This window comes from Drosophila suzukii, chromosome Y, assembly GCF_043229965.1.
Source record: "Drosophila suzukii chromosome Y, CBGP_Dsuzu_IsoJpt1.0, whole genome shotgun sequence".
Lineage (NCBI taxonomy): Eukaryota > Metazoa > Arthropoda > Insecta > Diptera > Drosophilidae > Drosophila > Drosophila suzukii.
The window spans coordinates 2802660-2874748 of record NC_092085.1 but is presented as its reverse complement, the minus strand read 5'-3'; the positions used below and the strand labels follow the sequence as shown (position 1 = coordinate 2874748).

The 72089-nt window shown below is 48.0% G+C and overlaps 1 protein-coding gene and 2 pseudogenes across 1 annotated transcript; 2 read left to right on the top strand and 1 right to left on the bottom strand.

Annotated features, from left to right (window-relative positions):
* The first annotated feature begins 18254 nt into the window (after window positions 1-18254).
* Window positions 18255-25065, top strand: LOC139353609 (uncharacterized). Its single transcript, XM_070997963.1, has 2 exons — window positions 18255-23642; window positions 23710-25065. The coding sequence occupies exon 1, from the start codon at window positions 19926-19928 to the stop codon at window positions 22053-22055; it is 2130 nt and encodes a 709-aa protein (XP_070854064.1). The 5' UTR covers window positions 18255-19925; the 3' UTR covers window positions 22056-23642; window positions 23710-25065.
* A 1087-nt stretch (window positions 25066-26152) lies between these two features.
* Window positions 26153-31115, bottom strand: LOC139353690 (ELKS/Rab6-interacting/CAST family member 1-like; annotated as a pseudogene).
* A 25616-nt stretch (window positions 31116-56731) lies between these two features.
* On the top strand, window positions 56732-61678 carry LOC139353689 (ELKS/Rab6-interacting/CAST family member 1-like; annotated as a pseudogene).
* Window positions 61679-72089: the final 10411 nt, after the last annotated feature.

Here is a 72089-nt window from a genome sequence, read left to right as displayed (position 1 = left end):
ACGTTACCCGTATCCTTGTGCCGTTTTGTAAGTGTCCCTTCCACCTGGCGTTATCGCGGATGACTCTGGCAACTGCCCGACGCTGAATCCTGTTGCCTTGCGGTCGGGATCACCTTCCATCCCTATCCACGTCCTTGACCTTTCTGCGTGGCGTGTGGATGACTCTCGCTTCGGCCTGACGCATAATCCTTTGGCCTCGCAGTCTGGATTAACGAGAAACCCTTATCCATGTCCTTGTGCTATCCTGATTGTCCTTTCCGTGTGGCGTATGGATGACTCTCGCTTCGGCCTGACGCCTAATCCTGTCGCCTCGTACCCGTTGTTAGACATCTGACGTTTCTGCTGTCTGCTCGTTTGGTTGTTGCTTGAGCTCGCCAACGTGAACTGACTTTTCTTTTTTCGACTGTGTGTGGCGAATTTTGCAGATCACTGGAGAGACGAAATCTACGACCTGGTAAGGGCCATCGTACCTCGGGGCTAGTTTTGCAGCGAATCCTTCGGCCGCTTTGGACAGGTGATGTTCCTTGGCCCACACTATGTCGCCCACCGCTGGTGACCATTGCCTCCTTCTCAGATTGTAGTGTATGGCTTGGTCCTGGGACGCCTTTTCCATATTTCGCCGCACGATCTCGAATACCTCTCTTAGTTTGTTGGAATTTTCCTCAGGGGTCTCCGTAGCTCGTCCAGTGCCTAGGGTTTCCTTATCCTATAGGCTGCTGCGTCTACCCTTCCCTGGGTAAGAAACGCCGGTGGATTCCGATGTGCTCGTGTTCACAGCTAGCATAATCTCCGGCCACTTCTCGTCCCAGTTTCTCTGGTCCTGCCCTGCGAACTGCGCAATCATGGTCTTGACCGTTCTGTTCGCTCGCTCGGTCGGATTTTCTTGTGGTGTGTATGGTGCGGTGAACTGTTGTCTGATACCCATCTCAGCCAGAAAACTCTTGAAGATACGGCTTGTAAGCTGCACTCCGTTGTCCGTTATGACCACCTTCGGGACCCCGTACCTTGCGACTATGCGCTCCCTAAACGCCTTCTTGAGCGACTCTGCTGTCGCACTGCGTAGGGGCACCAGTTCCGTATATTTCGAAAACCTGTCTATCATGACCAGCAGGATTTTGGTTCCCGTGCTTAGATCTTGGTAGGGGTCCAACGAAGTCTGCACATACCGTTCCCATGGTTCCTCCGGCACTTGGCTCAATTTCTTCCCGGCCGCCTGCATCTGATTGGGCTTAAACCGCAAGCAAATCTCGCATTTTCGTGCATGCCTGGCCAGTAGTATCGGGCTGCCAACCGTGCAATTGTCCTTCGGCTTCCTACGTGTCCCGCAGACGGTGCGTCGTGGTTCTCCCTCAACACTGCTTCTCGTAGCGACTTTGGGACGCACATCTTCCATGACGCGACGTCTTCACTGCCTGCTCGGTGAGGTATGTTTCTGTATAGTGTCTCACCATCAATAACATAGTCCGGGTACTTCTGCGGCTGGGTCTTTATCTTTTCGCCCATGTCCTGGATCCAGCTGCATCCTCCTGAAGCTGTAGTTGCCGATGCCTCTTTTAAAACTCATAGTGTTTCCGGTAGTGGTTGTCTTGATAATGCGTCGGCCACCACGTTTAGCTGACCCTTTCTGTACGCTATCTCAAAGTCGTACTGTTGTAGCTCCAGGGCCCATCTGGCGATCCTTCCTGAAGGGCTTTCTATGCTGTTGAGCCACCAGGGCCATGTGGTCGATTACTACCTTAAAGTGGTAACCTTCCAGATATGGCCTGAGCTTCCGGATCGCCCAGAAGATCGCCAAACACTCCTTCTCCGTTGTCGAGTAGTTCTTTTCCGCGCCGTTCAGTGTTCGGCTTGAGTAGGAGATTACTCTTTCGCCCTTTTCGGTGTCCTGGGTCAGTATCGCTCCGATGCCGTAGTCGCTGGCGTCTGTTTGCAGGATGAAAGTTCTGAAGTCCGGGCAAGCTCCGGGCTTAACCTCCTCAAACGCCATCTGGTGCTCTGGTGTCCACTCCCACTTACTGCCTTTGCGCAGCAGGTCGTTCAGGGGTTTGACGATTCTGGAAAAATCTGGTACAAATCGGCGGTACCACGACGCTACTCCTAGGTATTGCCGAAGTTCTTTGACGGTCGATGGCGGTTCCAGTTCGGCTATGGCGGCTACTTTTTCTGGATCTGATCCTATTCCCTCGCTTGTCACTCGATGTCCCAGGTACAGTAGTTCCTTTTTAAAGAATTGGCATTTTTTTGGATTCAGCCTCAGGTTTGCCTCTTTTAGACGCCGGAACACTTCTCTCAGGTTTCTTTTGTGTTCTTCCAGCGTGCGACCGATCGCTATTATGTCATCCTGGTAAGCGAATGCGTGAGGTGACATCTCGGGGCCAATTACTTGGTCCAAAACTCGCTGAAACGTTGCCGACGCCGAGTGAAGTCCGAACGGCATTACCCTCCACTGAAACAGACCTTTGCCTGGTACCGTGAACGCCGTATACTGCCTGCTACTCTCTTCCAGTGGGATTTGCCAGTATCCATCCTTCAGGTCCAAACTGCTGATGTACCGCGCTTCCCTTAGTTGGTCCAGGATGTAGTTTATGCGAGGCATTGGGTAGGCATCCTTAACTGACTTCGCGTTGATCTGCCTGAAGTCGACACACAGTCTCCACTTGCCTGTCTTCTTTTTCACCATCACGATGGGGGAGCTGTAAGGGCTTTTTGAATGCTCTATGAACCCCATTTGGAGAAGCTCGTCCACCTTTGCGTTGATTTCCCCTTGAGTTTTTGGGTTCTTTGGGTAGTATCTCTGCATGATTGGCTTGTCGTCCTTCATTTTGATCTGGTGTTCTGCCAGATTCGATGTTCCCGACATTGTGCTGAAGTCTGCCAGCTCTGTTTCAAGGAATGCTGTAGTATCGTCCAACTCGTCTACTTGTTGAACGACTGCTACTGATAGCTTCTCCTCGAGCCATCCATTGTGTCGGTTCCTGGTTGGTATTATTATCTCGTGTCCAGCACACCTTATCTCGCTTCCGACTTGTTTCAGGAAGTTCCATCCCAACATCCTTGGATCCTCGGGCACTAATGGATCCACTACTCCGGGTAAAACCAACAGGCTCATGGTCACTTGTTTGTGGTCCCGAATTTGACCTCCACCTCGAGCTGCGCATCAATTCCGCCGCACCTTCCATCTGCCAACCTAACTTGCCGTCTCGTCCTTGTAATCCTTCCTAGAGCAGCAATATTGTCCGCCAATTCTTCGCTGACGAAGCTTGCCGTTGCTCCGGTGTCGATTGTGGCTTTGTAGCTGTTCCCACCAGTCATCACAGCTGCGGACAACTGCTGCTCCTCCTCGATTAGCTTGCCCGTTAGTTTGGAGTGGCATTGTGCGATCCCCGCTCGCCTCTCTGCGGCGGAGATCGCTGGCCATTTCCCGATCGTTGGCAGCAATCGACGCTCCTATCCAGCAAAACAGCAGCCGCTGGTTTCGACATCCTCTAGCCCAGTGTCCGTTCCCACCGCATTTCCGACAGGCCTCCTGCGGGTCTGTGATATGGGTGGCATCTTGTGGCCTCTGTGTGTTGCTTGGCGGCCTGCACAAGGTATTGTTTGGCTGTCTCTGTTGCTGTGGGGGTGGTGCACAATGGCCTCCGCGTGGTGCGTCTGTTGCCTGCTGTCGTCTGGCTTGGTGTGGTGGTGACCATTGGTCGTTTCCTCGTGTGTCCTGGTTATCTACCACCTCGCATCTCCTGCATGTCACCTGTGTTGGTAACGCCGACTTTGTCTTTGAGAAGTTGTTCTCCTGTGCGAAGACTTCCCGTTCCTTTTCAAGTTCTTCGTACTCATCGGCTAGGATCATTAGAGTGTCCAGGTCCGACACTTTGTATGCTCTTAAGAACATCCGTAGGCTTGGGGTGCAGTTCTCTTTAATGACCCTTAACGTCTCTTTCGTAGAATAGCTAAGTGGCCTCACCATCGTCTGCATGTCGATCATGTAGTCCTTGAACGACTCGCTCAAGCCTTGCTTCCTTTGCCGGACCTGGACCGCCAGCCTGGTGAAGAAATCTCTTGGCAGGAAGTATGTGTGGAAACTTTCAATGAATTCTACCCAAGTTCTCCACTGCTTATTGTAGGCGATGAACCATTTCAAAGCCCTTCCTTTTAGCAACTCCGGCATCGCTCGAGGGATCATATCAAGCTCCAAACCGTACGTGTTGGCGGACCATTCTACCTGCTCCAGGAACTCGAATGGTTTTTCCGCCCCGTCGAACCTGAACGACCATTCGCGGACCTTCTTAGCGACCTTTGCATAGTCCGCCTGGCTTGGCCTCGGGGTCAGCGCTGCTGCTTTCTTTTCTTGGCTTGATTCTCTCCTGTGGGCCTCTTTTTGCATGTTGTCATTGCTCAGGCTTGCCACCAGGTTGTCCCCTTCGGCGGCTGTTAACGTAATGCTTGGGCCGGCTCTGTCGTAGTATGTCGCCTCCAGCTCGTCCCAGATGTCGACGAGTTGTGGATCGTTCTCTGTTTCGGAGTAGCATTCCGATAGCGCCTTCCTCATGTCGTCTAGCCTGCCCTCCAGGGCGACGTTGAGCCTCTGTGCGACATGGGCGAAGTCTTCCTTCTTGAGGCGGTAAATCCACTTCTTTCTCATTTTTATTGTGCTGTTCTCACTGTTGGGACAATCACGTTGGGCGCCAGATGTAACGAACTGATTTTTATGGTCTGCTCGCTACGAGATTCGTGCGGCTAGCTCAGTATATTGTGTGTTGGTCCCACCAAATTTATATTAACGTGACCGCCCAGTAGCTCATTGAGGAAGCACAGAATTCACGGGTTCGTATTGGGTTTATTGCGGGTATATTATTACAAGTGTCTTAGTCGCTTGGTTGGCCTGGACTCGTTGCTTGTGACCTTCGGTGCTTCCGACGGTCCTGATTGACTCGACGACCTCTCGCCTTGATGACTCGGTGCTCCTGTCCTGTAGCTCCCCGAAGATACTCGCAGCTCCCTGAAGATCCTCGCCGCTCCCTGAAGAGCCTCGCAGCTCCCTAAAGACGCTCGCTCGCTGATCGCTTCTCACGCGTGACTTGGTGACTGCTGGTACCGACTCGGACTCGCGAGGGGTATCGGCCGTACGGGCTTAGGGAAGCGTCACCATTCTCAGACTAGGGTGAACAGAAGCTGCGCTCTCCAGGATCGCTCCTTTCGACACACCGCCGCCTGACCCTTGCTCTGTCCCGGATGGTCCCACTGGGGTTTCTGCTCAGCCCGCGCGGACAGTCAAGGCGGAACGCCAGGAAGCTGCCTCGCGCCTTACTTCGCTTCCACGCCTAGTGTAAACGAACGTTCCACCCTAGCCTCACCCTTTTGCCTTTTGTCCGGGACGTTTCCGCGTGGCTTTTGGTACTCGGGATTCGGGCACGCCGCTCCGGGACCTCGCAAGTCGAATCCGTAGGGCTCTCCTGGATAATTCCACTCGAGACCGTACCGATCGACCGCTCTCCCTTCTGGCTTGTTATACTCGGGGTTCAGGCACGCCGCTCCGGGACCTCGCAAGTCGAATCCGTAGGGCTCTCCTGGATAATTCCACTCGAGACCGTACCGATCGACCGCTCTCCCTTCTGGCTTGGTATACTCTTTCCAGGCGTAACGCCAGGACTTTGTGGACAGGCTTAATCGACCGCCTTGACCTAGCCGCGTGAAGCCCTCTGGATCTCAGCTACCTGCGTCTCAATTCGGAGATTCCTGGTATCCCAATCCCGAACGTCTCGACGTAGCAATCTCGCTCCTCGAAGGCTTGGCAATCGTCTGGGCAATCCGAAAGCTCAAACCGTATCTGGAAGGTTACCACTTTAAAGTAGTAACCGACCACATGGCGCTGAAGTGGCTCAACAGCATAGAGAGCCCTTCAGGGAGGATCGCCAGATGGGCCCTGGAGTTGCAGCAGTACGACTTCGAAATAGCGTACAGGAAAGGGCAACTCAACGTGGTGGCAGACGCTTTGTCAAGGCAGCCACTGCGGGAAACGTTTCGAGGGATCAAGGAGACGTCGGCGGCGGAAGCTTCTGCAGCATGCAGCTGGATTCTGGAAATGCGCGAAAAGAAAAGGACACAGCCGCAAAAGTATCCGGACTACGTGATGGAGGGTAACACCCTGTACAGGAATATACCTCATAGAGCGGGCAGCGAAGATGTTGCAACATGGAAGATGTGCGTCCCGAAAGCTCTACGGGAAACGGTGCTGAAGGAGAACCACGACTCACCGATGGCTGGCCATGTAGGAAGCCGAAAGACAATAGCACGTCTGGCAGCCCGGTACTACTGGCCAGGAATGCACAGGGACGCCCGAGCCCACGTGCGAGGATGAGAGACATGCATGAGATTCAAGCCGAATCAGATGCAAATGGCAGGGAAAACGCTTACGCAGGTGCCAGAGGAACCATGGGCTACGGTATGTGCGGACTTTGCGGACCCCTGCCGCGTTCGAAGCACGGTAACCAAATGCTGCTGGTATTGATAGACCGGTTCTCCAAGTGGACTGAGTTGGTGACGCTGCGAAGCGCGACGGCCGAGTCCCTAAAGAAAGCTTTTAAAGAACGTATAATCGCGAGGTATGGGGTCCCCAAAATAGTCATAACGGACAACGGAGTCCAGTTTACCAGCAAAACTTTCAAGAGTTTCCTGGTCGAAATGGAAGCCAAGCAACAGTTCACAGCTCCATACACCCCACAGGAGAACCCGACTGAGACAGCCAATAGGACGGTGAAAACAATGATAGCGCAGTTCGCAGGACAGAACCAAAGAGACTGGGACGAAAAATGGCCAGAAATCATGCTGGCAGTAAACACGAGCGTTTCAGAATCCACAGGTTACACACCGTCGTTCATTACCCAAGGCAGGGAACCAAGACTACCGAGCGCCCTATACGACAGAGAAACCGTAGGGAACGGACGACCGACAGAGACCCCGGAAGAGAAAGCAAACAATCTCAGGGAAATCTTCGAGATTGTAAGGCGGAGCCTGGAGAAAGCATCCCAGGACCAGGCTAGGAATTATAACCTAAGGAGGAGGCAATGGACGCCAGAGGTGGGTGACGTCGTGTGGGCCAAGGAACACCACTTATCAAAAGTGGCCGAGGGGTTCGCAGCAAAATTGGACTCTAGATACGAGGGACCTTACCAAGTCATAGGTTTTGCGTCACCAGTAATCTGCAAAATACGACACATAAACACAAAGAAAGAGCGGACCATCCACGTAAGCGAGGTGAAACAGCAACAAACGGAAAACACAAGAGAGCGGCCACAGCAAGCAACCACAACAGACGCAAAACAACATTGAAAGTCCAAGGATACCCCCAAGGATGCCCAAAGGATACTACGAAAGGATCCCAAGGATACCTACAAGGATGCCCAAAGGATACTACGAAAGGAGTCCAAGGATACCTCCAAGGATGCCCGAAGGATACTACGAAAGGAGTCCAAGGATACCTCCAAGGATGACCAAAGGATACTACAAAAGGATCCCAAGGATACCTCCAAGGATGGCCAAAGGATACTACGAAGGGAGTCCAAGGATACCTCCAAGGATGACCAAAGGACACTACGAAAGGATCCCAAGGATACCTCCAAGGATGCCCAAGGGTACTACGAAAGGAGTCCAAGGATACCCCCAAGGATGCCCAAAGGATACTACGAAAGGAGTCAAAGGATACGTCCAAGGATTCCCAAAGGGTACTACGGAAGGAGTCCAAGGATACCTGCAAGGATTCCCAAAGGATACTACGAACAAATTCCAAGGAAGAACACAAAGGGAGCGAACCAGAGCGTCTAAGGTCTCGATTGGGACTGATCGGAGGAAAAGAAAAAACACGCATCAAAAGTCTGCCGAAGGAAGGGGGAAGACGGCACAGAGCAGAGAGCTGTACCGTAGATCTGGGTAGTAAGAAGGAGAGGCCTATGGAAATAGCGGGATTGAGCAAAGAGGAAGGCTCGGAACCGAGGTGTCGTTAAAGGGAGCCCAGGCTCCAGCTGCACAATCAAAATCAACGAGCATAATGAACACACGTGTGACGAGGAGCGAAGCGCGCAGAATGATGGCTGCCCACCAGCCGTCCGGAGGATCTAGCCCGGGGCAAGGATGGTCGGCAGCCCGGCCTACCCGAACCTCGCGGCGGATCTCCGGGCGGGGCGTCCCCGAGGTGGTGGCCCGGCCGAAGTTGTCGCGGACGGTGTCGGCGCCGGAGGGCCAGCGATGGCGAGAGATCGCGGAGCCGGAGTGGCCCGAAGGGATCGCGGAGGCACCGGTGGTACAGGAGGCTCGCATCATGGGCGGCAGGAGCAGCGTGCGCGTCTGGAGAGAGGTTGGGGCTGGCGGGCACGAGAGTGTTCGAGGAGCGGCCGAAATAAAATTTGAATAAAATGAACAAAACGGAGTTTGAAAACCGGCATAAACGGGAAACGCGGCTGAAACAGGGGCCAGAAGTAAGGGGCATACATGGCAGCTCCAGCATCCTGAAATTCATACTGGGTTAATACAGGAAGCAGCCAAACGACACCAAAATACTCACCTGCAGCGAAGCAAATGCGAAGTCCTCTCCACACCAGCTCTCGAGTGTTGCCAGCGTGAAGCCAGGCTCAGCCGGCGGAGGACGATTGAAGGGCGAGAGAGAGAGAGACGAGAGGCGAGAGAGGTCGTCTGGAGAGAGAAAGGATGAAATAGAAAGGAGTGAGGAAATGCGAAAACTTACCTAGAAAGTTGCAAATCACCTTGGCCGGTGGGCAGCAGAGCGGGCATTTTGGAGATTGTTTCATCCACAAACAAGTTATGCACCGAATCTAAAAAAACGTAACGCTGCGTCCGAAATTCAACATAAAAACCGCTCGTGCTATTTGGAGCGTTGTGCAGTCCGATGTGAAGATAATGCTGGGCCCGAGCAGACCGACAGTTCCGATTCTATAACGTCTAAAAATTACCAGCCAACAGCAGTAGAAGAGTCCAAGGCAACCATGGATCCCAACTCCAGTCCCTGGTCCTACGCCTACAACCGCATCGTGCCCGCCAGCGCCGGCAGCTCTGGAGGAACAACAGGCCCAACAGCAACAGCAGCAGGCGCAACAGCAACAGCTCAACCTAGTGGCCGACAAAGTGCTGATTAAGCAGGAAAAGCAATTAAAAGCCTACAACGACTCGATTTCACTGATCCAACTGCAACAACAACAGCAGGCAGCGCAGCAACAACAGCAGCAGCTCCAGCAGCAACTGCAACAGGAGATCGCCGAGGCGGAAACAGAGCCGGACACCGTTTACATGATCGATGGCCGGAAGGTCAAGGTGACGCGCAAGGATGGCCAGCCGTTCCGAGCGACAATAGTTGAGCAGCAGGATGGCAGTCCGGTGCCGCTGGCAGTGCCAGTTCCGGCGGGATCCTATCCGGCGCAATATGCGAGCCCGGCGTTGAGCTCCGCAGATGGATCGCCCATCACGAATTTACATGCCGTGGACGTGGTCAGCACACCGCAGGCCCAGGTGATCGTCCACAAGACGGCGTCCCCGGTACAAAGGCGGTCGGAGGCAGGCGCCCCTTACTGTGGCCTATTCATCTGTGATACAAAGCACCCTGCAGCAGCAACAACAGCACCATCAGAACCTTTGTTGGACAAAGCTGGAGGACGATGGAGCGGGGCAGGAGGATATAAAGAACGTGCTGCAGCTGCAGGTGAAGCAGGAGCAGCGCCAGCTGGACTTTGCCAACGAGGCATCGACAGTAGATGTCAGCGGTGGTGGCGAAAATCTAGTGTTCAACCTGCCGCCTGGGCTCGAGATTAAGCAAACCTTCTATACCGTACAAAAAGGGTCAGCTAAACGTGGTGGCCGACGCATTATCAAGACAACCACTACCGGAAACACTACGAGGTTCGGACTTCACTCGGCGTCGGCAACGTTTCAGCGAGTTTTGGACCAAGTAATTGGCCCCGAGATGTCACCTCACGCATTCGCTTACCAGGATGACATAATAGTGATCGGTCGCACGCTGGAAGAACACAAAAGAAACCTGAGAGAAGTGTTCCGGCGTCTAAAAGAGGCAAACCTGAGGCTGAATCCAGAAAAATGCCAATTCTTTAAAAAGGAACTACTGTACCTGGGACATCGAGTGACAAGCGAGGGAATAGAAACAGATCCAGAAAAAGTAGCCGCCATAGCCGAACTGGAACCGCCATCGACCGTCAAAGAACTTCGGCAATACCTAGGAGTAGCGTCGTGGTACCGCCGATTTGTACCAGATTTTTCCAGAATCGTCAAGCCCCTGAACGACCTGCTGCGCAAAGGCAGTAAGTGGGAGTGGACACCAAAGCACCAGATGGCGTTTGAGGAGTTTAAGGCAAGACTCGTGGCAGATCCAGTGCTAGCATGCCCGGACTTCAGTAGAACTTTCATCCTGCAAACAGACGCCAGCGACTACGGCATCGGAGCGATACTGACCCAGGACACCGAAAAGGGCGAAAGAGTAATCTCCTACTCAAGCCGAACACTGAACGGCGCGGAAAAGAACTACTCGACAACGGAGAAGGAGTGTTTGGCGATCGTCTGGGCGATCCGGAAGCTCAGGCCATATCTGGAAGGTTACCACTTTAAGGTAGTAACCGACCACATGGCCCTGAAGTGGCTCAACAGCATAGAAAGCCCTTCAGGAAGGATCGCCAGATGAGCCCTGAAGCTACAACAGTACGACTTTGAGATAGCGTATAGAAAGGGTCAGCTAAACGTGGTGGCCGACGCATTATCAAGACAACCACTACCGGAAACACTACGAGGTTCGGACTTCACTCGGCGTCGGCAACGTTTCAGCGAGTTTTGGACCAAGTAATTGGCCCCGAGATGTCACCTCACGCATTCGCTTACCAGGATGACATAATAGTGATCGGTCGCACGCTGGAAGAACACAAAAGAAACCTGAGAGAAGTGTTCCGGCGTCTAAAAGAGGCAAACCTGAGGCTGAATCCAGAAAAATGCCAATTCTTTAAAAAGGAACTACTGTACCTGGGACATCGAGTGACAAGCGAGGGAATAGGAACAGATCCAGAAAAAGTAGCCGCCATAGCCGAACTGGAACCGCCATCGACCGTCAAAGAACTTCGGCAATACCTAGGAGTAGCGTCGTGGTACCGCCGATGTGTACCAGATTTTTCCAGAATCGTCAAACCCCTGAACGACCTGCTGCGCAAAGGCAGTAAGTGGGAGTGGACACCAGAGCACCAGATGGCGTTTGAGGAGGTTAAGCCCGGAGCTTGCCCGGACTTCAGAACTTTCATCCTGCAAACAGACGCCAGCGACTACGGCATCGGAGCGATACTGACCCAGGACACCGAAAAGGGCGAAAGAGTAATCTCCTACTCAAGCCGAACACTGAACGGCGCGGAAAAGAACTACTCGAGAACGGAGAAGGAGTGTTTGGCGATCGTCTGGGCGATCCGGAAGCTCAGGCCATATCTGGAAGGTTACCACTTTAAGGTAGTAATGGACCACATGGCCCTGGTGGCTCAACAGCATAGAAAGCCCTTCAGGAAGGATCGCCAGATGGGCCCTGGAGCTACAACAGTACGACTTTGAGATAGCGTACAGAAAGGGTCAGCTAAACGTGAGTTTTAAAAGAGGCATCGGCAACTACAGCTTCAGGAGGATGCAGCTGGATCCAGGACATGGGCGAAAAGATAAAGACCCAGCCGCAGAAGTACCCGGACTATGTTATTGATGGTGAGACACTATACAGAAACATACCTCACCGAGCAGGCAGTGAAGACGTCGCGTCATGGAAGATGTGCGTCCCAAAGTCGCTACGAGAACCACGACGCACCGTCTGCGGGACACGTAGGAAGCCGAAGGACAATTGCACGGTTGGCAGCCCGATACTACTGGCCAGGCATGCACGAAAATGCGAGATTTGCATGCGGTTTAAGCCCAATCAGATGCAGGCGGCCGGGAAGAAGTTGAGCCAAGTGCCGGAGGAACCATGGGAACGGTATGTGCAGACTTCGTTGGACCCCTACCAAGATCTAAGCACGGGAACCAAAATCCTGCTGGTCATGATAGACAGGTTTTCGAAATGGAAGGAACTGGGTTCCCTACGCAGTGCGACAGCAGAGTCGCTCAAGAAGGCGTTTAGGGAGCGCATAGTCGCAAGGTACGGGGTCCCGAAGGTGGTCATAACGGACAACGGAGTGCAGTTTACAAGCCGTATCTTCAAGAGTTTTCTGGCTGAGATGGGTATCAGACAACAGTTCACCGCACCATACACACCACAAGAAAATCCGACCGAGCGAGCGAACAGAACGGTCAAGACCATGATTGCGCAGTTCGCAGGGCAGGACCAGAGAAACTGGGACGAGAAGTGGCCGGAGATTATGCTAGCTGTGAACACGAGCACATTGGAATCCACCGGCGTTTCTTACCCAGGGAAGGGTAGACGCACAGCCTATAGGATAAGGAAACCCTAGGCACTGGTCGAGCTACGGAGACCCCTGAGGAAAATTCCAACAAACTAAGAGAGGTATTAGAGATCGTGCGGCGAAATATGGAAAAGGCGTCCCAGGACCAAGCCATACACTACAATCTGAGAAGGAGGCAATGGTCACCAGCGGTGGGCGACATAGTGTGGGCCAAGGAACATCACCTGTCCAAAGCGGCCGAAGGATTCGCTGCAAAACTAGCCCCGAGGTACGATGGCCCTTACCAGGTCGTAGATTTCGTCTCTCCAGTGATCTGCAAAATTCGCCACACACAGTCGAAAAAAGAAAAGACAGTTCACGTTGGCGAGCTCAAGCAACAACTAAACGAGCAGACAGCAGAAACGTCAGATGTCTAACAACGGGTACGAGGCGACAGGATTAGGCGTCAGGCCGAAGCGAGAGTCATCCATACGCCACACGGAAAGGACAATCAGGATAGCACAAGGACATGGATAAGGGTTTCTCGTTAATCCAGACGGCGAGGCCAAAGGATTATGCGTCAGGCCGAAGCCGAAAGGTCAAGGACGTGGATAGGGATGGAAGGTGATCCCGACCGCAAGGCAACAGGATTCAGCGTCGGGCAGTTGCCAGAGTCATCCGCGATAACGCCAGGTGGAAGGGACACTTACAAAACGGCACAAGGATACGGGTAACGTAGAAGAGAGTATGCGCGGAAGGAGACAAGCAACACAAGACGCGCAGTCCAGACATACACCGCAGCATCCGGAGATTCTATACGGAATGCGCCGGACGAGCTCGTCTAGTTGTTACCCGAGGAAAAGGGGAGGACGGTGCAGAATCAAATCTACACCGTAGCCAGCTGGTCACAAAAAAAAAAAAAACAGAAACACGCACCACACCAACAGTTGACTAAAAACAAGAAAAAGAACGGGGCATGCATGGGCCGCACCAGCAACCTGAAATTTAAAGGGGGCTTAATGCAGGAAAGAGAAACGGACATCATAAATACTTACCTGCTGTCCTGGTTGCGAAGCGAATGCGAAGTCCTCTCCGCACCCGCTCTCAAAAGCTGCCAATGTGGAGTCAGATGCTGCCAACAGAGGACGAGTGAAGGGCGAGAGAGGACGAAAGGATGAGATAAAAAGGAGTGAAGGAAATGCAAAAGAAACTTACATACCTATGAAAGTTGCAAAATCACCACGAGCCAGGGAAGGGGGCGCCTCGATAGGCGATCGATTGGCACTGGACGATAGTGCGATCGATGGGCACACGACAATGGAAATATCGGCCAAGGTGGAAATATCGCAAACGTGCAGGTGGCAACGCCGCACCGTCGGTATCGATATGCGAATAAATATCGATCACGCACGAATGGTGTGACCAGGCGGAGGAAACATGGAAAGGAGTGAGACGCAGCAACGAGCACCGAGCTGGGATCGATAGCCCATGAGTATCGATGTCCCAGTGGAGACACGGGAAACATCGGCGCGGGAGATTTAAAGTTGCTACGAGGAGGATGATCAGCGCTGTAGAAGCTCAAGGGAGTTAAGAGCGTCGAGGGAGCATCGAGGGAGCAACGAGGGAGCGCCGCGGGAATCACAATGACTCGAAGGCTAGGACATGCAAGGAAACGCCGGAGGGTAGAAACAAGTTCTAAATGTTTCCCGAAGAAAGAAGAAGAAGAAGCAGCAGCAGATGGCCGGCCGCTTACCAGTTACGCGGCGAATTCGCGGAGTAACGGCGCGGCGAGGAGAGTTTGAAGACTTGGATGGAGAGCGAGAGAGTTTGGAGACCAAGGATGGAGATCGAGAGAGTTTGGAGACCAAGGATGGAGATCGAGAGAGTTTGGAGACCAAGGACGGAGAGCGAGAGAGTTTGGAGACCAATGAAGGAGAGCGAGAGAGTTTGGAGACCAATGAAGGAGAGCGAGAGAGATTGGAGACCAAGGATGGAGAGCGAGAGAGTTTGGAGACCAAGCATGTTGAACGAGAGAGAATGGAGACTTCGCGGGCAAGGCAAGAGTGCCGTGTGCAAAACAGGATAACGGAACTCAACCGGACTTTGGACTTTCCCGTGAACTTTGGACCGGGAGAGGAAGTGCCACATCTCGGCAGTGGAGCGGCACACAGGCGTGCCACAAGCAGCACGGCAATCAGCGGAGTGGCACCAGTGGGCGGAGCATCTATTGGAAGCGGTACGTGAAGGACAAGTGGGTCAACCAGGAGGCACGGACTTTGGACCCAGAGTGGAGAGATCCTTTTTTTTTTTTTTCATTTTATTCAAATTTTATTTCGGCCGCTCCTCGAACACTCTCGTGCCCGCCAGCCCCAACCGGACGCGGAACGCGCGCCCCTCTCTCCATACGCGCACGCTGCGCCTGCCGCCCAGGATGCGAGCTTCCTGTACCACCGGTGCCTCCGCGATCCCTTCGGACCACTCATGCTCCGCGATCTCTCGCCATCGCTGGCCCTCCGGCGCCGACACCGTCCGCGACAATTTCGGCCGTGTCACCACCTCGGACACTTCGGGCGCCCAGTGCTGCCGCTTGAGCGGAGGACGGCCGTTTTCCACGGGCTCAGGCCAGGGTCCTCGCTCCAGAGGCTCCGCGGTTACTGTCGCGCTCCCGGTAGGCATTGGCGTCGATGGCCCTGTCCTTGGCGTTGTTGGTCCGGTGCTCGGTGTCGGTGGTGCCCACTCCGGTCTGCCACGGGTCCTGGGATCCAGCGGGCTCACCCGGGGACCACTTTCTTCCCAGATTCGGGGCTCCTCCGTCGCTGCCGTCTCCTCTACGGGTCCCTCCGGCTAGGTCCAGACAACCGTCTGCTGTCGCCACCTAACTCATTCGGCCACGAACGTCCGGGTGCCGGTATGTCCGTCCGGATGTGTTGCTGCTGCGGTGGTGGCTGCTGCTGTGGTGGTGGCTGCTGCTGTGGTGGCTGCTGCTGCGGTGGTGGCTGCTGCTGTGGTGGCTGCTGCTGCGATGGTGGTTGCTCGCGCTCGAGCTGCTGCTGCTGTGGTTGCTGCTTCTGCGGTGGTGGCTGCTCGAACCTCGGCGTGGGCGGTCGTGCTGGCGTCCACTGTGGTGACCCCTCGTACCGCGGTGTGGGCGGTATTTAGGGCAGCCACCGCGGAGGTGAGGACGCCCAGTCGTCTGCCACTTCTTGCGGCGGGATGCAGGGCTCGGGCGCATACCTCGGCGTGGGTGGGTACCCCGGGTTTTCCCACAGCTGCTGCTCCTCCTCCTCGGCCATCCGCAGTTGGGCCTGCCACTCCGGCGACTCCTCCATCTCCTTTCACCGCCGCTCCTCACTCCGCCTTCGCGCCACGCACTTTCGTCGAAACTCCCACGTTGCCGCTACCACAGCCTCGGCATGGCTACTGGGAGCCAGCTGGTCCTGGGGCGGCTCTTCGCTAGCCCACTCCACCTCCGCCTCGCCAGTCGGGATGCGTCCGTCGGCCCGGTTGACCGCTTTGGGAAACCGCCATCGCCGTTGCTCCACCCGCGGGTCCTCCACCAACTCGACGTCGCTGTCGGAGCTGATGACCGGCTCGGGGACGCCCCGCCCGGAGATCCGCCGCGAGGTTCGGGTAGGCCGGGCTGTCGACCATCCTTGCCCCGGGCTAGATCCTCCGGACGGCTGGTGGGCAGCCATCATTTTGCGCGCTTCGCTCCTGGCTATGCGAGTGCTCATGATGCTCGTCGATTTTGATTGTTCAGCTGGAGCCTGGGCTCCCTTTAATGACACCTCGGTTCCGAGCCTTCCTCTTTGCTCAATCCCGCTATTTCCATCGGCCTCTCCTTCTTACTACCCAGATCTACGGTACAGCTCTCTGCTCTGTGCCGTCTTCCCCCTTCCTTCGGCAGACTTTTGATGCGTGTTTTTCCTTCCTCCGATCAGTCCCAATCGAGACCTTAGACGCTCTGGTTCGCTCCCTTTGTGTTCTTAACGTTCTCCTGATGTCCTTTATGTGTTTCATTGCGCCTTTGTAGATGCCCTGTAGTATCCTTGGAGTCGATTTGTAGTATTCCTTTCGAATCCTTGGAGGTATCCTTGGAATTTGTTCGTAGTATCCTTTGGGAATCCTTGCAGGTATCCGTGGACTCTTTTCGTAGTATCCTTTGGGCATCCTTGGAGGTATCCTCGGAATCCTTTCGTAGTACCCTTTGGGCATCCTTGGAGGTATCCTTGGACTCCTTTCGTAGTATCCTTTGGGCATCCTTGGACGTATCCTTGGACTCCTTTCGTAGTATCCTTTGGGCATCCTTGGAGGTATCCTTGGGATCCTTTCGAAGTATCCTTTGGTCATCCTTGGAGGTATCCTTGGACTCCTTTCGTAGTACCTTTTGGGAATCTTTGGACGTATCCTTGGACTCCTTTCGTAGTATCCTTTGGGAATCCTTGGGGGTATCCTTGGGATCCTTTCGTAGTATCCTTTGGTCATCCTTGGAGGTATCCTTGGACTCCTTCCGTAGTATCCTTGGGGCATCCTTGGGGGTATCCTTGGACTTTGTGAGGAGTCGTTTGACCCCTCACAAATAGCGCCACCAACATCGCCAGCGCCAACAGCATCGGCCGCCAGCGCCAACAACATCGCCAGCTAGCAGCTACAACATCGCCAGCGCCAACAGCATCGGCCGCCAGCGCCAACAACAACGCCAGCTAGCAGCTACAACATCGCCAGCGCCAACAGCAAACAAAACCCTCGCGAATAACTTTGTAAAAAAAAACATTGTACAGTGCATTTAATATATAAGCTTAGCCAATAATCATAAGATTTGTAGTTATATTGATACACAATAATTATTTTAGCTCAGCCTAAGCGATAGGTTCTGTTTACCTTTTCCCCCTCCGTTCTCACATCAGCAGTAGCCACACACACACACACACACCAGGAGAGCAACGAAATATTCACCACGATAAGTGCAGCGCCGCACAGGAGCAAGCGAGAGAGGACATGCGATCGAGGAGGAAAACAACCCCCGAAAATTGGCACGCGCCAAGCGAAGAGCGAGATAAAAGGAGTACCGAAACTTCGACAAGTGGAAAAAACCCAGAGCAGCCGAAAACTTGAACAAAACGCGGCGGCAAAGCTTAACTAGCTCTCTTTTGGAAAAGGCGGTGCACGGGATCAGAAGTGCGAGGAGTCATTTTTGCAAAGGCGGTGCACGTGATCAGAAACAGGAGCTCTCTTTTGGAAAAGGAGGTGCACAGGATCAGAAGTGCGAGGAGTCATTTTTGCAAAGTCGGTGCACGGGATCAGAAACAGGTCTCTCTTTTGGAAAACGCGGCGCACCGGACCAGAAGTGCGAGCAGTTCACTTTTGGAAAACGCAGCGCACCGGACCAGAAGTGCGAGCAGGTGACTTTTGGAAAACGCGGCGCACCGGACCAGAAGTGCGAGAAGCAGGGGACTCTTGCAAAGGCGGCGCACGGGATCAGAAGTGCGATCAGAGCAAATTTATGTGGACAACAGGAGTCTTTTGCCTTCGGGCTGATGCCAAGTGACCCAGGAAGGCGTTTACCTAGACGACCTCGAGGAGAGTGTGCCGGCCCAGGACCAGCGGCGGAGCACCCGGAGTCACGCGTGTGTGTGTGCGTGAGAGCGAGACGGGTGAGTGAGTGGAGTGAACCGCGTTTTGGCCAGCGAGAGTCCCGTGCAATGAGAAATTTCTCGAAGGCCTCGATGCGGTTTCGCCCAGAGTAGGCTAGAATTTATAAACCATGACCTAACCTAACCCGTTAGTTGCGAGCACTGAGAAAAAAAAACATGAACCAAGAATTTAAATAAAGAATATTTTCTTACATATCTGAACACATGTTGTTGCCATGTTGTTCTTTTTCCCTTTGACTACTTTGATTTCTGATTTGATTTCCGAGCTGACTACACCGAGAGAAAGGGGTGGACCCAACTTTAGGAAACCCGTTGCTCATTAATTAAATAAAAATATTTCTCAGATATTAAAAATACTACGCACTGCCACACCCTCTTTCCAAAGGAACTTCGGGAAATATTTTTTTAAAAGGAAAATTTATTCTTCTTCTTTTATCACTGCCGGCTGTATTGAGCCAACTCGCGCCCGACTACACTGGGAAAACAAAATAAAGTAGAAACTCGAGTTACAAATGAATCAATAAAAATACCCCAATAAAAGTATTTCTCGCCTGATTTTAATGCAACTCGTAGGGAAAAAAAATACAATCAAGCTGGCCACGCATAAATATGAATATTTCCAGACAAATGCCTAGATTTTAGGCCATAAATTCTGCCCTAGGGAAAAGTTGTCCCCATAATCGATCCCCTCTCTCTCGTCCTTCTCGTAGCGAATGCTATGAGCCAGGCCCAAATGCGCGTTACCGCTGACGCTTTTCACTCTGCTACAGACACCGAATAAACTGTTTCTCTCACTCCGTACCCCGGTGGCTGGCACTCTACATCTCACGCCAGCCAACCGATTTTCGTCTTAGACCTTTTTGTCCCATATCTTTACAAATATTTTCGGAAAAGAGACCCTGGCGGGACTGAGTATATCCCAGCCTACGAGACTTCTTTACAGAATGGAGCCCGAACAGGGACATGGGGTTTACGAAAATTTTAGACGACCTAAATATGGCCTAAATACCCATCTGTGTACAGAGTTTGAAAATTTTCGGTTCAGTCACTTAGAAGCGAAATTTTTAAGTCGGAACGTAAGGAGAGTCATATATCGAGGGACACAAAAATTTCTAGGGCAGGAAACAGGAAAATATATATATATTCAAAAATATACCAACGCATCGAACATAACCTCAGAAAAAAAAACTTAGAATTTAAGCAGAGCACATGGCATTCGGGAGAACTTATACAAAAGTATACCCACACACAGCGAGAAATTTATAACGCACGCAGACACACATACATGTATTTCTAAGCAGAGCAAAGTACATAACCTAAAATCAGATATTCTTTGTTCCAAGCTCACGTGGCCAGCAAATCAAGTGAGGACGAAACACATACAGGCAGATAATCGGAAAGAGAGAGAGAACGAGAGCCCTCTAGGCTAGCCAACTCAGCGCAGCCATTTTGTTTTTTTCGTTTTCACTCTCATCGTCGTCCCTCTCACACGAGCAGGAGTCGATCAAGTACAGGCAACGGGATCACATCGTTGGGGGCTTCTCATATAACCATCGCCGAGTCAACACGTGCATCGGCAGCTCTCAAAAACATCGTCGTGGAAAAATTTAAAACTACATCGTCGTCGAACAAAATTTAATCACCGTCGAGAAAATTTAGGAATTAAATCGTCGTTTGACATCGGATTGTGGTCACCATCGTTGCACGTGGGAATTTAGTGAATTCTTGATGACAAATAAAATAAAATTTTCAATGAAGATTTTAACCAGTTCGAACATCGTTTGACCCTCGTCCAAGAATTTCTCTCGTCCTATCGAAACTTTTCCTGTCGTTTGCCAGTTAACTATTATTTCACAGCAATATGGGGGCGCGTTGGATTTCGTATCTCCGGAAGCGGGAATTGGAGGCGATTCTGAAGGAGTTTTCCTTGGAAGCAACCGGAACAGTTGAGGAAATGAGGAGCCGGCTGTCTGCTTTTAATAATCGGGACGACCACGTGCTGGAGATAGCCGAGCGGCTACAGGATTGCGAAGCGGAAATTACAGCCGCCCTAACGGATAGGAAGCAGCGTTCACCGACTCCGTACCCACACCCACCGGGTCCAACACAGCTTCAGGTGCCAGCACTGGAAGGCCGAGGTGCCGCCGATGTAGTCGGAGACACGGAGATCCATCCGGTCAAGCGGGAAATTTTTCCCAGGAAATCAGAGATGTCCGCAGCCACGCTAGCGGAAAAGCTGAAGAATTGGGGAATCACTTTTGACGGGACCACGGACCCCATAACCTTCATCCAACACCTCGAGGAACGAGCCACCGCACACGAAGTTGACGTGGAGAAGATGCCGCAGGCCATCCCTGGTCTTTTGACGGATACAGCTGAGCACTGGTTTCGGACAAGCCAGCTGCTAGGAAAATCTTGGACGAACTTTAAGAAGGCGTTTCTTGACTTCTTTCTGCCACCCAGGTACTTTCAGCGACTCGAGGATGAACGAGTACGAGATCCCAGCGTATGCAGGAGCATCACCAATAGGTCAACAGAATTTCACACGACCGGCCAGACGACCACCCACCCCAGCCACAGTTTTACAATCAGTTCCTCGAGTGGGGAACAGGTCAATGGTGCCGAACTTCAGTCTTGCTTGCAGGAATTGTGCCCAGGAGGGTCACCGTTTAGCTACATGTCGCAATCCCATAGTCCTCTTTTGTTGGGATTGTGGTCGCAGAGGAGTACGCACTCTCGAGTGTTGCCGTCGTACCCAGCCGGGAAACGAGAGGAGTCTTCCCCGGAATTAGGAGAAATCTTACAGGTTCAGTCGAGCAGAAATATCGCGCAGGTGCAAATCGAGGGTCAGGAGTTTAACGCTACCATAGACACCGGAGCTAGCAGAAGCTTCGTGAGCGAACGAGTTGTTCAACGTGTAGGGACGCCACATAACGTACGGTCGGTACACACACACGTGCGAAATAATTTATTTCGACGGAATCATGCTACTGTTTCAGCGGAACCAGTAGAGGAAGGGCGAGCGCCTTCCCCAGTCAGACCAGGATACACGCCTGACACTGGAGGAGCACTAGCCGCAATCACCGCAAACGCCGAGCAAGAAGAATTAGAACCCTGGGTAAACAAATTCCTACAGGAGGAATTGGCCAAATTCGAAGGATTGACGGGAGTGTCAAATATCGCTGAGCATACGATCACGATGCGAGATGATAAGCCCATCAAACAGAGGTATTTTCCTAAGAATCCCGCGATGCAGAGGATTATCGATGAGCAGATCGACGAACTGCTACGCAACGACTGTATAGAGCCTTCTCGGAGCCCCCACAGCGCCCCTATTGTACTCGTGGGCAAGAAATCTGGAGAGATGCGACTATGTGTAGATTTTCGACAACTAAATGCCCATTCTATTCCAGATGCATACCCGCTGCCAAGGATAACACACATCTGGGAGCGTCTGCGCCATGCCAAGTACATATCGACGCTCGATTTGAAGAGCGGATATTGGCAAATCCCTGTAGCCGAGTCCAGCCGCGAGTGCACAGCATTTACAGTCCCCAGGAGGGGCTTGTACCACTGGAAAATGATGCCGTTTGGCCTCCACTCAGCACCAGCCACATTCCAGCGGGCGCTCGACAGCGTCATAGGACCGGACATGGAGCCCAACGCGTTCGCGTATTTGGATGACATCATCATCATCGGCCGCACTCTGGAGGAGCATGTGCAGCATCTACAAGAAGTATTTCGACGGCTACGAAAGGCGAACCTTCGTCTCAACGCGAAGAAATGCAGTTTCTTTAAGCGCAGCCTGGTGTACTTGGGACACGTCATCAGTGAGGAGGGAATTCACACGGATCCCGACAAGATTTCGGCAGTACGGGGACTGAGTCCGCCCACCACATGCAAGGAGTTGAGGAGATTTGTACCCAACTTTGCCAGCGTAGTGCAGCCCATGTCTTTGCTACTCAAGAAAGGAAAGAAATGGCAATGGTAGCAGGAGCAGCAAGATGCGTTCGAGGAACTCAAAAGAAAACTCACGGAGGCGCCGGTTCTCGCCTGCTCCGACTTCAACGAGAAGTTCGTGTTGCAAACAGACGCCAGCGACATCGGCCTAGGAGCAGTTTTAACGCAGAAAATCCAGGGAGAAGAACGAGTCAACGAGAACGCATTCGCCAGCAGACGCCTCATCGCCGCCGAGGAGAACTACTCCGCCACAGAAAAGGAGTGTCTGGCTATCATATGGGCCATCAGGAAACTCAGATGCTACTTGGAAGGTTATCGATTTGAGGTGATAACGGACCACCTCGCCTTGAAGTGGCTCAACTCGATTGATAATCCCACCGGCCGCATAGCGCGCTGGGCGTTTGAACTGCAGCAGTACCAGTTTGACGTCACCTATCGACGCGGGAGCCAGAACATTGTTGCAGATGCACTTTCTCGACAGCCTTTGGAAGTACTTCAGATGATCCAGGAGGATAAGCCGGGATGCACATGGTACCAGCGGATGCTGAAACTTGTTCAGGACAGGCCTGAAGATTACCCGGACTACGCGTACGAGAACCAACAGCTCTATCGGCATATCGGATCCCGACCTGACGACGAAGACTCCGTGCCCTGGAAACTGTGCGTAGCCAAGGAACACCGACAGCGAGTACTGTCGGAATGCCATGACCAGCCGACGGCAGGACATCTCGGAACCAGGAAGACAACCACCCGCATCGCCCAGAGATATTACTGGCCAGGTCTTTTCCGCGATATTGCCAGGTATGTCCGCAAGTGTGACACTTGCCAACGGTTCAAAGTCAGCCAAACCAAACCGGCGGGTAAAATGTTCACCAGACAGATTAACGAGCCGTTCGATACTGTCTGCGCCGATTTTATTGGCCCCTTCCGCGATCCAAGAGTGGGAATACGATGCTGCTCGTATTCTTCGACGCCTTTGCGAAATGGGTTGAGTTGGTCCCCTTGAGAAAAGCTACTTCGGCGCATCTCGAAAAATCCTTTTGGGAGAGGATTTTGAATCACTTTGGTATTTCCCGAACATTTGTCTGCGATAATGGGACTCAGTTTACGAGTCGTTCATTCAAAGCCTTCTGCAAGCAGGCGGGAATGGAGATCCAACATACAGCACCTTATACTCCGCAGCAGAACCCGACAGATAGGGCCAATCGCACCATTAAAACGATGGTCGCCCAGTATATCGAGGACAAGCAGACGACGTGGGACGAACTTCTGCCCGAACTGAATCTGGCAATTAATAGCAGCATCTCAGAATCAACCGGATTCAGTCCAAGGCAGAGAGCCACGACTCCCAGGAGCCTTGTATGATGAAGTGACTCCAGGACCAAGCCAAGCGCCACGTTCACCCGAAGCGAAAGCGGAATTGCTACGGGACATTTTCAAGGTAGTACAGGAGAACACTCAGAGAGCTTCGTTGGAGCAGCGGAAGCATTACGATCTCAGGCGACGTGCGTGGAGACCGACCATAGGATCGCTGGTCTTCGTAAAACAGCATCATTTGTCCAGGGCAGCGGATAACTTTGCCGCTAAGCTAGCACCCAAGTACGAGGGCCCGTACAAAGTAAAGTAAAAACCCAGTTAGTAATCGTTAAAACAAAGCACTAATACCCTTTTGTTCTCCCCTACAGACATGGCGTCGGACAACCCGTCACACCTGTGGCGCATGACAACACGCAAGCCACGGCCACCCACATTTCTCAACGCCCCCCGAAGTAGGAGGGGAATGTGAGGAGTCGTTTGACCCCTCACAAATAGCGCCACCAACATCGCCAGCGCCAACAGCATCGGCCGCCAGCGCCAACAACATCGCCAGCTAGCAGCTACAACATCGCCAGCGCCAACAGCATCGGCCGCCAGCGCCAACAACAACGCCAGCTAGCAGCTACAACATCGCCAGCGCCAACAGCAAACAAAACCCTCGCGAATAACTTTGTAAAAAAAAACATTGTACAGTGCATTTAATATATAAGCTTAGCCAATAATCATAAGATTTGTAGTTATATTGATACACAATAATTATTTTAGCTCAGCCTAAGCGATAGGTTCTGTTTACCTTTTCCCCCTCCGTTCTCACATCGGCAGTAGCCACACACACACACACACACCAGGAGAGCAACGAAATATTCACCACGATAAGTGCAGCGCCGCACAGGAGCAAGCGAGAGAGGACATGCGATCGAGGAGGAAAACAACCCCCGAAAATTGGCACGCGCCAAGGGAAGAGCGAGAAAAGGAGTACCGAAACTTTGACAAGTGGAAAAAACCCAGAGCAGCCGAAAACTTGAACAAAACGCGGCGGCAAAGCTTAACTAGCTCTCTTTTGGAAAAGGCGGTGCACGGGATCAGAAGTGCGAGGAGTCATTTTTGCAAAGGCGGTGCACGTGATCAGAAACAGGAGCTCTCTTTTGGAAAAGGAGGTGCACGGGATCAGAAGTGCGAGGAGTCATTTTTGCAAAGTCGGTGCACGGGATCAGAAACAGGTCTCTCTTTTGGAAAACGCGGCGCACCGGACCAGAAGTGCGAGCAGTTCACTTTTGGAAAACGCAGCGCACCGGACCAGAAGTGCGAGCAGGTGACTTTTGGAAAACGCGGCGCACCGGACCAGAAGTGCGAGAAGCAGGGGACTCTTGCAAAGGCGGCGCACGGGATCAGAAGTGCGATCAGAGCAAATTTATGTGGACAACAGGAGTCTTTTGCCTTCGGGCTGATGCCAAGTGACCCAGGAAGGCGTTTACCTAGACGACTTCGAGGAGAGTGTGCCGGCCCAGGACCAGCGGCGGAGCACCCGGAGTCACGCGTGTGTGTGTGCGTGAGAGCGAGACGGGTGAGTGAGTGGAGTGAACCGCGTTTTGGCCAGCGAGAGTCCCGTGCAATGAGAAATTTCTCGAAGGCCTCGATGCGGTTTCGCCCAGAGTAGGCTAGAATTTATAAACCATGACCTAACCTAACCCGTTAATTGCGAGCACTGAGAAAAAAAAACATGAACCAAGAATTTAAATAAAGAATATTTTCTTACATATCTGAACACATGTTGTTGCCATGTTGTTCTTTTTCCCTTTGACTACTTTGATTTCTGATTTGATTTCCGAGCTGACTACACCGAGAGAAAGGGGTGGACCCAACTTTAGGAAACCCGTTGCTCATTAATTAAATAAAAATATTTCTCAGATATTAAAAATACTACGCACTGCCACACCCTCTTTCCAAAGGAACTTCGGGAAATATTTTTTTAAAAGGAAAATTTATTCTTCTTCTTTTATCACTGCCGGCTGTATTGAGCCAACTCGCGCCCGACTACACTGGGAAAACAAAATAAAGTAGAAACTCGAGTTACAAATGAATCAATAAAAATACCCCAATAAATGTATTTCTCGCCTGATTTTAATGCAACTCGTAGGGAAAAAAATCCAATCAAGCTGGCCACGCATAAATATGAATATTTCCAGACAAATGCCTAGATTTTAGGCCATAAATTCTGCCCTAGGGAAAAGTTGTCCCCATAATCGATCCCCTCTATCTCGGCCTTCTCGTAGCGAATGCTATGAGCCAGGCCCAAATGCGTGTTACCGCTGACGCTTTTCACTCTGCTACAGACACCGAATAAACTGTTTCTCTCACTCCGTACCCCGGTGGCTGGCACTCTACATCTCACGCCAGCCAACCGATTTTCGTATTAGACCTTTTTGTCCCATATCTTTACAAATATTTTCGGTAAAGAGACCCTGACGGGACTGAGTATATCCCAGCCTACGAGACTTCTTTACAACTTTCAATGTTGTTTTGCGTCTGTTGTGTTTGCTTGCTGTGGCCGCTCGCTTGTGTTTTCCGTTTGTTGCTGTTTTTTGAATATAAAATAAACGACGCGCCGAAAGTAATTGTTATTTGTTCCCCGTGTCCCGTGTTTTTTTTCGCGTCTAGTAGTCCTTGTGCCCGTCGAACGGAAGTGTCAAACTCACCAGTGCTAGTCGCCCCAGTTGTGCAGTCAGTAGGACCACAAGTTTCCACACACGACAGGCCTGTTTGCTGCTCTCTCTGCCCGGCAAACAAACATTTAGTGAATATTTTCTACACTTTTTGTTCGGTCGTGTTTTTTTTATTTTGCTAAAGTCACGTTGTGCCATCGGTATTGTTTTCGTTTCGGTTTTCGGGGAACAGTGCCGTTGTTCGTCTTGGGGGTCTAGTGACCTTGCGCGACCCGCACCATGGACCTGCGCAGCTGGCGTAAGGTCCTTATCCAGTAGGTCATCGAGTGTCGCTTCACCGAACACAACTTCATCACACTGGAGCAGTCGGACATCGATGCCTTCTTCTCGATCTACGTGCAAAAGGCCCAGGTGGCGCCGGTAGAGGAGGAGAACGCGCTGCCGGCCCAGCCTGGGGAGCACCGCCCCCCCCTGCAGAACTTCCTCCGAGATCATTATCCAGAGTTCAGTGCCCACATAGATGGCCGTGGCCAACTTGTGACCGCGGACTACGTGTATGTCTACACACTGCTCCTGCATTACTCATGCGTGAAGCAGCCCAGCGTGTTTATCCACAGCATCTGCAAGAAGCTGCCGGAGCTAGTGCAGACCTGCATCGCAAACTTCTTCGGCCAGACGTTGGAGCAACAGCTGACGCGCCAATTTCTCCGCCAGTCTATGAACAATGTGGCTGTGATTTACCGCCAGGGCGTCCAGATCAGCCCCAGTCGTCCGAGCTGCAGCACCATGAGTCCCGAACTGACCATTGACACCACACCGGACACATCCTCGTCCACATCCGCATCGCCTCAGCCGCCGAGCAGCACGCCACAGATCCGTCATCCAGCGCCTCCAAATGTCCGCCAACGAAATGCTAGCAGCGCACCCGGGAGCTGCACGGTGTTCGCGCCCAGCTGGAGGTGGTGTCCTACGAGAAGACCATGCTCGAGGAGCAGCAAACGGAGAAGGAGGACCTGATCATAGAAATGCTGGACAACACTGATGGGGCCAGACGGTCAGGCTCGATGCTGTGCTTCTCGACGAAGCAAGCCACACTCTCGCTTAGCTCCAGCAAGATAGCGTTCTGCTTCTGCAGCTCTTTCCTCAGCTCGGCGTTCTCGTGCTCCTTCTCGCGCAGCTGCTTGTCGACCACAGAGCTGTGCAGATTCTCGGGCGTGGTGTTCGGGGACAGGGAACAGTTGAGCAAATCCGAGGACGCATTTAGAACCTCACGTCGGTTGTGTAACTCCTCGCGCGCTTCCTGTAGACAACGATCCAGCTCCTGCTTGTCGCGCTTCAGGCTGGATTCCTCCAGGCGCTGTTCCAGCTATTCAAGAAGAAAAACAAAAAAATATAAATATATATTTATGGAATTTTGGGTAGGTATTATGTAGGTACTTTGAATTTATATTTCCTAAACAGCGCCCTTTTTCGCCAATATTAATTTTAGAATTATGTACCTAGTAGCTTTAATTTAATTAAATAATTAACAACCATTAAATATGAATTCAAAAATATTAATTTAACAAATAAAATTCCCTCTCAATACCAAAAGTGTGTACAGTTCCGACCCAAAGGTGACTAGTTTTTCGCTGATATTCACACAAAATTCGCCGGATTTAGTTCTTTTGTGTAATGCCCCCATAAAATCAGAGAGGTAGCATACCTGCTCGACAAGCTCGGATTTTTCGGCGCGCAAATCCTGTAGCTTATCGTTAGTCTCGGCTATAATGGCCTCCTTTTGGCTGCTTTCCTTCATCAGGCTTCGCTTCAACTGAAATGAGGAAAGTTTTATTATTGGTTTATGGCACCAAGTACCTGTGACCATCTGGTGGTCTACTACCTACATGATCGAACTCATTTAGCACGTTGTCTGCATTCTCACCATTCTGGACGGCGTTCTTGAGCTTGGCCAGTTGACTCTTGGCCATCATGTTCTCTGTAATGGGAAAAAACGATAAAATATGTTACTATCATATTTAACTACTATCAGAGGGATGTAAGCCACAAGATCTATGAGGCATTCTTACCTTTGTTTAGCGTTTTAATCAGATCCTCGTCCGCTTGCTGCCCTTCGAGCATGGTCTTCTCGTAGGACACCACCTCCAGCTGGGCGCGAACACCGCGCAGCTCCCGGGTGCGCTGCTCCAGCAGCTCGGTTCTGGGTGTGAGCGGAGCGGACATTTAGAAGCGCTGAATTTTGTGTGAATATCAGCGAAAAACTAGTCACCTTTGGGTCGGAACTGTACACACTTTGGGTATTGAGAGGGAATTTTATTTGTTAAATTAATATTTTTGAATTCATATTTAATGGTTATTAATCATGTTAAGCTACTAGGTACATAATTCTAAAATTAATATTGGCGAAAAAGGGCGCCGTTTAGGAAATCTAAATTCAAAGTACCTACATAATACCTACCCAAAATTCCATAAATATATATTTATATTTTTTTTGTTTTTCTTCTTGAATAGCTTAAAACGTCCGGGAACAAACTACTCGCGTGCGTGGACAGAATCCGGGAGCTGGAACAGCGCCTGGAGGAATCCAGCCTGATTGTATCTTCCAGAGAAGATACAATCAGCTCCCTGAAGCGCGACAAGCAGGAGCTGGATCGTTTTCTACAGGAAGCGCGCGAGGAGTTACACAACCGACGTGAGGTTCTAAATGCGTCCTCGGATTTGCTCAACTGTCCCCTGTCCCCGAACACCACGCCCGAGAATCTGGACAGCTCTGTGGTCGACAAGCAGCTGCGCGAGAAGGAGCACGAGAACGCCGAGCTGAGGGAAGAGCTGCAGAAGCAGAACGCTATCTTGCTGGAGATAAGCAAAAGTGTGGCTTGCTTCGCACAGCATCGAGCCTCTGGCCCCATCAGTGTTGTCCAGCATTTCTATGATCAGGTCCTCCTTCTTCGTTTGCTGCTCCTCGAGCATGGTCTTCTCGTAGGACACCACCTCCAGCTGGGCGCGAACACCGTGCAGCTCCCGGGTGCGCAGCTAGCATTTCGTTGGCGGACATTTGGAGGCGCTGGCGATCGCGATGATCAGCTCGGCGGCTGAGGCGATGCGGATGTGGACGAGGATGTGCCCGGTGTGGTGTCAATGGTTAGCTCGAGACTCATGGTGCTGCAGCTCGGACGACTGGGGCTGATCTGGACGCCCTGGCGGTAAACCACAGCCACATTGTTCATAGACTGGCGGAGAAATTGACGCGTCAGCTGTTGCTCCAATGTCTGGCCGAAGAAGTTTGCGATGCAAGTCTGCACTAGGTCAGGCAGCTTCTTGCAGATGCTGTGGATGAACACGCTGGGCTGCTTCACGCACGAGTAATGCAGGAGCAGTGTTTAGACGTACACGTAGTCCGCGGTCACAAGTTGTCCACGGCCATCTATGTGGGCACTGAACTCTGGATAATGATCTGCGTTGGAATAAAAATGGGTCTCATTATTTGGCTAGTTTTAAGCAACAAGTTAGGGGAGGAAAATCCTTGGAAAATCCCAAAACCTTTTCGAGGCGCCAAGGGAACTAGCTTAAAAGAGGACTTGAGAAGTGTACATACCCTTGCATGTCCTATAGTAATCTAAGGTTTCACTAAAATTGTATAAAATGGCCATTAATCCTTGAATAATCCTACTATTTCAACTAGTTTATTGACAATAAAGTGAAGTAAAATGGAAGAAAGAAAATCCTTTGAAAATCCCAAAATAAGAAAATAACTAAATTAAAAAGGGGAATTTGATATGTACATATCTAAAAAGAATTTATATTCCCTTGTATTTATAATCACAATTCAATATTTGACTAAATAGGAATAAAATAAACATTTGCCCTTGAACAATACTTATATTTCAACTAGTTTTATTGAAATTAAAAAAAATTGCTCATATAATCAGTTCTATAAGTTAAATATCAAGTCGGTTAGGGTCTATTCAAAGTCCTTCCTTTTCCCCATGAATGTTCCTATATCCAAAACATTTTTTTCTTATCTAGATATGAGGTAATACACCCTGACAGTACTGAAATAATATACAATGACCATTAGTCCTTGAATACCATTATTTCCACTTGTTCTGTTTACAACAAAGTGAAATTCTCATATAATCAGTTCTTTAACAATCGACTCTGGTAGGTGCCTATGTTTTTTCTATATGAAAGTTCCTATATCAAAGGTGTCTTGGAATGTAGACTCATGACATTTGGGCAACAATGACTTTGAAAAAATAGTATCCCCTATAGTATAGTATAGTATTGAAAAAATAGTATAGTATAGTAGTAAAATAGATGAAGGATGACAACCCTGTTTTTCAGGAGACATGACATGCAAAATTATTTCGGGCTGGAAATGCAAAATACCCGAACTCACCTCGGAGGAAGTTCTGCAAAGGCGAGCGGTGCTCCCCGGGCTGGGTCGGCAGCGCGTTCTCCTCCTCCACCGGCGCCACCTGGGCCTTTTGCACGTAGATCGAGAAGAAGGCATCGATGTCCGACTGCTCCAGCGTGATGAAGTTGTGTTCGGTGAAGCGACACTCGATGACCTGTGTCGGGAAATCGCGTAAGTGGATGGCATCGGGAAGACCTGCGAAGATCCCAGGATCTCTACTACTTACCCACTGGATAAGGACCTTACGCCAGCTGCGCAGGTCCATGGTGCGGGTCGCGCAAGGTCACTAGACCCCCGACGAACAACGGCACTGTTCCCCGAAAACCCAACCGAAAACAATACCTATGGCACAACGTGACTTTAGCAAAATAAAAAAAACACGACCGAACAAAAAGTGTAGAAAATATTCAATAAATGTTTGTGTTTGCCGGGCAGCGAGAGCAGAAAACACGTCTGTCCTGTGTGGAAATGTGGAAGCCTGTGCTCCTACTGACTGCACAACTGGGGCGACTAGCACTGGTGAGTTTGACACTTCCGTTCGACGGGCACAAGGACTACTAGACGCGAAAAAAAATACACGGGGCACGGGGTACAAATAACATTTACTTTCGGCGCGTCGTTTATATTATATTCAAAAGCCGACGCTAGGGATGGGAGAAATGTATCAAAATCGATACTTTTCGTATAAAAATAAATATTTATATCGTGATATTTTTCAACTGACTTATCGCTGTTATCGCTATCAGCAACGTAAGTGACGGAAACGTAAGTGCGTAAATACAAATAAATATTTATGTCCTTCAAATTAGCGTCGGCCTGTTAGCAATGTCCGTCAAATTAGCGTCGGCCTGTTAGCAACGAAAGTGGAACGGTGGAATTTGGAACATGGGGGCTCTTTATATTTTTAAATTTTCTCGCTTTTTGGGGACCAAATCGAAAAATCTAAAATGCTAGATTGTTAAGAAAGAAAAGATCTATCGATCTAGGTAGGTTTGAGACACATCCGAGGTCTATTAATGTTTCAAAAATGCATTTGAAAAATCGTGTCCCCACAATTTTCTTAACTGCTCCCCTCACAGAGGTTGTGCCAATATGCACGATAAGCCAAGCTATTGGGGGTTAATTCAAGCTCCTTTTCTGAAAGTTTCAATAAAATCAAACCCACAGTTTTCGAGAAAATAGCCTAACAGTGACGCAACCTCGGATTTTCCCCATACAAAAAAGGGGGCAAAAATTAAATTACCTACGGCTACACTCCTAGAAGTTGTGCCAACATGCACGGTATATGGGTAGATAGGGGATAATCTAAGGAGTGATCTGTGAAAATTTTATCAAAATCAAACCCACAGATTTTGAGAAAACTGCTTTACAGTTGGGGGTGCTAAAAAGGTTAATAAAAGACCGTTTAATCCAGAAACTGAACCTTTAGATACTAGGACATGAACCACAATGTAAACAGCTTAGCCATGACAATCATTCGACGCTAACTTTCTATAACTTTATACAACTTTCACAGAGGTTGTGCCAACTTGCACGGTATCGCATTAGAAGGGGCATCATTTTAGCTAATTTCTGAATAATTTACAGGCAATTCAAATCCACAGTTTTCGAGAAATTCAAGTATTTTCAATTATGGCTTTTGCCACGCGGTCACACTGTCCAGGCCAGCGAGAAATCGTATGCACCCGTGACATCAACCATCAAAATATATATGCAAATTTTAATTAATTCATACAACTCTCACAGAGATTGTGCCAACTTGCACGGTATCGCATTCGAAGGGGCATCATTATAGCTAATTTCTGAGTTAATTACAGGCAATTCAAACCCACAGTTTTCGAGAAATTCAAGTATTTTCAATTATGGCTTTTGCCACGCGGTCACACTGTCCAGACCAGCGAGAAAGCAAATTCAGCCAAGACATTTACCACGAAAAGGTATTTATCGATATATCGCCAAGTGCCAAGCTACGACCTACAACACTTAATTGAGCCAATCGAATACTTTTGGCCGCCAAGTATTGAAAAATATATATTTTATGTTTCAAATTTTCATTGTGATATGTATGCACCCTCTAATTGGTATTTATTTCCCTATTATTTTAATGTATAATTCATCGAAATCGAGCCAGTGGAATACTTTTGGTAGAATTTAACATTTTATTGATTTAAGAAAAATATAAAAATTACCTATTTGCTATTGTGGAGTTGCCATACTGCCGAACAGAATCCCCGTTACTTTGAATTAGAAGCTCGTGCAGAGAAGTAAAGTGAAAAGAAAATAAAAGCTGAAATTTATAATAAAACTTAAAACATAGATACATCATGTGTAATTTATTCGTATTAAAACTATTTTGCTGCTCGCTAATGCGATTAGTGTGAGTGCTGGCAGCGCGGTTGCCAAACGATTTAAAAATCGCTTAACAGACAACACATCCGCGGCCCAGCTTCATCGCGCCCAACATCCCAGCTTCCACAAAGTGCATATCGATTTCCTTCTGTGTCGACATGTTGATGTCCCAGTGCCACAGAGAGTCTGCTGCATCATTTCTAAGTCTCCTCCGGCTTTTGTTTGAGTTTCGATTCGTGACTTCTCCATCCTGGTTGAAAGTAAATCCGCTCGACACAAAAGGAGCGCGCAGAAGCACACGGAGCATAGCTGGTACAGCGAGGAGCACTCTTCAACTTCCTCCCTCCCCGGCATCGCTATCTTCGTTATCCTTATCATTATCCGGCATACGCGCGGAAACATCGTCCACCCCGAGTAAACAATGTTGGCGCCTGGAAACACTCAAGTGCAATATTTGGCAACAATAACTTAATGTCAACATAAGGTTTTTTCGGATCGTGACTGCAACTCCAGTGGCGGCTTATCAATGTTTAACCAGAGCTGCATAACAGGCGCAGAGCTACAGCAATAAGCCCCGGAGGAGATACTGCTGAGAAGACTTGGATATTTTTGAGAAAACATTTTTTTATTGGACGGAAGAGGCGAGCCCCAAGTGGTATGCATAGCCGAGGACATCGGGCAGGTGCTGAAATCCCATTCTCCCCCAACTAACATTCCGGGGATATGGCGACAAATCCGCTCTTAATTAATTAACATTTGACTTTGTGTACCGCCATGTGAGCTAATTAGAGGTCGCGACCCCCCGCATGGCGACCCCAATTAGTCGCCCCATTCGATTAAACCCGAGTGCGCTTCGGCTGCTTTCCGGAATGGTGTCATACCTGCCATAAAGCATGTCTGCCAGCCGTCAAAGGCGCCGTGTCAACACGACCATTGCACTTCTGCTCCGGCGGGTCCAAGATGACATTGCATCACCACCATCGATTCCAGTGGGTCAACAGCCGTCCCGGTGACGGGGTTGCCATCCCCCCGACCCAGGGCTTAGTTCGGTGCGTGTGATTAAACAATTGCATGGCCGGGTGGGAAGCCCTATTTGACTTTCGGAAAAGAAATTCCTGGAACGGCCCTTATTAAATTGCTCAACCTAAAAGTTTTGAATTTCTCACACGGACACCCTACAACAATTTGGCTCTCAAGTGGCGGCAATGTGACAAGTGGGGGTATTATTTCAAGTGCAGTGGCGTTCATGACTGGGACCCCGGGTGGAGCGGACGCGTCCGCAAAACATTACTCAAATCGCCCCTAAGGGTGGTGTATTTATATTTCGGGGCACGGAGGCCAGCTGACCGACTCATGGACGCGCAACAATTCCATTTACAAATTATAGCTTCGGTGTTTTATAACATATAACCTCCTAAGCTTGGAAATAATTTTTATTTATTTATTTACATTCTGGTTTTGGGACAATTGCAAATTGCCACCAACCACTTAATTTAGCTATAGCTACTGGGCCTTAAGCTATTTACATATTTTCTGCAAAAGTTTATTTATATATAGTTATTAACAAAATTTAGATATTGTTATATAAGCGTATGGCCTTGATGAAATCATTGGCTCTGGCGATATTGGTGGATTTTGGGGATAGGGCATCAGGTGACTTTATGGAGAGGAAAAAGTGCCGCACGTTGTTTCGCGTACCGCAGTGCTCGCACTGGGGTGGGGGTTGTTTATTGAGAACATGCTCATGGGTGTATCTTGAGTGTCCAAAACGTAGTCTTAAGAATTTTGTGAGATCTCTGCGGTTGATGTTGTCTTCGGATGGGATGGTGTAATCTTTAATTGATCATTTCTTTTCGTTGACATATTTGTAGTGGTCAGATGCGTTTTATCAGATCGATTCCATTTGTTTTTTGAAAGTATTTTAAATGAATAACTGTGTGTCTGTGAAGTTATAGTTGCATTCCATAACCTGTGGGCTTCTTTTGTTGTGAGCTTCTTTTGCTGCTAGGTCTGATGTGTCGTTACCTGGAATCCACAGTAATATAATCTTTGGTTGGTGGCGGTTGAGGATGTCTCGAGTACGAACGGTATAGAAAGATTGGTTATTGGTGTTGGTAACTAAAGTTACAGCCCTTCAGTTCAAAAAAAAAGTTTCACTTGTGAATCACCTTGTGAATCCCGTGGGACATGTCCTCTTGCACAAGTGAAGAACAAGTGACGCTCCATATAGAAAATTGTATGGGATGTCCGCATTTTCACAAGTGAAAATTCAAATGAAAATTTTTCGAAGTCCCACGGGATTTCACTTGTTCCTTATACCCATTTTTCGTATGGCCTGTCACGTGCCGGTGACACGTCTTAAGTGAAATCACTTGTGAAAATAACATTTTTCCCATGAGTTTTCACTTATGAAATCTCTTGCAAGTGACACGTCCCAAGTCAAATCACTTGTGAAAATGAGATTTTTTCCATGCGTTTTCACTTATTAAATCACTTGCAAGTGACACGTCCCAAGTGAAATCACTTGTGAAAATCAGAATTTTTCAATGAGTTTTCACTTATTAAATCACTTGCAAGTGACACGTCCCAAGTCAAATCACTTGTGAAAATGAGATTTTTTCCATGCGTTTTCACTTATGAAATCACTTGCAAGTGATACGTCCCAAGTGAAATCACTTGTGAAAATCAGATTTTTTCCATAAGTTTTCACTTATAGAATTTAAAATACATAAATTTGTATATACTTTTAAATATTTTCTGTTAAAGGACAATTATTTTTAGTAAGCCTAATTTTGTGTTACGTTAATTTGCTTTTTACATTGGTCATCGCCTTCCTTAAACCTTTGTCCGGGTCCTCCGAATCCTTGGCCAACGCTCCTGATAACGATCGTAACGAGTGATACACACATCGAAAGGTATCGTAAAAACCAAAAAGATTGCATACCAAGACTTTCGAAATATAGATTTGTTTGGGAGAAAAGGCGGTGAAAGTGTAAAAGTAAAATTTTAGAAAATTGGAGCTGCTGGATACGGTGGGGCTAAAAACCCCCGGCTATTTAGCTAGTTTTATTCTTACTGTGAATAAGCGTCGAATGACACCTCATTTGTTGAAATGAATTTTAAAAGCAATTAAAACTTATACCAAAAGTACACCAAACTTTTATAAACTATATACTCATGTTTGTTAAATTAAGTTTAGTTCGACTTAACTTGTTTCCAGTCCATTTTTAAAGTACTTAGACCAGATAATAATAAGAAACAACACGATCCTTAAACGATCACATTTTCCAAAATTTCAAAGGCGACTCAACATACAAGCTCAAAGTGTCCCAACTTACAGACCTCCTAATTTTCCGACCTCTCCCCTAAAAATTAAAAAAATTACATGAATATTTTCTTGTTATTTTCAGAAATAAAAATGTAAACGTGACCAAGGCTATAGAAGCCGCTTTAGAGCTATGACTAATAGGGACGTCAGGCCGTTTGTCAGAAAACGAGTACCAAATAATTCTTACGTCTTTACGTAAAAATTTTTGTATTGCTAATAGTGGATATTTTAAGCAAAAAAATGCTCCAAAAAAATGGCAGAAACGATTTTTCCTAAATTACAAAAGAGTTTTAGAAAAGTTGAATTTAAAAAGAAAGACTTTTTTATTGGAAAATAAATCAGAGAAATCAGAAAATGAATTTCCTGAAGTTAGTGGTAGTGGCTTCCTGAATTGCAATCACTTCCGCTTGGAAAACACTACAGTGGTCTGGTAGGCGGAATGAGACTTTTAAGTCTAGTTCGGGGGAAAAGACTCCCCCACCTGTTTGGGAGTTAAGCTTGGAACCGTCAGTGTATATGTTGACGGCGTTTACGAATTTATGTGGGAGGTTGTCCCAGTCTGAACGGGTGGGTATATAAATTTTGTATCTTCTTTTGAAGTCGACTATGGGTGGGGCGTAGTCTGTATAACGTGGTAGGGGTGAATGCTTTGATAGGATATTGGAGTGACCCGTGGAGCCTGTTGTCCATGCCGCTGCTTCACGGAGCCTCAGCGCTGTGGCTGATGCCCAGCTTTTGGCAAGTAGGTCCAGGGGTTGGAGATCGAGAATTGTATTTAGTGCCTCAGTGGCGGTAGTGCGCAGCGCCCCACTGATGCAGAGCTCTGCGCCTCTTTGGATCTTGTGAAGGATCCGGAGGTTACAGTTTTTATCTAGAGAAGGCCACCAAACGATGTTTCCGTAGAGTAGAATGGGCCTGACTATTGCAGTATATAGCCAGTGAACTATCATGGGGGAGAAACCCCACTTCCTCCCCATGGCTTTTTTACAAGCGAAGAGGGCTATGGCCGCTTTGCGTGTGCGATCTAGGATGCTATCAGTCCAGAGGAGCTTTTTGTCAAGAATGACACCTAGGTACTTTGCTTGGTTGCTAAAGGTTAGGCGCGTTTGGTGTAGTTTTGGGGGAACTAGAATTGGTACCTTGTACTTCCTTGTAAAGAGAACTAGTTCGGTTTTTTCCGGGTTAACTCACAGTCCACAGCCAGCTGTCCACCGGGAGAGGGTGGATAGGGCTGTCTCCATTAGATTGCAAAGGGTTTGCGGGAATTTACCCTGCAGTAGGATAACCACGTCATCCGCGTAGGCTACCACTTTTGTGCCCGCCTCTTCTAGGAGTGAAAGCAGTTTGTTGACCACTAAAACCCATAGAAGAGGTGAGAGTACGCCCCCTTGTGGGGTTCCTCTACTGACGTTCCTGGTCGAGTGGGCCGGTCCCATAGTGGAGTGCACTACCCTGCTGGTTAGCATGGTGTGTATGAGTCCCACTATGGGCCACTCAATGCCCAGTTCAGTCAGAGCACAAGTAATCGCCGTTGGGGTGACGTTGTTAAAGGCGCCTTTTATGTCTAGAAACGCTACAAGAGAGTATTCCTTATTGCGGAAGCCTCGTTCTGTACTGTACACTAGAGAGTGGAGGGCGGTATCGGTTGACCTACCCTTACGGTACGCATGCTGTGCGTCAGAGAGTAGGCTATGGTCGATGGTTAGTCTGATATGGGTGTCGATTAGCCTTTCCAGGGTCTTCAACAAGAAGGAAGAGAGACTGATCGGGCGGAAGTCCTTTGGGTTGGTGTGGGAGGGCTTGCCGGCTTTCGGTATAAAAATTACCTTAACGTCCAGCCACCTTGTTGGAATATGGTTTAGAGCAAGGCAGCCGTTGAAGATGGCTGTCAGCCAGGGAAGGGACATATCTAGTGTCCGTTGTAACTGAGCCGGGAAGAACCCATCTGGGCCAGGTGATTTGCAGGGCTTAAAAGAGTTGACAGCCCACTGAATGCGGCCAGGGTTTGAAATGTTGTCAATACTCTGGTCGTCTAAATTCTCCTCTATGTGGAGGTCCTCCACTACATGGGTGTTCTTAGGGAAGTGGGTGTCTAATAGTAGTTCAAGGGTTTCCTGAATGTTTTCCGTCCAGCTGTCAGCATTGGTTTTAAGATAGCCAATGGTCGCTGGAGCTTTAGCTAGAATTTTTCTGAGTCTGGATGCCTCCGCAGTAGATTCTATACCACTGCAGAAGTTAGCCCAGGCTCTTCGTTTTGATATTCTAATTTCCTTTTTGTATAGGCTTAGTTTTGTATGATATAAATTCCAGGTGGATTCGCTATTGTTGTATTTAGCTTTATTGAAGTAAGTTCTACACTCTCTTTTAAGTTTCGCTAGGGTTGGGTTCCACAATGGGGGTTTGTTCTTTGTTTTGACTGTTCTGCATTACATTGCCCTGGTACCACCCTGCATCTGTGCAATCGGGTGGCGGGCCTGGGTTTTCGTCCAGCACTTTCAAGGCCACTGATGCAAGGGCCCGTCTAACCAGACCCCATTGGTTTCTTGGGATCCTTCCGCCTTCAACGCTCTGGTCGATGACACCAATGATCTTCCGATCCTTTACCACTTCCGCAAAGGATCTCGACCATGTGCCGCGGTTGGTTACCTTAGCCTTCTTGCTCGCTGGTTGAGCTGACTGCATCAACCTCTCTCGCTTGTTGCTGTGGGTGGTGGTCATAGCGATGTCGAAGTCGAAGGATAATTGCCTTTGCCCAGGCTATGTCCTCTTGGATTTTCAGGTAATCCAATTTCGATGTCTGATCCTCCCGTATCGGATTGGTGGCCAGCCGTTTGAGGATCCTAGAAGCCTTCCTTCTTTCAAGAGGTCCTGCCTGGTTAGGTGGTACCCTTTTAAACTCCTTTGCCCTGGTACTCACCACGAGACCGGCCTTAGCGCTACCCTCAGGTTGGAGTGGCTTGTTAGCCACACATACGCTGGTGGGAGGCTTGGGCTTGTCGCTATGGCGAGTTGGGCTTAGCCGGCTGCGTTGTTCGCTGGCCTTGGCAGGGGTGGACGTCACGTGGACTGGGGTAGTCAGAGCCGTGATCTCGCTCTTTCTTTCGTCGTTGGTTACGACTTCCGACTTTATAAGAGTGTCGGGCTCTTGTCTTGTGCAGTCTTTTAGTTTTATATTTGTTAAATTCTTCATGTTAATTCCCACGAGCTGCGGAGAAAGGACAGGTCTACCCGGGCAGAGATCCGCCGTACCCGGGTAAGGCTGAATTAGAACAGGCGGTCGCCACTTGCCTGAGCTCACCGTTTGAGACTGAGTTGTTTGATGACTCGGGCTCCCAGCCAGATTGACTCTCGGCACGGTACGAGTGACACCTTAGTCCAGCCCGGGGTGAGATGAGTTGTGTGGGTAGGGAAGAGGTAGGTACAGAGCGTGTGGGCAGGGGTGTGTGTGAGCTATTTGTCGGAGGCGGCAGCACAAGCGCGACGTCGGTACTGCTACGGCGCAGATACCCGCTGACTGTCCGGGGCTACTTATTTGCGCTTCGTGTTGGGGGCTTGGTGGTAGCCGGGCCGTGTCCAACTTCCACGCTTATTCGTAGCTACCCTGGAGAACCAGGGCGCTCGCTATCCGCAACCTGCGACCCGTTCGGTAGCCTTCAGCTCGGCGCCCTCAGAGCCATCCCACTAGCTCTTTGGCCGAAAAAAAAGGAACAAGTAAAATCCCGTGGGACTTCGAAAAATTTTCATTTGAATTTTCACTTGTGAAAATGCGGACATCCCATACAATTTACTATATGGAGCGTCACTTGTTCTTCACTTGTGCCGTCTTTCTATACCGTTCGTACTCGAGACATCCTCAACCGCCACCAACCAAAGATTATATTACTGTGGATTCCAGGTAACGACACATCAGACCTAGCAGCAAAAGAAGCTCACAACAAAAGAAGCCCACAGGTTATGGAATGCAACTATAACTTCACAGACACACAGTTATTCATTTAAAATACTTTCAAAAAACAAATGGAATCGATCTGATAAAACGCATCTGACCACTACAAATATGTCCACGAAAAGAAATGATCAATTAAAGATTACACCATCCCATCCGAAGACAACATCAACCGCAGAGATCTCACAAAATTCTTAAGACTACGTTTTGGACACTCAAGATACACCCATGAGCATGTTCTCAATAAACAACCCCCACCCCAGTGCGAGCACTGCGGTACGCGAAACAACGTGCGGCACTTTTTCCTCTCCATAAAGTCACCTGATGCCCTATCCCCAAAATCCACCAATATCGTCAGCGCCAATGATTTCATCAAGGCCATACGCTTATATAACAATATCTAAATTTTGTTAATAACTATATATAAATAAACTTTTGCAGAAAATATGTAAATAGCTTAAGGCCCAGTAGCTATAGCTAAATTAAGTGGTTGGTGGCAATTTGCAATTGTCCCAAAACCAGAATATAAATAAATAAATAAAAATTATTTCCAAGCTTAGGAGGTTATATGTTATAAAACCCCGAAGCTATAATTCAGCTGGCCTCCGTGCCCCGAAATATAAATACACCACCATTGGGGGCGATTTGAGTAATGTTTTGCGGACGCGTCCGCTCCACCCGGGGTCCCAGTCATGAACGCCACTGCACTTTAAATACTACCCCCACTTGGCACATTGCCGCCACTTGAGAGCCAAATTTTTGTAGGGTGTCCGTGTGAGAAATTCAAAACTTTTAGGTTGAGCAATTTAATAAGGGCCGTTCCAGGAATTTCTTTTCCGAAAGGCAAATAGGGCTTCCCACCCGGCCATGCAATTGTTTAATCACACGCACCGAACTAAGCCCTGGGTCGGGGGGATGGCAACCCCGTCACCGGGACGGCTGTTGACCCACTGGAATCGATGGTGGTGATGCAATGTCATCTTGGTCCCGCCGGAGCAGAAGTGCAATGGTCGTGTTGACACGGCGCCTTTGACGGCTGGCAGATATGCTTTATGGCAGGTATGACACCATTCCGGAATGCAGCCAAAGCGCACTCGGGTTTAATCGAATGGGGCGACTAATTGGGGTCGCCATGCGGGGGGTCGCGACCACTAATTAGCTCACATGTCGGTACACAAAGTCAAATGTTATAATGTAGACATTATTATGTAGACATTAAATTATTGTTGCCAAATATTGCACTTGAGTGTTTCCAGGCGCCAACATTGTTTACTCGGGATGGAGGATGTTTCCGCGCGTATGCCGGATAATGATAAGGATAACGAAGATAGCGATGCCGGGGAGGGAGGAAGTTGAAGAGTGCTCCTCGCTGTACCAGCTAAGCTCCGTGTGCTTCTGCGCGCTCCTTTTGTGTCGAGCGGATTTACTTTCAACCAGGATGGAGAAGTCACGAATCGAAACTCAAACAAAAGCCGGAGGAGACTTAGAAATGATGCAGCAGACTCTCTGTGGCACTGGGACATCAACATGTCGACACAGAAGGAAATCAATATGCACTTTGTGGAAGCTGGGATGTTGGGCGCGATGAATGTGGGCCGCGGGTGTGTTGTCTGTTAAGCGATTTTTAAATTGTTTGGCAACCGCGCTGCCAGCACTCACACTAATCGCATTAGCGAGCAGCAAAATAGTTTTAATACGAATAAATTACACATAATGTATCTATGTTTTAAGTTTTATTATAAATTTCAGCTTTTATTTTCTTTTCACTTTACTTATCTGCACAAGCTTCTAATTCAAAGTAACGGGGATTCTGTTCGGCAGTATGGCAACTCCACAATAGCAAATAGGTAATTTTTATATTTTTCTTAAATCAATAAAATGTTAAATTCTACCAAACCACTGGCTCGATTTCGATGAATTATACATTAAAATAATAGGGAAATAAATACCAATTAGGGGGTGCATACATATCACAATGAAAATTTGAAACATAAAAATATATATTTTTCAATACTTGGCGGCCAAAAGTATTCGATTGGCTCAATTAAGTGTTGTAGGTCGTAGCTTGGCACTTGGCGATATATCGATAAATACCTTTTCGTGGTAAATGTCTTGGCTGAATTTGCTTTCTCGCTGGTCTGGACAGTGTGACCGCGTGGCAAAAGCCATAATTGGAAATACTTGAATTTCTCGAAAACTGTGGGTTTGACTTGCCTGTAATTAACTCAGAAATTGGCTATAATGATGCCCCTTCGAATGCGATACCGTGCAAGTTGGCACAACATCTGTGAGAGTTGTATGAATTAATTAAAATTTGCATATATATTTTGATGGTTGATGTCACGGGTGCATACGATTTCTCGCTGGCCTGGACAGAGTGACCGCGTGGCAAAAGCCATAATTGAAAATACTTGAATTTCTCGAAAACTGTGGGTTTGAATTGCCTGTAATTTATTCAGAAATTAGCTAAAATGATGCCCCTTCGAATGCGATACCGTGCAAGTTGGCACAACCCCTGTGAGAGTTGTATGAATTAATATGCAAACTTTAGTTTGCATATATATTTTGATGGTTGATGTCACGGGTGCCTACGATTTCTCGCTGGCCTGGACAGTGTGACCGCGTGGCAAAAGCCATAATTGAAAATACTTGAATTTCTCGAAAACTGTGGATTTGAATTGCCTGTAATTTATTCAGAAATTAGCTAAAATGATGCCCCTTCTAATGCGATACCGTGCAAGTTGGCACAACCTCTGTGAAAGTTGTATAAAGTTATAGAAAGTTAGCGTCGAATGATTGTCATGGCTAAGCTGTTTACATTGTGGTTCATGTCTTAGTATCTAAAGGTTCAGTTTCTGGATTAAACGGTCTTTTATTAATCTTTTTAGCACCCCCAACTGTAAAGCAGTTTTCTCAAAATCTGTGGGTTTGATTTTGATAACATTTTCACAGAACACTCCTTAGATTATCCCCTATCTACCCATATACCGTGCATGTTGGCACAACTTCTAGGAGTGGAGCCGTGGTAATTTCATTTTTGCCCCCTTTTTTGTATGGGGAAAATCCGAGGTTGCGTCACTGTTAGGCTGTTTTCTCGAAAACTGTGGGTTTGATTTTAATGAAACTTTCAGAAAAGGAGCTTGAATTAACTCCCAATAGCTTGGCTTATCGTGCATATTGGCACAACCTCTGTGAGGGGAGCAGTTAAGAAAATTGTGGGGACACGATTTTTCAAATGCATTTTTGAAACATTAATAGACCTCGGATGTGTCTCAAACCTACCTAGATCGATAGATCTTTTCTTTCTTAACAATCTAGCATTTTAGATTTTTCGATTTGGTCCCCAAAAAGCGAGAAAATTTAAAAATAAAAAGGGCCCCCATGTTCCAAATTCCACCGTTCCACTTGACTAAATGTCCGTCAAATTAGCGTCGGCCTGTTAGCAACGAAAGTGGAACGGTGGAATTTGGAACATGGGGGCTCTTTTTATTTTTAAATTTTCTCGCTTTTTGGGGACCAAATCGAAAAATCTAAAATGCTAGATTGTTAAGAAAGAAAAGATCTATCGATCTAGGTAGGTTTGAGACACATCCGAGGTCTATTAATGTTTCAAAAATGCATTTGAAAAATCGTGTCCCCACAATTTTGTTAACTGCTCCCCTCACAGAGGTTGTGCCAATATGCACGATAAACCAAGCTATTAAGGGTTAATTCAAGCTCCTTGTCTGAAAGTTTCATCAAAATCAAACCCACAGTTTTCGATAAAATAGCCTAACAGTACCGCAACCTCGGATTTTCCCCATACAAAAAAGGGGGGCAAAAATGAAATTACCTACTGCTCCACTCCTAGAGGTTGTGCCAACATGCACGGTATATGGGTAGATAGGGGATAATCTAGGGACTGTTCTGTGAAAGTTTTATCAAAAACAAACCCACAGATTTTGAAAAAATTGCTTAACAGTTGGGGGTGTTAAAAAGGTTATTAAAAGGCCGTTTAATCCAGAAACGGAACCATTGGATACTAAGACATAAACCACAATGTAAACAGCTTAGCCATGACAATCATTCGACGCTAACTTTCTATAACTTTATACAGCTCTCACAGAGGTTGTGCCAACTTGCACGGTATCGCACTCGAAGGGGCATCATTAAAGCTAATTTCTAAATAAAATTCAGGCAATTCAAACCCACAGTTTTCGAGAAATTCAAGTATTTTCAATTATGGCTTTTGCCACGCGGTCACACTGTCCAGACCAGCGAGAAAGCAAATTCAGCCAAGACATTTACCACGAAAAGGTATTTATCGATATATCGCCAAGTGCCAAGCAACGACCTACAACACTTAATTGAGCCAATCGAATACTTTTGGCCGCCAAGTATTGAAAAATATATATTTTATGTTTCAAATTTTCATTGTGATATGTATGCACCCCCTAATTGGTATTTATTTCCCTATTATTTTAATGTATAATTCATCGAAATCGAGCCAGTGGTTTGGTAGAATTTAACATTTTATTGATTTAAGAAAAATATAAAAATTACCTATTTGCTATTGTGGAGTTGCCATACTGCCGAACAGAATCCCCGTTACTTTGAATTAGAAGCTCGTGCAGAGAAGTAAAGTGAAAAGAAAATAAAAGCTGAAATTTATAATAAAACTTAAAACATAGATACATCATGTGTAATTTATTCGTATTAAAACTATTTTGCTGCTCGCTAATGCGATTAGTGTGAGTGCTGGCAGCGCGGTTGCCAAACGATTTAAAAATCGCTTAACAGACAACACATCCGCGGCCCAGCTTCATCGCGCCCAACATCCCAGCTTCCACAAAGTGCATATCGATTTCCTTCTGTGTCGACATGTTGATGTCCCAGTGCCACAGAGAGTCTGCTGCATCATTTCTAAGTCTCCTCCCGCTTTTGTTTGAGTTTCGATTCGTGACTTCTCCATCCTGGTTGAAAGTAAATCCGCTCGACACAAAAGGAGCGCGCAGAAGCACACGGAGCATAGCTGGTACAGCGAGGAGCACTCTTCAACTTCCTCCCTCCCCGGCATCGCTATCTTCGTTATCCTTATCATTATCCGGCATACGCGCGGAAACATCGTCCACCCCGAGTAAACAATGTTGGCGCCTGGAAACACTCAAGTGCAATATTTGGCAACAATAACTTAATGTCTACATAAGGTTTTTTCGGATCGTGACTGCAACTCCAGTGGCGGCTTATCAATGTTTAACCAGAGCTGCATAACAGGCGCAGAGCTACAGCAATAAGCCCCGGAGGAGATACTGCTGAGAAGACTTGGATATTTTTGAGAAAAAATTTTTTTATTGGACGGAAGAGGCGAGCCCCAAGTGGTATGCATAGCCGAGGACATCGGGCAGGTGCTGAAATCCCATTCTCCCCCAACTAACATTCCGGGGATATGGCGACAAATCCGCTCTTAATTAATTAACATTTGACTTTGTGTACCGCCATGTGAGCTAATTAGAGGTCGCGACCCCCCGCATGGCGACCCCAATTAGTCGCCGCATTCGATTAAACCCGAGTGCGCTTCGGCTGCATTCCGGAATGGTGTCATACCTGCCATAAAGCATGTCTGCCAGCCGTCAAAGGCGCCGTGTCAACACGACCATTGCACTTCTGCTCCGGCGGGACCAAGATGACATTGCATCACCACCATCGATTCCAGTGGGTCAACAGCCGTCCCGGTGACGGGGTTGCCATCCCCCCGACCCAGGGCTTAGCTCGGTGCGTGTGATTAAACAATTGCATGGCCGGGTGGGAAGCCCTATTTGCCTTTCGGAAAAGAAATTCCTGGAACGGCCCTTATTAAATTGCTCAACCTAAAAGTTTTGAATTTCTCACACGGACCCCTACAACAATTTGGCTCTCAAGTGGCGGCAATGTGCCAAGTGGGGATATTATTTCAAGTGCAGTGGCGTTCATGACTGGGACCCCGGGTGGAGCGGACGCGTCCGCAAAACATTACTCAAATCGCCCCTAATGGTGGTGTATTTATATTTCGGGGCACGGAGGCCAGCTGAATTATAGCTTCGGGGTTTTATAACATATAACCTCCTAAGCTTGGAAATAATTTTTATTTATTTATTTATATTCTGGTTTTGGGACAATTGCAAATTGCCACCAACCACTTAATTTAGCTATAGCTACTGGGCCTTAAGCTATTTACATATTTTCTGCAAAAGTTTATTTATATATAGTTATTAACAACATTTAGATATTGTTATATAAGCGTATGGCCTTGATGAAATCATTGGCGCTGGCGATATTGGTGGATTTTGGGGATAGGGCATCAGGTGACTTTATGGAGAGGAAAAAGTGCCGCACGTTGTTTCGCGTACCGCAGTGCTCGCACTGGGGTGGGGGTTGTTTATTGAGAACATGCTCATGGGTGTATCTTGAGTGTCCAAAACGTAGTCTTAAGAATTTTGTGAGATCTCTGCGGTTGATGTTGTCTTCGGATGGGATGGTGTAATCTTTAATTGATCATTTCTTTTCGTTGACATATTTGCAGTGGTCAGATGCGTTTTGCCAGATCGATTCCATTTGTTTTTTTAAAGTATTTTTAATGAATAACTGTGTGTCTGTGAAGTTATAGTTGCATTTCATAACCTGTGGGCTTCTTTTGTTGTGAGCTTCTTTTGCTGCTAGGTCTGATGTGTCGTTACCTGGAATCCACAGTAATATAATCTTTGGTTGGTGGCGGTTGAGGATGTCTCGAGTACAACACGGTTATTGGTGTTGGTAACTAAAGTTACAGCCCTTCAGTTAAAAAAAAAAGTTTCACTTGTGAATCACCTTGTGAATCCCGTGGGACATGTCCTCTGGCACAAGTGAAGAACAAGTGACGCTCCATATAGTAAATTGTATGGGATGTCCGCATTTTCACAAGTGAAAATTCAAATGAAAATTTTTCGAAGTCCCACGGGATTTCACTTGTTCCTTTTTTTTCGGCCAAAGAGCTAGTGGGATGGCTCTGAGGGCGCCGAGCTGAAGGCTACCGAACGGGTCGCAGGTTGCGGATAGCGAGCGCCCTGGTTCTCCAGGGTAGCTACGAATAAGCGTGGAAGTTGGACACGGCCCGGCTACCACCAAGCCCCCAACACGAAGCGCAAATAAGTAGCCCCGGACAGTCAGCGGGTATCTGCGCCGTAGCAGTACCGACGTCGCGCTTGTGCTGCCGGCTCCGACAAATAGCTCACACACACCCCTGCCCACACGCTCTGTACCTACCTCTTCCCTACCCACACAACTCATCTCACCCCGGGCTGGACTAAGGTGTCACTCGTACCGTGCCGAGAGTCAATCTGGCTGGAAGCCCGAGTCATCAAACAACTCAGTCTCAAACGGTGAGCTCAGGCAAGTGGCGACCGCCTGTTCTAATTCAGCCTTACCCGGGTACGGCGGATCTCTGCCCGGGTGGAACTGTCCTTTCTCCGCAGCTCGTGGGAATTAACATGAAGAATTTAACAAATATAAAACTAAAAGACTGCACAAGACAAGAGCCCGACACTCTTATAAAGTCGGAAGTCGTAACCAACGACGAAAGAAAGAGCAAGATCACGGCTCTGACTACCCCAGTCCACGTGACGTCCACCCCTGCCAAGGCCAGCGAACAACGCAGCCGGCTAAGCCCAACTCGCCATAGCGACAAGCCCAAGCCTCCCACCAGCGTATGTGTGGCTATCTGATGTGTCGTTACCTGGAATCCACAGTAATATAATCTTTGGTTGGTGGCGGTTGAGGATGTCTCGAGTACGAACGGTATAGAAAGATTGGTTATTGGTGTTGGTAACTAAAGTTACAGCCCTTCAGTTCAAAAAAAAAGTTTCACTTGTGAATCACCTTGTGAATCCCGTGGGACATGTCCTCTTGCACAAGTGAAGAACAAGTGACGCTCCATATAGAAAATTGTATGGGATGTCCGCATTTTCACAAGTGAAAATTCAAATGAAAATTTTTCGAAGTCCCACGGGATTTCACTTGTTCCTTATACCCATTTTTCGTATGGCCTGTCACGTGCCGGTGACACGTCTCAAGTGAAATCACTTGTGAAAATAACATTTTTCCCATGAGTTTTCACTTATGAAATCACTTGCAAGTGACACGTCCCAAGTCAAATCACTTGTGAAAATGAGATTTTTTCCATGCGTTTTCACTTATGAAATCACTGGCAAGTGATACGTCCCAAGTGAAATCACTTGTGAAAATCAGATTTTTTCCATGAGTTTTCACTTATAGAATTTAAAATACATAAATTTGTATATACTTTTAAATATTTTCTGTTAAAGGACAATTATTTTTAGTAAGCCTAATTTTGTGTTACGTTAATTTGCTTTTTACATTGGTCATCGCCTTCCTTAAACCTTTGTCCGGGTCCTCCGAATCCTTGGCCAACGCTCCTGATAACGATCGTAACGAGTGATACACCAATCGAAAGGTATCGTAAAAACCAAAAAGATTGCATACCAAGACTTTCGAAATATAGATTTGTTTGGGAGAAAAGGCGGTGAAAGTGTAAAAGTAAAATTTTAGAAAATTGGAGCTGCTGGATACGGTGGGGCTAAAAACCCCCGGCTATTTAGCTAGTTTTATTCTTACTGGGAATAAGCGTCGAATGACACCTCATTTGTTGAAATGAATTTTAAAAGCAATTAAAACTTATACCAAAAGTACACCAAACTTTTATAAACTATATACTCATGTTTGTTAAATTAAGTTTAGTTCGACTTAACTTGTTTCCAGTCCATTTTTAAAGTACTTAGACCAGATAATAATAAGAAACAACACGATCCTTGAACGATCACATTTTCCCCAATTTCAAAGGCGACTCAACATACAAGCTCAAAGTGTCCCAACTTACAGACCTCCTAATTTTCCGACCTCTCCCCTAAAAATTAAAAAAATTACATGAATATTTTTTTTTATGTTATTTTCAGAAATAAAAATGTAAACGTGACCAAGGCTATAGAAGCCGCTTTAGAGCTAGGACTAATAGGGACGTCAGGCCGTTTGTCAGAAAACGAGTACCAAATAATTCTTACGTCTTTACGTAAAAATTTTTGTATTGCCAAAAGTGGATATTTTAAGCAAAAAAATGCTCCAAACAAATGGCAGAAACGAATTTTCCTAAATTACAAAAGAGTTTTAGAAAAGTTGAATTTAAAAAGAAAGACTTTTCTATTGGAAAATAAATCAGAGAAATCAGAAAATGAATTTCCTGAAGTTAGTGGTAGTGGCTTCCTGAATTGCAATCACTTCCGCTTGGAAAACACTACAGTGGTCTGGTAGGCGGAATGAGACTTTTAAGTCTAGTTCGGGGGAAAAGACTCCCCCACCTGTTTGGGAGTTAAGCTTGGAACCGTCAGTGTATATGTTGACGGCGTTTACGAATTTATGTGGGAGGTTGTCCCAGTCTGAACGGGTGGGTATATAAATTTTGTATCTTCTTTTGAAGTCGACTATGGGTGGGGCGTAGTCTGTATAACGTGGTAGGGGTGAATGCTTTGATAGGATATTGGAGTGACCCGTGGAGCCTGTTGTCCATGCCGCTGCTTCACGGAGCCTCAGCGCTGTGGCTGATGCCCAGCTTTTGGCAAGTAGGTCCAGGGGTTGGAGATCGAGAATTGTATTTAGTGCCTCAGTGGCGGTAGTGCGCAGCGCCCCACTGATGCAGAGCTCTGCGCCTCTTTGGATCTTGTGAAGGATCCGGAGGTTACAGTTTTTATCTAGAGAAGGCCACCAAACGATGTTTCCGTAGAGTAGAATGGGCCTGACTATTGCAGTATATAGCCAGTGAACTATCATGGGGGAGAAACCCCACTTCCTCCCCATGGCTTTTTTACAAGCGAAGAGGGCTATGGCCGCTTTGCGTGTGCGATCTAGGATGTTATCAGTCCAGAGGAGCTTTTTGTCAAGAATGACACCTAGGTACTTTGCTTGGTTGCTAAAGGTTAGGCGCGTTTGGTGTAGTTTTGGGGGAACTAGAATTGGTACCTTGTACTTCCTTGTAAAGAGAACTAGTTCGGTTTTTTCCGGGTTAACTCACAGTCCACAGCCAGCTGTCCACCGGGAGAGGGTGGATAGGGCTGTCTCCATTAGATTGCAAAGGGTTTGCGGGAATTTACCCTGCAGTAGGATAACCACGTCATCCGCGTAGGCTACCACTTTTGTGCCCGCCTCTTCTAGGAGTGAAAGCAGTTTGTTGACCACTAAAACCCATAGAAGAGGTGAGAGTACGCCCCCTTGGGGGGTTCCTCTACTGACGTTCCTGGTCGAGTGGGCCGGTCCCATAGTGAAGTGCACTACCCTGCTGGTTAGCATGGTGTGTATGAGTCCCACTATGGGCCACTCAATGCCCAGTTCAGTCAGAGCACAAGTAATCGCCGTTGGGGTGACGTTGTTAAAGGCGCCTTTTATGTCTAGAAACGCTACAAGAGAGTATTCCTTATTGCGGAAGCCTCGTTCTGTACTGTACACTAGAGAGTGGAGGGCGGTATCGGTTGACCTACCCTTACGGTACGCATGCTGTGCGTCAGAGAGTAGGCTATGGTCGATGGTTAGTCTGATATGGGTGTCGATTAGCCTTTCCAGGGTCTTCAACAAGAAGGAAGAGAGACTGATCGGGCGGAAGTCCTTTGGGTTGGTGTGGGAGGGCTTGCCGGCTTCGGTATAAAAATTACCTTAACGTCCAGCCACCTTGTTGGAATATGGTTTAGAGCAAGGCAGCCGTTGAAGATGGCTGTCAGCCAGGGAAGGGACATATCTAGTGTCCGTTGTAACTGAGCCGGGAAGAACCCATCTGGGCCAGGTGATTTGCAGGGCTTAAAAGAGTTGACAGCCCACTGAATGCGGCCAGGGTTTGAAATGTTGTCAATACTCTGGTCGTCTAAATTCTCCTCTATGTGGAGGTCCTCCACTACATGGGTGTTCTTAGGGAAGTGGGTGTCTAATAGTAGTTCAAGGGTTTCCTGAATGTTTTCCGTCCAGCTGTCAGCATTGGTTTTAAGATAGCCAATGGTCGCTGGAGCTTTAGCTAGAATTTTTCTGAGTCTGGATGCCTCCGCAGTAGATTCTATACCACTGCAGAAGTTAGCCCAGGCTCTTCGTTTTGATATTCTAATTTCCTTTTTGTATAGGCTTAGTTTTGTATGATATAAATTCCAGGAGGATTCGCTATTATTGTATTTAGCTTTATTGAAGTAAGTTCTACACTCTCTTTTAAGGTTCGCTAGGGTTGGGTTCCACAATGGGGGTTTGTTCTTTGTTTTGACTGTTCTACATTACATTGCCCTGGTACCACCCTGCATCTGTGCAATCGGGTGGCGGGCCTGGGTTTTCGTCCAGCACTTTCAAGGCCACTGATGCAAGGGCCCGTCTAACCAGACCCCATTGGTTTCTTGGGATCCTTCCGCCTTCAACGCTCTGGTCGATGACACCAATGATCTTCCGATCCTTTACCACTTCCGCAAAGGATCTCGACCATGTGCCGCGGTTGGTTACCTTAGCCTTCTTGCTCGCTGGTTGAGCTGACTCCATCGACCTCTCTCGCTTGTTGCTGTGGGTGGTGGTCATAGCGATGTCGAAGTCTGGGATAATTGCCTTTGCCCAGGCTATGTCCTCTTGGATTTTCAGGTAATCCAATTTCGATGTCTGATCCTCCCGTATCGGATTGGTGGCCAGCCGTTTGAGGATCCTAGAAGCCTTCCTTCTTTCAAGAGGTCCTGCCTGGTTAGGTGGTACCCTTTTAAACTCCTTTGCCCTGGTACTCACCACGAGACCGGCCTTAGCGCTACCCTCAGGTTGGAGTGGCTTGTTAGCCACACATACGCTGGTGGGAGGCTTGGGCTTGTCGCTATGGCGAGTTGGGCTTAGCCGGCTGCGTTGTTCGCTGGCCTTGGCAGGGGTGGACGTCTCGTGGACTGGGGTAGTCAGAGCCGTGATCTTGCTCTTTCTTTCGTCGTTGGTTACGACTTCCGACTTTATAAGAGTGTCGGGCTCTTGTCTTGTGCAGTCTTTTAATTTTATATTTGTTAAATTCTTCATGTTAATTCCCACGAGCTGCGGAGAAAGGACAGGTCCACCCGGGCAGAGATCCGCCGTACCCGGGTAAGGCTGAATTAGAACAGGCGGTCGCCACTTGCCTGAACTCACCGTTTGAGACTGAGTTGTTTGATGACTCGGGCTCCCAGCCAGATTGACTCTCGGCACGGTACGAGTGACACCTTAGTCCAGCCCGGGGTGAGATGAGTTGTGTGGGTAGGGAAGAGGTAGGTACAGAGCGTGTGGGCAGGGGTGTGTGTGAGCTATTTGTCGGAGGCGGCAGCACAAGCGCGACGTCGGTACTGCTACGGCGCAGATACCCGCTGACTGTCCGGGGCTACTTATTTGCGCTTCGTGTTGGGGGCTTGGTGGTAGCCGGGCCGTGTCCAACTTCCACGCTTATTCGTAGCTACCCTGGAGAACCAGGGCGCTCGCTATCCGCAACCTGCGACCCGTTCGGTAGCCTTCAGCTCGGCGCCCTCAGAGCCATCCCACTAGCTCTTTGGCCGAAAAAAAAAGGAACAAGTGAAATCCCGTGGGACTTCGAAAAATTTTCATTTGAATTTTCACTTGTGAAAATGCGGACATCACATACAATTTACTATATGGAGCGTCACTTGTTCTTCACTTGTGCAAGAGGACATGTCCCACGGGATTCACAAGGTGATTCACAAGTGAAACTTTTTTTTTTAACTGAAGGGCTGTAACTTTAGTTACCAACACCAATAACCAATCTTTCTATACCGTTCGTATTCGAGACATCCTCAACCGCCACCAACCAAAGATTATATTACTGTGGATTCCAGGTAACGACACATCAGACCTAGCAGCAAAAGAAGCTCACAACAAAAGAAGCCCACAGGTTATGGAATGCAACTATAACTTCACAGACACACAGTTATTCATTAAAAATACTTTCAAAAAACAAATGGAATCGATCTGGCAAAACGCATCTGACCACTACAAATATGTCAACAAAAAGAAATGATCAATTAAAGATTACACCATCCCATCCGAAGACAACATCAACCGCAGAGATCTCACAAAATTCTTAAGACTACGTTTTGGACACTCAAGATACACCCATGAGCATGTTCTCAATAAACAACCCCCACCCCAGTGCGAGCACTGCGGTACGCGAAACAACGTGCGGCACTTTCTCCTCTCCATAAAGTCACCTGATGCCCTATCCCCAAAATCCACCAATTGGCGCCAGCGCCAATGATTTCATCAAGGCCATACGCTTATATAACAATATCTAAATTTTGTTAATAACTATATATAAATAAACTTTTGCAGAAAATATGTAAATAGCTTAAGGCCCAGTAGCTATAGCTAAATTAAGTGGTTGGTGGCAATTTGCAATTGTCCCAAAACCAGAATATAAATAAATAAATAAAAATTATTTCCAAGCTTAGGAGGTTATATGTTATAAAACACCGAAGCTATAATTCAGCTGGCCTCCGTGCCCCGAAATATAAATACACCACCATTGGGGGCGATTTGAGTAATGTTTTGCGGACGCGTCCGCTCCACCCGGGGTCCCAGTCATGAACGCCACTGCACTTGAAATAATACCCCCACTTGGCACATTGCCGCCACTTGAGAGCCAAATTTTTGTAGGGTGTCCGTGTGAGAAATTCAAAACTTTTAGGTTGAGCAATTTAATAAGGGCCGTTCCAGGAATTTCTTTTCCGAAAGGCAAATAGGGCTTCCCACCCGGCCATGCAATTGTTTAATCACACGCACCGAACTAAGCCCTGGGTCGGGGGGATGGCAACCCCGTCACCGGGACGGCTGTTGACCCACTGGAATCGATGGTGGTGATGCAATGTCATCTTGGTCCCGCCGGAGCAGAAGTGCAATGGTCGTGTTGACACGGCGCCTTTTACGGCTGGCAGATATGCTTTATGGCAGGTATGACACCATTCCGGAATGCAGCCAAAGCGCACTCGGGTTTAATAGAATGGGGCGACTAATTGGGGTCGCCATGCGGGGGGTCGCGACCACTAATTAGCTCACATGGCGGTACACAAAGTCAAATGTTATAATGTAGACATTATTATGTAGACATTAAATTATTGTTGCCAAATATTGCACTTGAGTGTTTCCAGGCGCCAACATTGTTTACTCGGGGTGGAGGATGTTTCCGCGCGTATGCCGGATAATGATAAGGATAACGAAGATAGCGATGCCGGGGAGGGAGGAAGTTGAAGAGTGTTCCTTGCTGTACCAGCTAAGCTCCGTGTGCTTCTGCGCGCTCCTTTTGTGTCGAGCGGATTTACTTTCAACCAGGATGGAGAAGTCACGAATCGAAACTCAAACAAAAGCCGGAGGAGACTTAGAAATGATGCAGCAGACTCTCTGTGGCACTGGGACATCAACATGTCGACACAGAAGGAAATCGATATGCACTTTGTGGAAGCTGGGATGTTGGGCGCGATGAAGCTGGGCCGCGGATGTGTTGTCTGTTAAGCGATTTTTAAATCGTTTGGCAACCGCGCTGCCAGCACTCACACTAATCGCATTAGCGAGCAGCAAAATAGTTTTAATACGAATAAATTACACATGATGTATCTATGTTTTAAGTTTTATTATAAATTTCAGCTTTTATTTTCTTTTCACTTTACTTCTCTGCACGAGCTTCTAATTCAAAGTAACGGGGATTCTGTTCGGCAGTATGGCAACTCCACAATAGCAAATAGTTATTTTTTATATTTTTCTTAAATCAATAAAATGTTAAATTTTACCAAACCACTGGCTCGATTTCGATGAATTATACATTAAAATAATAGGGAAATAAATACCAATTATATATTTTTCAATACTTGGCGGCCAAAAGTATTCGATTGGCTCAATTAAGTGTTGTAGGTCGTAGCTTGGCACTTGGCGATATATCGATAAATACCTTTTCGTGGTAAATGTCTTGGCTGAATTTGCTTTCTCGCTGGTCTGGACAGTGTGACCGCGTGGCAAAAGCCATAATTGAAAATACTTGAATTTCTCGAAAACTGTGGGTTTGACTTGCCTGTAATTAACTCAGAAATTAGCTATAATGATGCCCCTTCGAATGCGATACCGTGCAAGTTGGCACAACATCTGTGAGAGTTGTATGAATTAATTAAAATTTGCATATATATTTTGATGGTTGATGTCACGGGTGCATACGATTTCTCGCTGGCCTGGACAGAGTGACCGCGTGGCAAAAGCCATAATTGAAAATACTTGAATTTCTCGAAAACTGTGGGTTTGAATTGCCTGTAATTTATTCAGAAATTAGCTAAAATGATGCCCCTTCGAATGCGATACCGTGCAAGTTGGCACAACCCCTGTGAGAGTTGTATGAATTAATTAAAGTTTGCATATATATTTTGATGGTTGATTTCACGGGTGCATACGATTTCTCGCTGGCCTGGACAGTGTGACCGCGTGGCAAAAGCCATAATTGAAAATACTTGAATTTCTCGAAAACTGTGGATTTGAATTGCCTGTAATTTATTTAGAAATTAGCTTTAATGATGCCCCTTCGAATGCGATACCGTGCAAGTTGGCACAACCTCTGTGAGAGCTGTATGAATTAATTAAAGTTTGCATATATATTTTGATGGTTGATGTCACGGGTGCATACGATTTCTCGCTGGCCTGGACAGTGTGACCGCGTGGCAAAAGCCATAATTGAAAATATTGAAAATTTCTCGAAAACTGTGGATTTGAATTGCCTGTAATTTATTCAGAAATTAGCTAAAATGATGCCCCTTCTAATGCGATACCGTGCAAGTTGGCACAACCTCTGTGAAAGTTGTATAAAGTTATAGAAAGTTGGCGTCGAATGATTGTCATGGCTAAGCTGTTTACATTGTGGTTCATGTCTTAGTATCTAAAGGTTCAGTTTCTGGATTAAACGGTCTTTTATTAACCTTTTTAGCACCCCCAACTGTAAAGCAGTTGTCTCAAAATCTGTGGGTTTGATTTTGATAAAATTTTCACAGAACACTCCTTAGATTATCCCCTATCTACCCATATACCGTGCATGTTGGCACAACTTCTAGGAGTGTAGCCGTAGGTAATTTAATTTTTGCCCCCTTTTTTGTATGGGGAAAATCCGAGGTTGCGTCACTGTTAGGCTATTTTCTCGAAAACTGTGGGTTTGATTTTATTGAAACTTTCAGAAAAGGAGCTTGAATTAACCCCCAATAGCTTGGCTTATCGTGCATATTGGCACAACCTCTGTGAGGGGAGCAGTTAAGAAAATTGTGGGGACACGATTTTTCAAATGCATTTTTGAAACATTAATAGACCTCGGATGTGTCTCAAACCTACCTAGATCGATAGATCTTTTCTTTCTTAACAATCTAGCATTTTAGATTTTTCGATTTGGTCCCCAAAAAGCGAGAAAATTTAAAAATAAAAAGGGCCCCCATGTTCCAAATTCCACCGTTCCACTTTCGTTGCTAACAGGCCGACGCTAATTTGACGGACATTGCTAACAGGCCGACGCTAATTTGAAGGACATAAATATTTATTTGTATTTACGCACTTACGTTTCCGTCACTTACGTTGCTGATAGCGATAACAGCGATAAGTCAGTTGAAAAATATCACGATATAAATATTTATTTTTATACGAAAAGTATCGATTTTGATACATTTCTCCCATCCCTAGCGTCGGCTTTTGAATATAATATAAACGACGCGCCGAAAGTAAATGTTATTTGTACCCCGTGCCCCGTGTATTTTTTTTTCGCGTCTAGTAGTCCTTGTGCCCGTCGAACGGAAGTGTCAAACTCACCAGTGCTAGTCGCCCCAGTTGTGCAGTCAGTAGGAGCACAGGCTTCCACATTTCCACACAGGACAGACGTGTTTTCTGCTCTCGCTGCCCGGCAAACACAAACATTTATTGAATATTTTCTACACTTTTTGTTCGGTCGTGTTTTTTTTATTTTGCTAAAGTCACGTTGTGCCATAGGTATTGTTTTCGGTTGGGTTTTCGGGGAACAGTGCCGTTGTTCGTCGGGGGTCTAGTGACCTTGCGCGACCCGCACCATGGACCTGCGCAGCTGGCGTAAGGTCCTTATCCAGTGGGTAAGTAGTAGAGATCCTGGGATCTTCGCAGGTCTTCCCGATGCCATCCACTTACGCGATTTCCCGACACAGGTCATCGAGTGTCGCTTCACCGAACACAACTTCATCACGCTGGAGCAGTCGGACATCGATGCCTTCTTCTCGATCTACGTGCAAAAGGCCCAGGTGGCGCCGGTGGAGGAGGAGAACGCGCTGCCGACCCAGCCCGGGGAGCACCGCTCGCCTTTGCAGAACTTCCTCCGAGGTGAGTTCGGGTATTTTGCATTTCCAGCCCGAAATAATTTTGCATGTCATGTCTCCTGAAAAACAGGGTTGTCATCCTTCATCTATTTTACTACTATACTATACTATTTTTTCAATACTATACTATACTATAGGGGATACTCTTTTTTCAAAGTCATGGTTGCCCAAATGTCATGAGTCTACATTCCAAGACACCTTTGATATAGGAACTTTCATATAGAAAAAACATAGGCACCTACCAGAGTCGATTGTTAAAGAACTGATTATATGAGAATTTCACTTTGTTGTAAACAGAACAAGTGGAAATAATGGTATTCAAGGACTAATGGTCATTGTATATTATTTCAGTACTGTCTGGGTGTATTACCTCATATCTAGATAAGAAAAAAATGTTTTGGATATAGGAACATTCATGGGGAAAAGGAAGGACTTTGTATAGACCCTAACCGACTTGATATTTAACTTATAGAACTGATTATATGAGCAATTTTTTTTAATTTCAATAAAACTAGTTGAAATATAAGTATTGTTCAAGGGCAAATGTTTATTTTATTCCTATTTAGTCAAATATTGAATTGTGATTATAAATACAAGGGAATATAAATTCTTTTTAGTTATGTACATATCAAATTCCCCTTTTTAATTTAGTTATTTTCTTATTTTGGGATTTTCAAAGGATTTTCTTTCTTCCATTTTACTTTACTTCACTTTATTGTCAATAAACTAGTTGAAATAGTAGGATTATTCAAGGATTAATGGCCATTTTATACAATTTTAGTGAAACCTTAGATTACTATAGGACATGCAAGGGTATGTACACTTCTCAAGTCCTCTTTTAAGCTAGTTCCCTTGGCGCCTCGAAAAGGTTTTGGGATTTTCCAATGATTTTCCTCCCCTAACTTGTTGCTTAAAACTAGCCAAATAATGAGACCCATTTTTATTCCAACGCAGATCATTATCCAGAGTTCAGTGCCCACATAGATGGCCGTGGACAACTTGTGACCGCGGACTACGTGTACGTCTAAACACTGCTCCTGCATTACTCGTGCGTGAAGCAGCCCAGCGTGTTCATCCACAGCATCTGCAAGAAGCTGCCTGAGCTAGTGCAGACTTGCATCGCAAACTTCTTCGGCCAGACATTGGAGCAACAGCTGACGCGCCAATTTCTCCGCCAGTCTATGAACAATGTGGCTGTGGTTTACCGCCAGGTCGTCCAGATCAGCCCCAGTCGTCCGAGCTGCAGCACCATGAGTCTCGAGCTAACCATTGACACCACACCGGGCACATCCTCGTCCACATCCGCATCGCCTCAGCCGCCGAGCTGATCATCGCGATCGCCAGCGCCTCCAAATGTCCGCCAACGAAATGCTAGCAGCGCACCCGGGAGCTGCACGGTGTTCGCGCCCAGCTGGAGGTGGTGTCCTACGAGAAGACCATGCTCGAGGAGCAGCAAACGAAGAAGGAGGACCTGATCATAGAAATGCTGGACAACACTGATGGGGCCAGAGGCTCGATGCTGTGCGAAGCAAGCCACACTCTCGCTTATCTCCAGCAAGATAGCATTCTGCTTCTGCAGCTCTTCCCTCAGCTCGGCGTTCTCGTGCTCCTTCTCGCGCAGCTGCTTGTCGACCACAGAGCTGTCCAGATTCTCGGGCGTGGTGTTCGGGGACAGGGAACAGTTGAGCAAATCCGAGGACGCATTTAGAACCTCACGTCGGTTGTGTAACTCCTCGCGCGCTTCCTGTAGACAACGATCCATCTCCTGCTTGTCGCGCTTCAGAGAGCTGATTGTATCTTCTCTGGAAGATACAATCAGGCTGGATTCCTCCAGGCGCTGTTCCAGCTCCCGGATTCTGTCCACGCACGCGAGTATGTTCCCGGACGTTTTAAGCTATTCAAGAAGAAAAACAAAAAAAATATAAATATATATTTATGGAATTTTGGGTAGGTATTATGTAGGTACTTTCAATTTAGATTTCCTAAACGGCGCCCTTTTTCGCCAATATTAATTTTAGAATTATGTACCTAGTAGCTTAACATGATTAATAACCATTAAATATGAATTCAAAAATATTAATTTAACAAATAAAATTCCCTCTCAATACCCAAAGTGTGTACAGTTCCGACCCAAAGGTGACTAGTTTTTCGCTGATATTCACACAAAATTCAGCGCTTCTAAATGTCCGCTCCGCTCACACCCAGAACCGAGCTGCTGGAGCAGCGCACCCGGGAGCTGCGCGGTGTTCGCGCCCAGCTGGAGGTGGTGTCCTACGAGAAGACCATGCTCGAAGGGCAGCAAGCGGACGAGGATCTGATTAAAACGCTAAACAAAGGTAAGAATGCCTCATAGATCTTGTGGCTTACATCCCTCTGATAGTAGTTAAATATGATAGTAACATATTTTATCGTTTTTTCCCATTACAGAGAACATGATGGCCAAGAGTCAACTGGCCAAGCTCAAGAACGCCGTCCAGAATGGTGAGAATGCAGACAACGTGCTAAATGAGTTCGATCATGTAGGTAGTAGACCACCAGATGGTCACAGGTACTTGGTGCCATAAACCAATAATAAAACTTTCCTCATTTCAGTTGAAGCGAAGCCTGATGAAGGAAAGCAGCCAAAAGGAGGCCATTATAGCCGAGACTAACGATAAGCTACAGGATTTGCGCGCCGAAAAATCCGAGCTTGTCGAGCAGGTATGCTACCTCTCTGATTTTATGGGGGCATTACACAAAAGAACTAAATCCGGCGAATTTTGTGTGAATATCAGCGAAAAACTAGTCACCTTTGGGTCGGAACTGTACACACTTTTGGTATTGAGAGGGAATTTTATTTGTTAAATTAATATTTTTGAATTCATATTTAATGGTTATTAATCATGTTAAGCTACTAGGTACATAATTCTAAAATTAATATTGGCGAAAAAGGGCGCTGTTTAGGAAATATAAATTCAAAGTACCTACATAATACCTACCCAAAATTCCATAAATATATATTTATATTTTTTTTGTTTTTCTTCTTGAATAGCTGGAACAGCGCCTGGAGGAATCCAGCCTGAAGCGCGACAAGCAGGAGCTGGATCGTTGTCTACAGGAAGCGCGCGAGGAGTTACACAACCGACGTGAGGTTCTAAATGCGTCCTCGGATTTGCTCAACTGTTCCCTGTCCCCGAACACCACGCCCGAGAATCTGCACAGCTCTGTGGTCGACAAGCAGCTGCGCGAGAAGGAGCACGAGAACGCCGAGCTGAGGAAAGAGCTGCAGAAGCAGAACGCTATCTTGCTGGAGCTAAGCGAGAGTGTGGCTTGCTTCGTCGAGAAGCACAGCATCGAGCCTGACCGTCTGGCCCCATCAGTGTTGTCCAGCATTTCTATGATCAGGTCCTCCTTCTCCGTTTGCTGCTCCTCGAGCATGGTCTTCTCGTAGGACACCACCTCCAGCTGGGCGCGAACACCGTGCAGCTCCCGGGTGCGCTGCTAGCATTTCGTTGGCGGACATTTGGAGGCGCTGGATGACGGATCTGTGGCGTGCTGCTCGGCGGCTGAGGCGATGCGGATGTGGACGAGGATGTGTCCGGTGTGGTGTCAATGGTCAGTTCGGGACTCATGGTGCTGCAGCTCGGACGACTGGGGCTGATCTGGACGCCCTGGCGGTAAATCACAGCCACATTGTTCATAGACTGGCGGAGAAATTGGCGCGTCAGCTGTTGCTCCAACGTCTGGCCGAAGAAGTTTGCGATGCAGGTCTGCACTAGCTCCGGCAGCTTCTTGCAGATGCTGTGGATAAACACGCTGGGCTGCTTCACGCATGAGTAATGCAGGAGCAGTGTGTAGACATACACGTAGTCCGCGGTCACAAGTTGGCCACGGCCATCTATGTGGGCACTGAACTCTGGATAATGATCTCGGAGGAAGTTCTGCAGGGGGGGGCGGTGCTCCCCAGGCTGGGCCGGCAGCGCGTTCTCCTCCTCTACCGGCGCCACCTGGGCCTTTTGCACGTAGATCGAGAAGAAGGCATCGATGTCCGACTGCTCCAGTGTGATGAAGTTGTGTTCGGTGAAGCGACACTCGATGACCTACTGGATAAGGACCTTACGCCAGCTGCGCAGGTCCATGGTGCGGGTCGCGCAAGGTCACTAGACCCCCAAGACGAACAACGGCACTGTTCCCCGAAAACCGAAACGAAAACAATACCGATGGCACAACGTGACTTTAGCAAAATAAAAAAAACCACCGAACAAAAAGTGTAGAAAATATTCACTAAATGTTTGTTTGCCGGGCAGAGAGAGCAGCAAACAGGCCTGTCGTGTGTGGAAATGTGGAAACTTGTGGTCCTACTGACTGCACAACTGGGGCGACTAGCACTGGTGAGTTTGACACTTCCGTTCGACGGGCACAAGGACTACTAGACGCGAAAAAAAAAACACGGGGCACGGGGAACAAATAACAATTACTTTCGGCGCGTCGTTTATTTTATATTCAAAAAACAGCAACAAACGGAAAACACAAGCGAGCGGCCACAGCAAGCAAACACAACAGACGCAAAACAACATTGAAAGTTGTAAAGAAGTCTCGTAGGCTGGGATATACTCAGTCCCGCCAGGGTCTCTTTACCGAAAATATTTGTAAGGATATGGGACAAAAAGGTCTAATACGAAAATCGGTTGGCTGGCGTGAGATGTAGAGTGCCAGCCACCGGGGTACGGAGTGAGAGAAACAGTTTATTCGGTGTCTGTAGCAGAGTGAAAAGCGTCAGCGGTAACGCGCATTTGGGCCTGGCTCATAGCATTCGCTACGAGAAGGCCGAGATAGAGGGGATCGATTATGGGGACAACTTTTCCCTAGGGCAGAATTTATGGCCTAAAATCTAGGCATTTGTCTGGAAATATTCATATTTATGCGTGGCCAGCTTGATTGGATTTTTTTCCCTACGAGTTGCATTAAAATCAGGCGAGAAATACATTTATTGGGGTATTTTTATTGATTCATTTGTAACTCGAGTTTCTACTTTATTTTGTTTTCCCAGTGTAGTCGGGCGCGAGTTGGCTCAATACAGCCGGCAGTGATAGAAGAAGAAGAATAAATTTTGCTTTTAAAAAAATATTTCCCGAAGTTCCTTTGGAAAGAGGGTGTGGCAGTGCGTAGTATTTTTAATATCTGAGAAATATTTTTATTTAATTAATGAGCAACAGGTTTCCTAAAGTTGAGTCCACCCCTTTCTCTCGGTGTAGTCAGCTCGGAAATCAAATCAGAAATCAAAGTAGTCAAAGGGAAAAAGAACAACATGGCAGCGGCAAATTTTGTGTTCAGATATGTAAGAAAATATTCTTTGTTAAAATTCTTGGTTCATGTTTTTTTTTTCTCAGTGCTCGCAATTAACGGTTTAGGTTAGGTCATGGTTTATAAATTCTAGCCTACTCTGGGCGAAACCGCATCGAGGCCTTCGAGAAATTTCTCATTGCACGGGACTCTCACGCTCTCACGCACACACACACGCGTGACTCCGGGTGCTCCGCCGCTGGTCCTGGGCAGGCACACTCTCCTCGAGGTCGTCTAGGTAAACTCCTTCCTGGGTCACTTGGCATCAGCCCGAAGGCAAAAGACTCCTGTTGTCCACATAAATATGCTCTGCTCGCACTTCTGATCCCGTGCGCCGCCTTTGCAAGAGTCCCCTGCTTCTCGCACTTCTGGTCCGGTGCGCCGCGTTTTCCAAAAGTCCAAAAGTGAACTGCTCGCACTTCTGGTCCGGTGCGCCGCGTTTTCCAAAAGAGAGACCTGATTCTGATCCCGTGCACCGCCTTTGCAAAAATGACTCCTCGCACTTCTGATCCCGTGCACCGCCTTTTCCAAAAGAGAGCTCCTGTTTCTGATCCCGTGCACCGCCTTTGCAAAAATGACTCCTAGCACTTCTGATCCCGTGCACCGCCTTTTCCAAAAGAGAGCTAGTCAAGCTTTGCGCCGCGTTTTGTTCAAGTTTTCGGCTGCTCTGGGTTTTTTCCACTTGTCGAAGTTTCGGTACTCCTTTTCTCTCGCTCTTCCCTTGGCGCGTGCCAATTTTCGGGGGTTGTTTTCCTCCTCGATCGCATGTCCTCTCTCGCTTGCTCCTGTGCGGCGCTGCACTTATCGTGGTGAATATTTCGTTGCTCTCCTGGTGTGTGTGTGTGTGGCTACTGCTGATGTGAGAACGGAGGGGGAAAAGGTAAACAGAACCTATCGCTTAGGCTGGGCTAAAATAATTATTGTGTATCAATATAACTACAAATCTTATGATTATTGGCTAAGCTTATATATTAAATGCACTGTACAATGTTTTTTTTTACAAAGTTATTCGCGAGGGTTTTGTTTGCTGTTGGCGCTGGCGATGTTGTAGCTGCTAGCTGGCGTTGTTGTTGGCGCTGGCGGCCGATGCTGTTGGCGCTGGCGATGTTGTAGCTGCTAGCTGGCGATGTTGTTGGCGCTGGCGGCCGATGCTGTTGGCGCTGGCGATGTTGGTGGCGCTATTTGTGAGGGGTCAAACGACTCCGCCTGCTTGCAGAAGGCTTTGAATGAACGACTCGTAAACTGTGTCCCATTATCGCAGACAAATGTTCGGGGAATACCAAAGTGATTCAAAATCCTCTCCCGAAAGGATTTTTCGAGATGCGCCGAAGTAGCTTTTCTCAAGGGGACCAACTCAACCCATTTCGAAAAGGCGTCGAAGAATACGAGCAGCATCGTATTCCCACTCTTGGATCGCGGAAGGGGCCAATAAAATCGGCGCAGACAGTATCGAACGGCTCGTTAATCTGTCTGGTGAACATTTTACCCGCCGGTTTGGTTTGGCTGACTTTGAACCGTTGGCAAGTGTCACACTTGCGGACATAACTGGCAATATCGCGGAAAAGACCTGGCCAGTAATATCTCTGGGCGATGCGGGTGGTTGTCTTCCTGATTCCGAGATGTCCTGCCGTCGGCTGGTCATGGCATTCCGACAGTACTCGCTGTCGGTGTTCCTTGGCTACGCACAGTTTCCAGGGCACGGAGTCTTCGTCGTCAGGTCGGGATCCGATATGCCGATAGAGCTGTTGGTTCTCGTACGCGTAGTCCGGGTAATCTTCAGGCCTGTCCTGAACAAGTTTCAGCATCCGCTGGTACCATGTGCATCCCGGCTTATCCTCCTGGATCATCTGAAGTACTTCCAAAGGCTGTCGAGAAAGTGCATCTGCAACAATGTTCTGGCTCCCGCGTCGATAGGTGACGTCAAACTGGTACTGCTGCAGTTCAAACGCCCAGCGCGCTATGCGGCCGGTGGGATTATCAATCGAGTTGAGCCACTTCAAGGCGGGGTGGTCCGTTATCACCTCAAATCGATAACCTTCCAAGTAGCATCTGAGTTTCCTGATGGCCCATATGATAGCCAGACACTCCTTTTCTGTGGCGGAGTAGTTTGCAACACGAACTTCTCGTTGAAGTCGGAGCAGGCGAGAACCGGCGCCTCCGTGAGTTTTCTTTTGAGTTCCTCGAACGCATCTTGCTGCTCCTGCTCCCATTGCCATTTCTTTCCTTTCTTGAGTAGCAAAGACATGGGCTGCACTACGCTGGCAAAGTTGGGTACAAATCTCCTGTACCATGACGCAATCCCTAGACATCTCCTCAACTCCTTGCATGTGGTGGGCGGACTCAGTCGCCGTACTGCCGAAATCTTGTCGGGATCCGTGTGAATTCCCTCCTCACTGATGACGTGTCCCAAGTACACCAGGCTGCGCTTAAAGAAACTGCATTTCTTCGCGTTGAGACGAAGGTTCGCCTTTCGTAGCCGTCGAAATACTTCTTGTAGATGCTGCACATGCTCCTCCAGAGTGCGGCCGATGATGATGATGTCATCCAAATACGCAAACGCGTTGGGCTCCATGTCCGGTCCTATGACGCTGTCGAGCGCCCGCTGGAATGTGGCTGCTGCTGAGTGGAGGCCAAACGGCATCACTTTCCAGTGGTACAAGCCCCTCCCGGGGACTGTAAATGCTGTGCACTCGCGGCTGGACTCGGCTACAGGGATTTGCCAATATCCGCTCTTCAAATCGAGCGTCGATATGTACTTGGCATGGCGCAGACGCTCCCAGATGTGTGTTATCCTTGGCAGCGGGTATGCATCTGGAATAGAATGGGCATTTAGTTGTCGAAAATCTACACATAGTCGCATCTCTCCAGATTTCTTGCCCACGAGTGCAATCGAGGCGCTGTGGGGGCTCCGAGAAGGCTCTATACAGTCGTTGCGTAGCAGTTCGTCGATCTGCTCATCGATAATCCTCTGCATCGCGGGATTCTTAGGAAAATACCTATCATGGGCTTATCATCTCGCATCGTGATCGTATGCTCAGCGATATTTGACATTCCCGTCAATCCTTCGAATTTGGCCAATTCCTACTGTAGGAATTTGTTTACCCAGGGTTCTAATTCTTCTTGCTCGGCGTTTGCGGTGATTGCGGCTAGTGCTCCTCCAGTGTCAGGCGTGTATCCTGGTCTGACTGGGGAAGGCGCTCGCCCTTCCTCTACTGGTTCCGCTGAAACAGTAGCATGATTCCGTCGAAATGGATTATTTCGCACGGCGTTGTCGTCTCGAGACCCTAAAATACTGCTGGTCGGGGTGGTTTGCACCTCGTTATCTGGATCGTTGTTTGCTGGAGTGAACGCATTTGTCAAGAGAGGAGGCATAGCTAAGTCGTTAGTGGGGCTGCATATTAGGAGAGGGTACAGCTGCAGCGAAGCGCGGCCGCATTGGAGAGTGGCAGACATGCCCATGCCCAATAGTACGTCTTCCATGAACGAAGGGAAAACTACCAGAGACTTGGTTATCTCCTTGCGTGAGCCTTCCGCCAGGCTGACATGAGTGTGTACCGACCCTACACTATGAACAACTCGTTCGCTCACGAAGCTTCTGCTAGCTCCGGTGTCTATGGTAGCGTTAAACTCCTGACCCTCGATTTGCACCTGCGCGATAATTCTGCTCGACTGAACCTGTAAGATTTCTCCTAATTCCGGGGAAGACTCCTCTCGTTTCCCGGCTGGGTACGACGGCAACAGTCGAGAGTGCGTACTCCTCTGCGACCACAATCCCAACAAAAGAGGACTATGGGATTGCGACATGTAGCTAAACGGTGACCCTCCTGGGCACAATTCCTGCAAGCAAGACTGAAGTTCGGCACCATTGACCTGTTCCCCACTCGAGGAACTGATTGTAAAACTGTGGCCGGGGGACGGTGGTCGTCTGGCCGGTCGTGTGAAATTCTGTTGACCTATTGGTGATGCTCCTGCATACGCTGGGATCTCGTACTCGTTCCTTCTAGGCGCTGGTTGTGGTTCGGCCAACATTCTGGCATGGCTTCCTGTGCTCCGATCGCGGGTGACCTCGTAATTTACCGCTAAAGTGGTAAGTTGCTCCAAAGTGGTGAAGTCGTGCCTCCTTGCGTACATGTGGTACTCCGGTTGAAGATTTTCATAGATCCGGTCCAACTTCTGCTCCGCATTATACCCCGCTCTGTGCATCATGAGTCTGATGTTGACTAGGTATTGTTTGAAAGTCTCTCCCCGTCGCTGATCTCTGGTGCGGATCTCATCCTCGAGTCGCTGAAAGTACCTGGGTGGCAGAAAGAAGTCAAGAAACGCCTTCTTGAAGTTCGTCCAAGATTTTCCTAGCAGCTGGCTTGTCCGAAACCAGTGCTCAGCTGTATCCGTCAAAAGACCAGGGATGGCCTGCGGCATCTTCTCCACGTCAACTTCGTGTGCGGTGGCTCGTTCCTCGAGGTGTTGGATGAAGGTTATGGGGTCCGTGGTCCCGTCAAAAGTGATTCCCCAATTCTTCAGCTTTTCCGCTAGCGTGGCTGCGGACATCTCTGATTTCCTGGGAAAAATATCCCGCTTGACCGGATGGATCTCCGTGTCTCCGACTACATCGGCGGCACCTCGGCCTTCCAGTGCTGGCACCTGAAGCTGTGTTGGACCCGGTGGGTGTGTGTCGGTGAACGCTGCTTCCTATCCGTTAGGGCGGCTGTAATTTCCGCTTCGCAATCCTGTAGCCGCTCGGCTATCTCCAGCACGTGGTCGTCCCGATTATTAAAAGCAGACAGCCGGCTCCTCATTTCCTCAACTGTTCCGGTTGCTTCCAAGGAAAACTCCTTCAGAATCGCCTCCAATTCCCGCTTCCGGAGATACGAAATCCAACGCGCCTCCATATTGCTGTGAAATAATAGTTAACTGGCAAACGACAGGAAAAGTTTCGATAGGACGAGAGAAATTCTTGGACGAGGGTCAAACGATGTTCGAACTGGTTAAAATCTTCATTGAAAATTTTATTTTATTTGTCACCAAGAATTCACTGAATTCCCACGTGCAACGATGGTGACCACAATCCGATGTCAAACGACGATTTAATTCCTAAATTTTCTCGACGGTGATTAAATTTTGTTCGACGACGATGTAGTTTTAAATTTTTCCACGACGATGTCTTTGAGAGCTGCCGATGCACGTGTTGATTCGGCGATGGTGATATGAGAAGCCCCCAACGATGTGATCCCGTTGCCTGTACTTGATCGACTCCTGCTCGTGTGAGAGGGACGACGATGAGAGTGAAAAAGAAAAAAACAAAATGGCTGCGCTGTAGGGAGTATACGTTAGCTTTTCCCTACCTCGTTCTTTCGAAACTCTCGTGACCTGAGTTGGCTAGCCTAGAGGGCTCTCGCTCTCTTTCTCTTTCCGATTATCTGCCTGTATGTGTTTCGTCCTCACTTGATTTGCTGGCCACGTGAGCTTGGAACAAAGAATCTCTGATTTTAGGTTATGTACTTTGCTCTGCTTAGAAATACATGTATGTGTGTCTGCGTGCGTTAGAAATTTCTCGCTGTGTGTGGGTATACTTTTGTATAAGTTCTCCCGAATGCCATGTGCTCTGCTTAAATTCTAAGTTTTTTTTTCTGAGGTTATGTTCGATGCGTGGGTATATTTTTGAATATATATATATTTTCCTGTTTCCTGCCCTAGAAATTTTTGTGACCCTCGATATATGACTCTCCTTACGTTCCGACTTAAAAATTTCGCTTCTAAGTGACTGAACCGAAAATTTTCAAACTTTGTACACAGATGGGTATTTAGGCCATATTTAGGTCGTCTAAAATTTTCGTAAACCCCATGTCCCTGTTCGGGCTCCATTCTGTAAAGAAGTCTCGTAGGCTGGTATATACTCAGTCCCGCCAGGGTCTCTTTTTCGAAAATATTTGTAAAGATATGGGACAAAAAGGTCTAAGACGAAAATCGGTTGGCTGGCGTGAGATGTAGAGTGCCAGCCACCGGGGTACGGAGTGAGAGAAACAGTTTATTCGGTGTCTGTAGCAGAGTGAAAAGCGTCAGCGGTAACGCGCATTTGGGCCTGGCTCATAGCATTCGCTACGAGAAGGCCGAGATAGAGGGGATCGATTATGGGGACAACTTTTCCCTAGGGCAGAATTTATGGCCTAAAATCTAGGCATTTGTCTGGAAATATTCATATTTATGCGTGGCCAGCTTGATTGGATTTTTTTCCCTACGAGTTGCATTAAAATCAGGCGAGAAATACATTTATTGGGGTATTTTTATTGATTCATTTGTAACTCGAGTTTCTACTTTATTTTGTTTTCCCAGTGTAGTCGGGCGCGAGTTGGCTCAATACAGCCGGCAGTGATAGAAGAAGAAGAATAAATTTTGCTTTTAAAAAAATATTTCCCGAAGTTCCTTTGGAAAGAGGGTGTGGCAGTGCGTAGTATTTTTAATATCTGAGAAATATTTTTATTTAATTAATGAGCAACAGGTTTCCTAAAGTTGAGTCCACCCCTTTCTCTCGGTGTAGTCAGCTCGGAAATCAAATCAGAAATCAAAGTAGTCAAAGGGAAAAAGAACAACATGGCAGCGGCAAATTTTGTGTTCAGATATGTAAGAAAATATTCTTTGTTAAAATTCTTGGTTCATGTTTTTTTTTTCTCAGTGCTCGCAATTAACGGGTTAGGTTAGGTCATGGTTTATAAATTTTAGCCTACTCTGGGCGAAACCGCATCGAGGCCTTCGAGAAATTTCTCATTGCACGGGACTCTCACGCTCTCACGCACACACACACGCGTGACTCCGGGTGCTCCGCCGCTGGTCCTGGGCAGGCACACTCTCCTCGAGGTCGTCTAGGTAAACTCCTTCCTGGGTCACTTGGCATCAGCCCGAAGGCAAAAGACTCCTGTTGTCCACATAAATATGCTCTGCTCGCACTTCTGATCCCGTGCGCCGCCTTTGCAAGAGTCCCCTGCTTCTCGCACTTCTGGTCCGGTGCGCCGCGTTTTCCAAAAGTCCAAAAGTGAACTGCTCGCACTTCTGGTCCGGTGCGCCGCGTTTTCCAAAAGAGAGACCTGATTCTGATCCCGTGCACCGCCTTTGCAAAAATGACTCCTCGCACTTCTGATCCCGTGCACCGCCTTTTCCAAAAGAGAGCTCCTGTTTCTGATCCCGTGCACCGCCTTTGCAAAAATGACTCCTAGCACTTCTGATCCCGTGCACCGCCTTTTCCAAAAGAGAGCTAGTCAAGCTTTGCGCCGCGTTTTGTTCAAGTTTTCGGCTGCTCTGGGTTTTTTCCACTTGTCGAAGTTTCGGTACTCCTTTTCTCTCGCTCTTCCCTTGGCGCGTGCCAATTTTCGGGGGTTGTTTTCCTCCTCGATCGCATGTCCTCTCTCGCTTGCTCCTGTGCGGCGCTGCACTTATCGTGGTGAATATTTCGTTGCTCTCCTGGTGTGTGTGTGTGTGGCTACTGCTGATGTGAGAACGGAGGGGGAAAAGGTAAACAGAACCTATCGCTTAGGCTGGGCTAAAATAATTATTGTGTATCAATATAACTACAAATCTTATGATTATTGGCTAAGCTTATATATTAAATGCACTGTACAATGTTTTTTTTTACAAAGTTATTCGCGAGGGTTTTGTTTGCTGTTGGCGCTGGCGATGTTGTAGCTGCTAGCTGGCGTTGTTGTTGGCGCTGGCGGCCGATGCTGTTGGCGCTGGCGATGTTGTAGCTGCTAGCTGGCGATGTTGTTGGCGCTGGCGGCCGATGCTGTTGGCGCTGGCGATGTTGGTGGCGCTATTTGTGAGGGGTCAAACGACTCCGCCTGCTTGCAGAAGGCTTTGAATGAACGACTCGTAAACTGTGTCCCATTATCGCAGACAAATGTTCGGGGAATACCAAAGTGATTCAAAATCCTCTCCCGAAAGGATTTTTCGAGATGCGCCGAAGTAGCTTTTCTCAAGGGGACCAACTCAACCCATTTCGAAAAGGCGTCGAAGAATACGAGCAGCATCGTATTCCCACTCTTGGATCGCGGAAGGGGCCAATAAAATCGGCGCAGACAGTATCGAACGGCTCGTTAATCTGTCTGGTGAACATTTTACCCGCCGGTTTGGTTTGGCTGACTTTGAACCGTTGGCAAGTGTCACACTTGCGGACATACCTGGCAATATCGCGGAAAAGACCTGGCCAGTAATATCTCTGGGCGATGCGGGTGGTTGTCTTCCTGATTCCGAGATGTCCTGCCGTCGGCTGGTCATGGCATTCCGACAGTACTCGCTGTCGGTGTTCCTTGGCTACGCACAGTTTCCAGGGCACGGAGTCTTCGTCGTCAGGTCGGGATCCGATATGCCGATAGAGCTGTTGGTTCTCGTACGCGTAGTCCGGGTAATCTTCAGGCCTGTCCTGAACAAGTTTCAGCATCCGCTGGTACCATGTGCATCCCGGCTTATCCTCCTGGATCATCTGAAGTACTTCCAAAGGCTGTCGAGAAAGTGCATCTGCAACAATGTTCTGGCTCCCGCGTCGATAGGTGACGTCAAACTGGTACTGCTGCAGTTCAAACGCCCAGCGCGCTATGCGGCCGGTGGGATTATCAATCGAGTTGAGCCACTTCAAGGCGGGGTGGTCCGTTATCACCTCAAATCGATAACCTTCCAAGTAGCATCTGAGTTTCCTGATGGCCCATATGATAGCCAGACACTCCTTTTCTGTGGCGGAGTAGTTTGCAACACGAACTTCTCGTTGAAGTCGGAGCAGGCGAGAACCGGCGCCTCCGTGAGTTTTCTTTTGAGTTCCTCGAACGCATCTTGCTGCTCCTGCTCCCATTGCCATTTCTTTCCTTTCTTGAGTAGCAAAGACATGGGCTGCACTACGCTGGCAAAGTTGGGTACAAATCTCCTGTACCATGACGCAATCCCTAGACATCTCCTCAACTCCTTGCATGTGGTGGGCGGACTCAGTCGCCGTACTGCCGAAATCTTGTCGGGATCCGTGTGAATTCCCTCCTCACTGATGACGTGTCCCAAGTACACCAGGCTGCGCTTAAAGAAACTGCATTTTTTCGCGTTGAGACGAAGGTTCGCCTTTCGTAGCCGTCGAAATACTTCTTGTAGATGCTGCACATGCTCCTCCAGAGTGCGGCCGATGATGATGATGTCATCCAAATACGCAAACGCGTTGGGCTCCATGTCCGGTCCTATGACGCTGTCGAGCGCCCGCTGGAATGTGGCTGCTGCTGAGTGGAGGCCAAACGGCATCACTTTCCAGTGGTACAAGCCCCTCCCGGGGACTGTAAATGCTGTGCACTCGCGGCTGGACTCGGCTACAGG

Excerpts from the sequence above, each read along its gene's own strand:
- LOC139353609 (XM_070997963.1), top strand. The coding sequence starts at position 19,926 with ATGGGGGCGCGTTGGATTTCGTATCTCCGGAAGCGGGAATTGGAGGCG.